Source organism: Anomalospiza imberbis, chromosome 14, assembly GCF_031753505.1.
Source record: "Anomalospiza imberbis isolate Cuckoo-Finch-1a 21T00152 chromosome 14, ASM3175350v1, whole genome shotgun sequence".
Classification (NCBI taxonomy): domain Eukaryota; kingdom Metazoa; phylum Chordata; class Aves; order Passeriformes; family Viduidae; genus Anomalospiza; species Anomalospiza imberbis.
The window spans coordinates 19,898,561-19,954,012 of NC_089694.1; the positions used below are offsets into that span (position 1 = coordinate 19,898,561).

The 55,452-nt window shown below is 40.4% G+C and overlaps 1 protein-coding gene across 9 annotated transcripts; it reads right to left on the reverse strand.

Moving 5' to 3' along the window:
* Positions 1-3,906: 3,906 nt before the first annotated feature.
* On the reverse strand, positions 3,907-41,694 carry LRCH2 (leucine rich repeats and calponin homology domain containing 2). Of its 9 annotated transcripts, none has more exons than XM_068205363.1 (22): positions 41,306-41,693; positions 27,979-28,123; positions 25,749-25,875; positions 24,836-24,941; positions 24,596-24,732; positions 24,237-24,370; positions 24,021-24,108; positions 23,619-23,730; positions 23,203-23,363; positions 23,037-23,104; positions 22,706-22,810; positions 20,982-21,059; positions 17,518-17,586; positions 16,178-16,226; positions 12,685-12,801; positions 10,771-10,815; positions 10,314-10,364; positions 9,179-9,236; positions 8,410-8,522; positions 6,475-6,612; positions 6,188-6,265; positions 3,907-5,061 (listed from the first exon to the last, which is right to left on the reverse strand). In XM_068205363.1, exons 1-22 carry the CDS (start codon positions 41,583-41,585, stop codon positions 4,942-4,944), a joined length of 2,379 nt encoding a protein of 792 aa, XP_068061464.1. In that variant the 5' UTR covers positions 41,586-41,693; the 3' UTR covers positions 3,907-4,941. The 9 variants fall into 9 exon arrangements, with proteins under 9 accessions (XP_068061464.1, XP_068061466.1, XP_068061467.1 ...); XM_068205365.1 differs by having other exon boundaries at positions 23,203-23,300; positions 41,306-41,689; XM_068205366.1 differs by lacking the exon at positions 17,518-17,586 and having other exon boundaries at positions 41,306-41,694.
* Between the last annotated feature and the right edge of the window lie 13,758 nt (positions 41,695-55,452).

Sequence of the window (55,452 nt, forward strand, 5' to 3'; positions counted from 1 at the left end):
ACATTAACCAGTTCAGAGCCATGGTGCAATATGCATTCAGAAAAGGTCTGCAAGTTCCCACAGCAAAAGTGTCCTCTGCCTCACTACACCCACTGCTGGAGAAAGTTAAATATTGCTGAGTATCTATTAGCGATTACTCTCAAATTATCACTTGGTGATTTTGCTCAGGTTGCAAGCATCTCTTTAAGAGCAAGAAGGTGTTTTCGTCAGCAGTTGTCCTGCACAGCCTCACTGGTACAAAGGCAGGGGATCACAAGTAGCACATGCCAGGTCCCCTGCCCAGGGCTGGGCACAGGCAGTACTCTCTGCACCATCAGCCGCGCTTCCTGCAGCACTGGGACAGAGTTATCCAAACCAAATGGGCTCTGGGAACAAAAAGATGGTAAATCCCTTGTTGTTCTAAGCTCTACTGAAAGCTCTACGCATTCCAGGATCCTTACCCCTCAGCTACAAAACACGTCCGTCTTTACTGAGACTGAAGGCTTTTCCTGAAGTGATTCAATGTGAAATCAATTCAGAGCACTCTCTGCTTGGATAACACTACTTTGCCTTTCAAGTAGAGATCCTCTAACAGAAACACATTAGCCTGATTTGGTATGGGAAGTGACATTCGATTTGCCAATACCAAACCACATCTCCTATCTGCAGAAGTGCTAAAAACTCCCAGAGGTTGCTTTCAGTTGAAATCAGTGGAATCAGCCTTTCAAATAAACACTTAAGGAATCAGCAAAAGGAAGAAGTGCCAGACTTTCATCCTTCTCTCCTTCTCTTCAGTACCAACATGACATATGAAAGTTCCATATTAGTGAAAACAGATGTCTTAATTTTTGTTTGGATTTAGCTACAGATTTACATCAAAATCTGACGAGACTGCCACTACATGATATAGTATTTGAAATGAATTTCTTAGTGCAGTAAAAACCTAATGGTTGTCATCACCTACAATTTTATTGAGGTAACAACACCTTCCCACTTCATTTCAATGTAGTTTTTCCTACCATCTAAATACTGTTTGGCTTATCAGAAGATTTTTATTAAATGAATCCACATAACACTTTACAACTTCATTTGACTTACCAGAGGTCACTATTTTAGTCAAGAATCTGACACTGAAGTATGCTAGGGTCAAACAAGTTTAAGCCATGTTTGCTACGGTCTTCAGCTCAGGTGCTCCACAAACAGAAAAGGCAAAAATCTACTGAAGTCAAGGGTAAAACTTGCCTTGACTTCAGTAAAGCCTAGGATTAAAAAAAAAAAACTTATGATTCATGTCAGTTGTTTATTGTTTCAAATCCATTCCTCCCTGTTTTATGTTCATAGTTCTTGGTTAGATTTTGGAAATCCTCCAGATTAGGGGTCTGGTTGGTTTCTGCATCCCCAGCAGTGCCCCAGTGAACAGTGCTGGAGAACAGATGAAAAGTATTTCTGAGATACTCTCTGGGAAAACACTAGATTTCACAACAATTATTTTACTGTCACTGCTGTAAGACCTCACCATATCTGGGACATTATTGCTCAAGTGAAAAGTTCAGTCACATGTAACATACTGCATTCCAGTGACACAAAACACAGAAAAAAATACACAAGGCCAGAAGCCCTGCCACTATGCTGATCCACTCTGTAATTTACAATTCATGCCACATTATTGCAAAGTTTATTAGGAAAACTTAATGCTCCTTCTTAAAGCTTTTAATGTTGACTTTTCTTCATGTTGTAAGTGAAAATAAAATGAGTGCAACAGGAACTGAGCAGGCCTCTGTTTTTACCTTCCCTATCAGCTGTATCAAGTACTAAAAAAATCCTAAACAAAATGGAAGATGGGTATCTCAAACACTGGAAATGTTTGGAACATGGATTCTGGAATCACAATGGTTCACCAGTGCCACTGGAACAATTCCTTTAAAAAATTCAAGAGGAAGAAGGGAAGTGGCCCAGAGTAACCAACAACCGGAATGCACTAGACCTGAAAATTAACAAAAGTAAGTAAGATGCTGGGAATCAAAAGGAAAGGGGAAAAGGAATAGAGTATATGCAAATTCTTGTACAGAGGATACATAACTATCTTCACAGGCTACCTGGAAATGAAAACTTAACATTCAAATCTTTTTAGTATCATTTTTGAAATTGCTGTTAAAGAAATCACAGTGGGTACAAGCCAATGTTAGCAAGGCTTTAGATTATTATTAATAGTAGTAAAAAGAGTTAGAGATGAGAAAAAAGATTCATCCAAGCACAGTGGGTCTTTTCTCAGACTACTCCTAAGGGTACTTGAAAGCTTTAATCTTTGCCATCCTAAAAGGAAAGCCTTGGAAGACTCATGACACTATCCTTCCCCAAGAAGGCGGCCATAATAATTTCCAAGGAATGGCAAAGCACGACTGCTGGTAGCAAGCCTGTGGGGAAGAACTGCAGAGTACTAAAAAAAAAAAAAAAGAAAAGTTTTTTTAGTAGATTCCAGTTTAAAATGAGTACATAAGTTTCATATCCAGTTTTCAACTTACTAAGGAGTTTGAAAAAACCCTAAGTAGTCAGCAGCTACCATGCTACATCAAGGGAATTCTTAATGTTTACACTGTGATGTAACTTAATAAAATTAGTTCAAGAAAGAAAAATGTTACCTTAAGATCAGAAAATGTTTTTAAATATGACAATGAAATAACAGTGAAGATCAGTTTTCAGATAACAAAGTGACAATTTATAGTTAGCACTTCCATGGCTAACACTGAACTAGAATTTTGCTCTGGTAGTAGCAACAACAGTGAAATGAAAGACTTATTCTTTTTGAGTGGCTGGATTTCTTAAATGTAGCAGGCTAGCATTTTACTAAGTGAATTATAACTTTTTCATTAGATTTTGCATGACTTTTCAGATAACGCCATTAATGAAAATAGAGACTGGAGTTGCTAAAATAACCATTAAAAGAGATACAAGAACCAATTAGAGATAGATTTGAAATACGATATTTCAAATGTCAAAGCAATCCAGTTTCTTTAAACACATATTTATCTAAACTAAGATTTATACCTACGACTTTGCAAATTAATTTATACACCAGCCTCTCCATAAGCTGCGTTTTAAGTCAACACTATATGAACAACAGTGGATTTTAACTATTACATGTAAACAAACTTATTTCAATGGATTTAAAAATAAGTGGTATATTTAAACTTATCATCAGAAAAGTTATTTTTCCTGTCAGCTATTGCCTTTAAGGACTACAGTACAGGGAACAGACAACACTCTTCCCTCAGTTTTTGATGAATTATCTTACATAGGGTCTTGGTCAATTGGAAAGAACAGAATCAAATCTTGTCACATGCCTGGCAAACATCCCTCAACTGAAAATAACTTAGCCTGAAATAAAAAATCTGTGGCAGTCAAAACATTTTTTTAATTGAGCTACCTATTCACGAAGAACAAACTAATACAAACAGATCTACTACCAAAATTATGAAATTATTTGCAATTTGTTTAGAGAAGAATTCAACTGTGTATGGTTTCAAAATGTTCTCAACACACCAAGAATTTGTTCAGAAGCAAACAAATACATGGACTCAGAAGTTTCAAAAGAACACCACAGTGGAAATGTTTCATTTTCACATTTATCCATCCATCCAATTTCTCAGCACAGTGACATTTGTACAAACTGACCTGTGTGCTAATGCCACACTTGTGTAAATTACTCATGTGTGCTAATGCCACACTCATGTAAATAAACCCTGCAAACACTAAAAAGATAAACACTGATACTTCCCAGCTAAATTATGGATATAGCTGTTGTAAAAATGTCATGTGAGATCAGGAGCAATATTACATAAAATCCTGAACATCACAGTGTAAACCTGAGATTTTGGCAGTTTTATCAAAATGTCCTAAATTACTCTGTATGAATCACTAGTCCTCCTGTCTTATTCATCATGTGTATTTGTTTGTCCCAAACAAAGAAAAGTAGACAACTTTGTTTTTGTCCAACAATACAATAAACCAAAAGTAATCAGGTATTATCAAATTAAATATCATAAATAAAAAGTATTTACAGTGTTTTCTAATTATTAGACAACAATTGTGCAACAAACTTAAAACACCCAACACCAAAAATGTGAAGTATTACTTAAATCTTCACATACTGATTTTACGAAAAAACTATTAAAATATTTAAAAATTTCTATTTTATCTATTTGAAACAAAAAAACTTCAAAAATGTTTAAGACTATTAAGAGTTATCAATTACACAGGCACTTCACAGGTAAACAATCTACAGTACAACTGAAAAAAAATATTTGGCACCAACCTAGAAGACTGGGAAAACAATAAGCTGTGTCCTTATCTCGTTGTATCCTGTTCTGTGTAATCACCAGACACTCAGACTCAATACTGGCAATGTCAGAAGTGCATAAGTTATAATCAGGAGTGCAAAAAACAAAGAACGCAAATATTAAGCTTTCAGAAAGTGAAAGGGGATTACAAGTGATCAGTTACTCACATTTTTACCATCATACCATCGCTACATTTTTGACATCTTTAAATCAAATGATTGACTCAAAAAATTAAAGTGACAGGGGGTGTGCTTTGTACTTTCAAAAGTAATTTAAACAACATTTTCAATGGAAAAAAAGGAATCTAAAGTTAATCTAGAGTTAAAAGGAATTTAACTCTGAGATGTTACATGGCAGCTTTTAACATAACTAGAAAGAGAACCTGATGCTACCACATTCTCTTTATACATCCAATTACAAAAGAGAAAAAAAATAATAGTTATGTTCTTTTAACTGTGAACTGACTCCAAGGTTTTCACACACAGCTCCAAAGTAAGGCTCTCTACAGTATCTGGACAGGTTTTAGTTTTTGATGGCTTGGGTCTTCCCGTGTAGGAGGCTGAAGTGCCTCAGAGCAATCTATAACAGAGCAAATGGGAAGCTGTCTAGCTGCCAAGAAGTTGTGTCACATGGAAGAAAGCTGAGATACTTTCAATGCAGGCAACTCAAGCAGAGCTTGAACTGTGAGGCCAACCTTCACCAGACCCCTTTCCTCCAGAATGTGATGAGGTAAGCAAAGTCTCTCCTGCAAAAGAACACAAAACATTTAACCAGTTCCATGCCTTTGTCCCCAGGGCAGGTAACGAACACATCCTCTGAAGCCACACACACGTCAGGAAGGCACTTTCAGAGAAAACACCTTTGGCCTTAAATGTCCCTGTGGTTCTCTAGAGCAACAGAATGCGCAGAAACTTGTTATAGTTACAATCTCTTTGAAGTGTTACACTATGAAAATGTCCGAAGACACATAAAAGACTGCTAAATTCTTAAAGGGCTTTCTTTTCATATGCAGAGTCAGAAAAACAAGCTGGTGGGTGCTGTTGGCTCAGTGGCCTTCTCCCTCTCCCTTGTTTTGCCATCTTCTTAACAATCTTTCCCTTGGGATAACTTAGAAGAGCTGATAAACTCAATAATGAACCATTCTCCAAGAAAGTCATCATTCAATCTCAAAATTCAGCACAAGCTGGACAATCTTCCCAACTGTCAGCTGGTGTTACAAGTAATTCATGAGGTAAATCTCAGCACCTCTAGCTTCTGAATGGCCTGTGGCTCCACATGAGACAGAAGCTATGGCAGAGCAGTAAACCAGCTTCTAAATCTATCAACTAATTTTCTTCTTGCACTAAAGAAGATCAAGGGAATTTTTTGTCTCATAATCTGCAGGAAATTACTTATTTTTAAATTTTTTCCCCCTCATAAAAGGAGGTAAGAGGATACACTTGGGCAACAGAAGCACAAGTGCAACTACAGCCATGCTAAAAAAGACAGCCAATCATTCAGGCTACAGACTTCTGTAAGTGAAGGATATTTCCTAGGCAGACTGAATTGATGCCAAAATTAGTTACTAAACTCAAGACTTTCAAGTAATAAAACATTACCCTCTCAAGTCCATTCTTTTGTTTAGATGACAATATACATTACAAGGAGGTCAGTGTTAGTTTCACTATTAAGAACCGACTAGAAACCCATAAAGTAGCTTCCTCAAGTCCACCCCATAAGCCTGGAATGGAATTTCTCTTCAGATCATAAAGTTCTCTGGTTAGTGTCTTAATCACTAGCGCTCCCTAAATAAAGATCCCCTAACCCCCCAAACTCAGTATTTGCTGACGTTTTCTGTGGTTATTAATAAATCAATAAAGCAATTAGCGTACCTGTGGAACGCCCAATTTTTTACAAGCATCAAGAAAATTTTCAACATTTCTTCGGCACTTTGCCATGCTGAGTTTAGGCTGTGAAGACAGGATATTAGATCTTCATTAGACATTCATGAAGGAGTCTGTATTTCTGTTGTAAATTCACTAACAGTTACTGAAAAACCAAAGTGAGTAATGTAGCAAATCAATGCGGTAAACATGACTCACAATGTTTAATATCGAAATTCAAAAGCTTCTTTTCATTTAAGATGTACCAAAAATGAGATAAATTATTTATGCCTTACCACTGCTGGCGATGGGACGTGAATGCTGGCAACAGAACGTGGCCTTATGTGATTGGCTAAATGGCAAAGAACCACCCCATCCATCAACGCTGCTCCAATGTCATCTGGCAAAATTACCTTCAACCTGGATTCAAGATTCTAGGAAAAAGGCCATAAGTAAGTTACTCACAACATTAGCTAGTTTTTCATTTTAAAAGCAGGGTATTTTAAAGCATGTAGATGTTAAAAGGAACATTTTTATACTAAATTGAAATAAACAGAATAAATTTATGCTTTACTCAGTAAAAACATCCTTTTCTCCTTATAGGCCCTGTGTTTCTTTTGTTTGTATTGTTTGGTTTTTCTTGCGTTTTGTTATTTTGTGGGGTTTTTTAAATGACAATACAACAACATACACTGAGAAATGTCTTTTCTGCCAACAATGACCAGAATACACAGCTCTCAAGCCCATACAACAAACTCACTGCTCATAACAGGAAAGCACAGAACTTAAGGACAGAAGTGTTATGCTGAATGTGTGATCAGTGCTTAGTGGGCAGAATCTGTGAGATGAAACCATACAGGATTTTATGAGAAGGAGGAAAATAAAAAGAAGGGAACACAAATGTGGGAAAGGCTATTTCACTTGTAGAGATAAAAGTTAAGCTGGAGTGGCCAAGGGCCCACTCTTGTGTTGCAAAACAGAGAAGGCAAACAATGGTTTTTCCCACCCCAACAAGAAGACTTCACTGCTCAGGAAGTGAACCAGACAAACAAACACCCTTCATAGAAGGCACACCACAAATCAACACTGCCCTGAAAAGCAAAGCAGCTATGATTTAGTTAACTCTAACTGCTAAAAACCTTAAAAACAGAACTAGACAAAAAACAATTTACTAGAAATCCAAAATGTATCCAGGATCATGAAATTTGTAGCAACTTTCTACACTCAAAAAGCATTTGTCCATTTAGAAAATAATCATTTTTCTTCAGATCTCAGGTCAAACAATAGCAAACACAAGCAGATTTATTATCTCCCTAGAAAATTTAAAACCTCAGAAAAAATTCATTTCACTTTGTTTTTTAGAAAGAAAACAACCCCAGCAAATTCCCAGTCAGTATTATGGTTGGACCCAAACAGGTACCAGTGAAGCCTGTTACATGAAATTCCTTAGGAAGAAGTACCACTACATGGATGCCCTTGTATGTCGGGTCTCACTCCCTGATTGGGGTGACTTGGAAAGGTGTAAAAGTCTCTTCCAACCCGTGCTTCTAAAGAAAGACTCAGTAGTCTTCAGTCGTCCGGTCTCAAGGTAGTTTATTGTATGTTATCCAAAAGATTTTCTTCCTGAACTGCTGCGGTCCATTCAGCAGTCAGGCAAAGGCACACTCTGACACCCAGGGCGCTGGTGCCTTCTTTTATACATACATTACGTATTAAATGTTTATGGTTTTCCCCAATGCCTATCACCTATATTGAACAGTGACTTTCTACTCTAAACTAATCTGAGAGTGCCAACATCACCATGAACATGGAGGTTAGGAAGGAGAAAGAAAGAGGACAGGGCACACCCAAGTCCCTCCATCTTAGAACTTCTAACCCCCATGTACAAAACTCAGACTCCTTTGTACAAGGCTTAAAACCCCCTTGTACAGCACTCAAAAATTCTTCCTTTCACTTTGTGACTACTTCTACTATAATATCTAAACTTTTGTGATTTCTTGTTCTTCTTGCAAGGTTGGTAAATTGTTCCATGGATCAGGTTCAAAGCCACAGGGGGCTGTGGCTGCATTTCAGGGTCTCAAATGCTTTTGACCTGGGCTCGGAACATCCAAGAGTGTCCAAGGGACACTTGTATAACTGCAACAACTTGGAGGCCTTTAAAATGAAGATTTAAATTGTGGAACAGAACAAACCAAATGCACTGCACCCATATAGTGTATGATGGTACCTACATTGCGAAGCTGTCTGATTTGTTCCCTTTCTTCCCTTAAATGTTCCATTTTCCTCCTCATAGTAAACCCAGGATCCATTGCACCGTAGTCCTGGCGTGAGGTACGGATGAAAGCTGTCAAACATGAGGGAAGTCAGTCAGAAATCAGATTGAAAACATTCAAAAACTGAAGATCTACAACTGAGGATAAAAACAGGAAAAAAAATGCAGAACTTTTAAGAACAAATATATTTAAGCATCCTGCTAGACAAGATGCTGCCTATGAAACATCTTTCAAATAAAATGCAAAGATCATCTTACTCAAGTGTAAATGGATAATTAGAAAACATGGAGACTGAACTGGCTTCAATAATGAAATATCAATATGGGACATACAATTCCATCTGCACTTCTTCAAGAATATCAGTCTAGCTTTGAAAGTATTTGCATTGTGTTTTACTTTTAATCAAGCTTAAAGCCTTTAAGCCATCAAACCTCAAAAACAATTGTGTACTGTTTCCCTGTTCTTTGACAATGTCTAAGTATGCACAAAATAAAGAAGTGGGAAAAATAGCTTAACTAAAACAACTTCCTAAAAAAAACCCAAATAAATCACTCTACAACTTGAGAAGCTTCCAATTATTTGTTTGTCAAAGCAGCTGTCTGTGCCTTTCCCAGCACTCTGCAGCAATAAGTATATTGAGTGAACTGCTGTACTGTGACATCTGTTATGCTTATTGCCTCTTGCAGCCTAGCAAAAAAACACACCGTGTTAGAGAACTGCAGCTTACCTGATCTTGGTTTGAGACCAAATGGACCATGAGTGTTACTATCTGTCCTTTCATAATCCTGTTGAAAGAGATAAAGTCAGTTTTCTTCCACTCATTAAAAGAAGTTAACTTTTGTTCCCATCAAGATACTGTTTAAGTTATTCTTGCCTAAGGAGAGTGCTTCTGCTTAACTGTAAAAGTCTTTTGAAGAGGACAATATAAAATAAATTGAATGAACGTAACCTTACTACATATAGATAAAACTGTCATAAGGAGAAAGAAAAGCAGCACCAGATTATCTAAAATGTATTGCAAAATATTTCAAACTACTGCAAACCATTCTGTGAACAGAGTTTAAGCCAGCTGTAAGCCAATGCAAATGCAAATATTCTCCCAATGTTTAGCATCAAAACATTTCTTAAGCAATATCGACTTCCAACTATGAAGACCAGGTTTTTCTCATTTCACCATATGAAAAGAAAAATGCACTCAGTATCTTGTTATGTACAAGAAATACCCTTGTTTCATCCCAGTGTATTCTAGGAGATGTTTTAATTCTTCTCTCTCAGACTGATTACTGACATGAGGTAGAAATGTTAATAATATTTACTTTATTTTGTGCTAAGCAGTGCAGTGCTCTCACAGTGAGACTTCAGGCACAGCAACCCCTGAATGAAGCTGGAAGGCTGCACCACAAAGGTGACACCCAGGATTGAGAAGGATGAAACTCCTTGAGAAGTGTCATCACTTTTGGGTTCCCGGTGATGTATAAAGTACTAAACCATAAACTTCAAATCCTCTCAGTGACTATGTGCCCTGAAGAGCAGTCTTCCTTAGGAAGGCCTATCAAATATGGCAAATTTGATTTTTGTTTCATTAGTATTTTCATCAGGGAAGATAATGGAGACAAAGCAATGCACCTTTCCTCACACCAGTCAAAAAGAAGAACTCTAGGGGAGACCAGAGTTGCAAAGGTAAAACAAGTTGTAATACCTGTCTCTAGTTTCTATCTCTTTTTGAATTTTTATTATGATGAAATACTTCTAATTGTAATTTCAAAGGAAACTAACAGCTTAGTATCTGCATGAAAACCTGGTGACAGCAATGAACACAAAGAAATATTTGTTGAATGAAAAACAAACCCACAAATTTGTACCTGAGACGACACAGGAGACTGTGGGGACACATTAATATTATCACTGTCTTGCTAAAAAGAAATCAAAGAGATGAAATTATAAAAATGAAAGTGATGCTTTAAGAAATATGAAATTATGAAATCCATGAGACATGTAACATTTGCCAAGTATGCTACAAACTGGCAGCAACTAAATTTAAAATATGTAAGGCAAGGAACCACTATTCGCTGTTTTTATCAAATATTAGTTTTACATCACCTCTGCTTGATAGGTGGATTAATTTTGCTATCACCAAAGCAAGCAAACATCCTACTGTTTCCCAGCAGGCAATCATGATCTTTTTTTTTTTTTTTTTTTCCAAATAAAGGAGTGTAATAGTTATTTCTGCTATGGCTTTGGAATGCAAAGTTAATTCGTTCAAAAAAGAAAAGAGAATAAATTTATTTCTTAATATTTCACACAACTGCTACATCTCACCTCATCATTTTCATTTCCACTTGAATTCTTTCTGGAAGACTTATACTGCAAAACACACACAATTATTACTTTAAATGAAAACATGGTTTTCATTTGAACTAAAAGGCTTGCTTTCACTCAAGATGTTACTTATTACTAATGGAACTGCTGAGAAAAAAAATCCATGTTACAGAAACAAAGGAACAAAAAGAAACAAACCAGAAAAGAACATGACATTTCTAGGCTAGACAAGGCCTTCATTAGTTGAAGAGGTAAGTGCATTTTAAAACGAAACAATTTTATAATGTAAACTCTGCATGTGACAGCTGATCCAAGTGAAAAGTTCTTAACAACTGCTAACACAAAGAATTATTTCCTAGAAAAAAATATGCAACCTGTGAAAGCTACTTTTGTAATATGTTTTATGTGACTATAATTGTTTACACTTCAGGAAATTGACTTGACATGCTTTACCCCCATGTCTTTCTGATTTGTTGTGTGTTGCCTTCATCACTGCCCCACTTCCCTGATAATGCAGAAAGCGGAGAAAATTAAGGAAGAATTGAAGGAAAAAATTTACAAAAGTGGTATTTAAAAAAATAAATGTATTTCATTGTCTACAGATAAAGTGTACTAAAAAGTAGAGGAGCCCCATGCAGATCAAATTAAAAATATCATCACTACAAAAGTCTAAGTTTGTGGGGTGTATGTGGCCAGGCTACTCCTCTTCATGATGTGACACAAATGCAGGCTAAGCAAGAGACAACTGTATTGTCACTGGTTTCTCACAACAGCAATGGTGCCTATTTTTTTTTCCCAGTTTGCCACGGCAAACAAGCTCTTTTTCTGTGGCTTACTGCCTTGGTTTTGCAAATGAAACTATGAAAGAGTGTCGTTTGTTACTAGTACAGGCTGTTTAATTCACTTAGGAGACCCATCTAGAGCTGTATGTAATGCGATTTCAGGCATCTGCTTCCATCACAGAATTCACTGGTAAGTTATGAGGAACCACTTCTGTATTGGTAGCACAGCTCTTTAACCAGCCAAACAACTGAATTCTGTTTCACTAAGAAGTTTCTCTCTCTCTCTTCTTCAATGCCACAGCAAAAATTAATTTCAGGATGAAAACCCTGAAAAGAAGATACAATTCCATAATCCCTTCACAAAAAAAAAAAAGCTTCTGTAACCACAACAATATATCTGAGATGTATGGCATGCTCCGTTCTCCCAAGAATTTAATTTCTTTGAAGTTCCCTGGCATTTCACAAGGATGTTTGATGGCAAAGACCCAAGAAACTAATTTCTTAAGTGACAAATTTAATTCTAATTCAACCTAGCTCTGCTCAGAGTTCTCCTATTTTTCTACTTAGCCCAAAACAAACGTTACCTAATGCTGCTAGAACTTCCCCTCTGTTCTGCAGAAAGCAGACACTGGCACCTGCTGACTGAGGGTGCACACTACAGCATCAAGGGAACACTGAAAATATTCCTTCTGAAATGAAAACTAATGCCTTGAGACCAAAAAGGCATAAATCATTCCTAGAACCATGCTGCAAAAAACAAGGCAATGTATCTTTTCTTTGCACTAAAAATAAGTACATAAATGGTTAAATAAAAATCCCTCCAAATAGATGGTGAAGGACCAATGACAAGATTAGTTTTTGGTTTTGCCAGAAAACAACAATTAATTACTTTCTTTTATTTGAAGGATAAACAAAATCTTTTATCAATTTTTTTCCTGTTGATTTTCCTGCACTCTCAAATTATCCTAAATACATACCTATAAATAATAATCAAAAGAGTAAAATAACAAAATTATATGTTACATGCAAATTTAAAAGCATCACAACCTTTGAGAATCTATCTTTACTTAGTTTAATAGTTTCTTCTACTCTCATTAAAAAAAGTGTCACCCACCCTCACTCCCCCCCTTACCTTGAAATACTCTTTTCTAATTTGTTTACTTCTCCTTCTCTCTTCATTCTGCCAGATTACTGGCTGTGTTTCTGGCCAGTGCTGCTCATCCACTGAATCCTTCTGGTTTTCCAGTGACTATAATAGTCAGAAATACTTTAATGTAAAATGTAATCATCCCTTTTGCGTATAAGCACAAATTATTATGAACTACAACAGTTAATTGTTTGCCTGCCTCAATCTAGCTTTATAACCTGAAAGTTGTCATGGGTTGGCGCTGGCACGATGCCACTGCACCCTGAAAATATATTTTTCTCAAATCAGTGCTGTGAGATGCAACCAGAAATAGAGCAGAGCAGGCTCGAGCTTAGAAATAAAGAAAAAAAATTATTAACCTACACTATGGTAAAAGGAACACACAGGAAAATGTGGTAGTGGGATTTTGACATTTATTTGCTTAAGAAATTGTTTAAAATATTGTAATGTTTTTTGTAATGTTGTTTGTAATGAATAGGTTTGTCCCTATTCACCCCTGTTCAGTTTTCCTAATAGTGTCTCCCTAAAGTTGTTTTCCACCTGTTTTCCTGCTTTTCTCCATGTCAGTCCTGGTATATACCTCCCTTATTTCCATATCCTTTCCTGTCCATCCTCCGAATCCTGCCCCTGCAGCTTGTCTGTCATTATTTATCTAGAAGCTTCCTTGTCAGTTATGATATTTCCTTTCACTCATTGGCATATTAAGCATGCACTCTCCCCTTCTCCTTCCCTATTGGTTTTATGTTTACATATATCCACCCATACTCCGCCTATCTAGCACTTGCTTTGTTGTTAGGCTGTCTCCCCCCTGGGGACAGCCCCCCCTTAAAAGTTGCCGTTTTTCTCTACTTCGAGCCCTTTTGCCTCTGACTTTCCTTCAAGTTGTTACACTGTGTCACCTGTGCTGCTCCCTGCAAGGGGCGAAATAAAGACTACTCAGAGACTCAAGCAAGGGTCCTTCCCTTTTTCCTTTGCCTCGATCCTTCGACGGGGGTCCACTCTTACTGGCTGCTTCTGTCGGTAAAGGACCAGAGCCTGCGGCTGAACCTCTACCCTCTGCCTGCCAGTGGCTGAGGCGGGGAGCAGCCACTCGTGGCGCACGCCTAGGGGAGAGCGGGTCGGAGCTTGCCAGCAGCCTGCGCCAACCCATTCTCCTGCGACTGAGGCACAGCATCAGGAAAACAGAATTAAAATTCTTTAAAACATTCCTCCTCTTCCGACCCAATTTCCACCAAAACACAGTGAGACAAAACCTTGGACCCTTGATCAAGTTACCACCACTCAATCAATTCTCAGTGCACCAAGGGAAAGAGGAGTCTCTCTTGTACCCTAGTCCTCCACAGGAAACACAGTTGAAACTTCTTATGTTTCCATGTCATACATGGCACCGCCCAGAGAAAATCTGCCATCTTGACATCCTCCTTCCATGTACAGTGCTCTCACCACAGTGCATGGACGAAGACTGCTCATAGGGTTCCTTTAAAGATGCTTTGCCAAGGACCAAAAGAACAACAGTTTCTCATTTTGGGACAACAGTCCCCCCCATTTTCTCCTTCCCTGAGGCCAAGGGTCTCGAGAACAGAGATCTTCTTCCCTGAAGACAGAGGGCACCACCACACCCTCCTCATCTTTCTCTGTTCACTCCACTCCTGCACATGGCGTCACTGCAGCAGGTCACGCTCTCTCCTGCCCTGGCAGTCACTACAGCAGGTCACCCCCACTCCTGCATTGGCAATCACTGCAGCAGGTCACTCTCTTGGCTCAAACCACTGCATCCCCCTAAATGTAGTCTCTGTGTTGAGAATTGGTTCAGTCTATGGCTATACAAGAAAAGCCCAGCCAAAGGCCACTCCATCATCTCCTCCCACCTAGGATTTCTTTTCCATCTTCTTCTGACATCTCAGGTCCCAGACTGTCTCTGCTCTTTCAAATTGAGGAGGAGTAGTGTTTTGCAAAGCTTTCTTTGCCTAAGACAGGGTTAAATGTTGGGCTCCCAGGACGACTGAAATCTCACAGCAGCCTGCCCAGCTCTTCCAAACCTGGGCACCTTCCTCCTCCCCTTTCTGCACTGCCAGCATACTGCTGGCACATGATATCAAATTTCCAGGTGACAGAGGCTCTCTGTCTCTCTCTCTCTCTCCCTCTGGGGGGGGGAAACAAAGACATCTCAGTTTTTTCCACCCTTCCGTCCTGCAGGGGCCAACCCAGTTCCAGTCCCTTCACCCCCTGGCCTACCTCTCCTAGGCCGCATGGCTTCCCCTCCCCCACCCAGCCCATGGCTGGGCAGGGGAGCTCTGAGCTCTTCACTGAGCAGAACAGAAGAGAAAGTTTCCCTGGCCATTCTCTGCTTTTAACCCACTGTGTTCTCAGAGGCATGTCCAATGTCTTCAGTGGTCACACCAGGTGTCAATATTCAAAGCTGACCACTGATTGGTTTGACTATAACTTCCCAAGAAAACTCACTTCCTTGTCAACCCAGGACAAAATTTAAGAGTCTTAATGGTGATTCTGGTAGAAACCACCTATTTATTTTCAAATTCTAAAATGTATTTCACAGAAGAAAAATAATCTATGAAATAATTCTTGAGAAAATAACACTTTTCAGCATTGAGACTAATTTTGTAGGTAGGTTAGGAAATCACCAAAGGCTGCCAGAAATACACCAGTTTCCAGTGCGGTTAGCCACTAGCACATCTAATTTCTCACTGTGAATACTCATCACACAGAGAAAGGATGGCTACAACAAGACAGTTGGAGTATTTGTTGGCTGTTTCTATCTAAAAGATTATACACCCCAACAAGCTGGAAGAGAAATCTCTTTCAAAGCATTGTATTATGAAATACATACTGAGGAGACAGCTAAAGTAGATTGATTCTTAAATAATAATAAATATATATGACTGCCTGCCTTATGAAAATTGAAAGTAGACAATCTAAACAGCCTGTTTCCTAAGGGTACCACAACATTTCTATTTCTTTTTACAAGAATATGAGGGCATTTAAAGCAATTGTAGATAACTAACAGATTGAAATAATAAAGTACTCTCTACAGTTTAACTGGAATTTTGTCATATCACGCAAGCTTCTCATTGAGGTATGGAAATTAAAGGCCTACATACTTCAATCCATCTAGAAGCTGCATCTAAAAACCAAACTGAACATTATGGTGAGGCAATACCTTTATATGGAAAGACATACTAAACCCAAGAAAGTAAAATTTATGCCTCATTAGTTTCAAGACGTTAAAGCTGGTACCACATGCTTTTAAAACAAATGGCCTCAATTACAAACAAGTCAAATTGAGGCATAAGCTCTCCAAACAGTTTATATTTTCCATCACAATTAAGACACCTTCAAGAACTATGTGTATAAGCAATCAGAAGAATGCAAGAAGTTTTCTGCCATAGAGACAAAATCAAGAAAACAACAACAAAATCACTGCAATATTAAACCACCACATTTACATTTGAATATTTACCTGCCAGCTGTATGGGAACACTGAGGAATTCACTTCATTTGTTGAAACACTAAAAAGTAAGATGAAAGGTATTATGAAGCACACTACTTTTTTGTGTACTTTAAAACAAGTTACTTGAAAATATCAAAAAAGTGAACTCTTAAAAAGTGGCTTTTCCACAGCACTACAGTATTTTTCTGCCATCTGTATAAGATGTCACAATGTGGCTTCAAGGTATGACCATTTAACTAAAATCTGAAATCATATTTCACTCTCCTTTAACATAACTTGACAATGGGTCTTCCACACTATAGTACTTTTATTCAGATAAAACTGATTTTGAATTTTTTAGTTTGTTTTGGTTTTACATCTCAGAACTGCCTGTTTCATTAACAAAAAAAGAAAAGGCAAATTTAATTCTTCCCTTCTCTAATAAAGAAGCCTAACTGAGGTGTACACTTGAATAGGTGACAGCAACTCACAGAGAATCTGTGGTAAGTAAGCAAGGCCTAGAAGGTTCCAAGTAACAGCTGCAGCATGAGTCACACAACCACAGGACACGTGTGCAGCCAGCTCTGCAAAACCACAGGTACCACTGAGAGGGGAGATAGCCAAAGTAGGGTGTGTCACACTGAAGGAGCTCCACTGGGTCAAGATGCTTCCCACCCCACTGCTATCCAGCACCAACAGCAGTTACAGCTTTTTTCTCTCCACACAGGTCTGGACATTTCCCAGTTCCCTAAAGAAAAGGCTTTGCTTATTTTAGATTATTGATGGTTTCTGGGTTTGGTTATTTTTTTCCCTTTGTTTTGTGTATGGGTGTTTTGCTTTGTTTTTAATTCAAATAAAAAGCCTAAGTACAGCTCCTGCAGACAGTGGATTCCTCAGTAACACATCCTCCACAAACAATAAAGGTGTTGTAGGCTGAACTCCCAGCACCGCTTTTCCAACAGCTCTTAACAGCACAAAAGAACTTGCAAGGAGGAAAATTTAGATGTCCAAGCACAGTTCCAGTGACATCTTGTGTAACATAGGATAAGACATCTGCACAGCGCCATCACCTGTGGGAGGAGCTACAACTTTCCACACTGAAATTAGAGGTCTGAAACATAAATGAATTGCTGCCATAATCAAACCTACAAATTTGTTTCTGTATGACATCTACTTTCCTAAATGCCCAGAAGAACAGATTTTTATATTAATCTGAAAGAAAGAAGCTCAAGAATAGATTACTCTTGTAGCTTCAATTTCATCATGAACTTTTAAAAGCGTTATGACAGAAGATGGCAGTAGTAACACAATAAACAACAATGAAAGTAATAAAAGATTGAAAGCTGTGATATATTTAAGTATATCAATACCATTTTTCAGATTCCATTGGCTGCTTTGGCCTGTTCCTTGTGTTTACTGAAACTGAATGATTAAGAAGCCTAGGGAAAAAAAAAGGTATTTAAAACAATTTTCTTAGAATATGTTACTTTTACTGCATCACATTTCCTGAAAATAAAAAAGTTTTGAGCATTAAATGGCATCTTCCATAAAACTAAAATGTGTGAACACATATGAAATCCAAGAGCATTCCTGCTCCCATTTGAATTACGAGTATAATTTCCAGCTCTTGAAGTATTTCAAGTTCTGTATTTTAAGGAAGCAAAACTTGGTGGTAACTCAAACCAAAATGAAGTCTCCTCTTATTTTTCTCCCTAAATAGATACTATTTCAACTGATCTCACACCTGTGTAAAGTGATGCTGCTCTCAACACAAAAAGCCGCACTGTTCCCTAAAATTAGAAGACAAAAGAGAGTCAACCTAAAGCAGACCAGAAAGGATAGAGATAGACTGAGCACAAAAAAGTCAGTCAGGAAGGACAGATGAGAAAGTGGCTGAGAAAGAAACACTGCAAGTGCAAAGGAAATGTAGGTAAAAAGGTGAGGTAGAAAATTAAGAAACACAGGTTAAGAACAAAATGAAAATTTTAATGCAGAATTTAATGGAAATTCCATTTTCCTAAATGGTAAACAACCAAAAAAGATTACTTACAAAGATTCAGAAAGGTGTTTTCATCTGGAGCAAATGCATACTACATGTGTGTATGTACACAGGAAGATGATACGACTTCTTATGGATGTGTTAAGTATTAAAAATAAAATTATCAGTAACACTTAAAACTAAATGTTTTCAAGTAAGCATCATCTTGACCTTAAGTGAAAAATTCTGAACTCTTGAAGGTAGCAATATTACACTTTGACACTGACTCCATATGCAGAAGTGTGGTGGACGTATATTTACACAGAATTATATTGAGAACTAGAATGTATTAAGAATCAGAACACAACCAATTATTCCATGGAAGAAAGTAAAACAGTAGGCCCCTTTTTATATTTCTTTACCATTATGCAGTGCAGCACAGCCATTTACTTTAAATGACTGATGATTTTTCAAACAAACTTCTCTGATTACTGTGATAACTTTGAGCTCAGTAATCTCATATGCAGTATAAACCTCTCATTGTGTGACCCTCAGTTTATGAGAGGTTAAGCCTGTAAACCTGTAAATGTCTGTAAAAGTTAAAGCCTGTAAAAGTTAAGCCTGTAAATGCCTGCGGCACTCAGTCTGTAGCATCTGCTTCCTCTATTTTGTGTTCAGAAACCAAGATTGAAGGGGCATCCCAGAATTAATTTATACTACAGCCTGAAAAAACAGTAACCAAGATAATATCATGGGTTATCAATCCAGAATATAAACATGTTATTTAAAAGTCATTACTTTTTACAGAGAACCCCTGTTTAATCTAGCTTTATCTTCAACTGAAAGCAATGAGAAATTCAGTGAGACTTCGTAGCAAACAAAAATTACAAGTAAAAAAAAATTAGACTCAGTTTAATGCAACACTTGCAGACTTGCACTGACATTGTAGTGTAAATGCAATGATTGTAGATAATACAGGCTATTCCTTTTCTATACTTATTATATGAAACACAAGGAAAAACCATTCAAGTTAATTCTAACACATATATACATACAATTTTCATCTACTTTTCACCATTTCAGTGCAACATGTATATAATTAATGACTGAGTTCATCATGAACTAAAATTATTTAAACAAAGTATATTCTTACACTTCCTAAAACAAAGCCAGTAATTTTTGAAAGCTCCTGTTTTAAAACTGAAGAATATAGATGGGGAAGTAACAGCAAGTTCAGTATCTGACATGTTGCAAGCCCAGTCACAGAAATCTCAATTTCCTGTGGAATAATAAACTTGAAAGATTTTAACTAAAGAAAATAGTGAAAAAATTCATCTGAATCTACTAAATTGCAGACAATTGGCAAAATAATTCGTTCAGCTGAAAGGGGTTCAGGGGGAATCACTGCAGGTACATTAATTACTGTCTTCCAGGAAATACAATACAAAGCAGAGTATGTAACATGAAAGTAGAAGTAGTTCAAGTTCAGAAGTTACATTCAAGTGTGGTGTTGATAGTCCACCAATAATTTCAGCAACTGTTGTCACTCATGTCATCACTCATCAAACCCAAATCTTTATTGTATAGGTCAATTATCAGGCCAAATACTGATGTCCTGACTGATTCATGAACTAAGAACCTGCATAGGATAACTGAGCTAGAACTGCAATTAATTTCCTAGTTATGATTCCTACAAATCACAACAATTCCATTGTTACAGAGGTAATACACAAACTAATCCTCTTAAAGTGTTCTAAAACTCACACAATTTTTAAAATATAAATTACTCAACACCACATTTATATATTCTACTTCTATATTATGCAACCACAGCATCTACTCTTAAGTGCTTGAGAGAGAAATGCAATGGCAAGACCAACAAAGATTGGAAAATATTTTCTCAAGTTTCAGGATTTAAAGAGTGGAATCTCTTCTCAGCAACTTATACTTTCAGATTTTGTGCAAACATAACAATGATTAACAGACAAATGAAGTGAAAATGGTACTGCTATTTTAAGGTTAGCTATCTTCAAGTTTAGACAAGCAAGTACTACGTTGATACTCTAAAGTGTAAAAAGACACTAGAAATCCTGTGCAGTGAGACAAAGGTGATTTATTTTCAACTCGTTCCAGAGCAGTCCACTGATTTCACATTGGCTCTGCTTTGTGACTGAAGCTGTGCTCTTCTGGACTTAGACAGTTTTAGGACATCACTGCTGCCAGGTAAAAACCCAGACTTAACTGTGATGCAAATTCAAACAGGTTCATTTGGAACCAATGAAAATTATTTAATCTAAACTACTCTACTGTCTTTTGAAAAAGACAAGGAGTATCCAGACTAAGTTGCAGAGCTTCAATTTATAAGGTAACCAAGTCTGAAATCACTTCATTCAACACTTACATGTTTGAGTATAGTCTACACTTTACTCCAATTTTATGTTACCAGTGAGGTTTGTATATTACAAATACTTCCACCATGGGTCAAATGCAAAACAAATTATCTCTGGTCATGCTACCTTGAAAATGATCACTTTAAAACCAAACTATCAAACAAACAACACAAAAACACCAAACAAAATCCCAAAAAAGTAAAAGCAGCACTTTGCATGAGGTACTGTATCTGAGGTTGTATACTTAAAAGAAAAATCAAAGCTTTTAGGTTTGGACTCAAAGTGTTCTTTGAAGAATTGCCTAATTAAATATTTTTCTTAATTAATATTTCATCCTAAAGAACAAATATTGCAAACTGTTTTTGATAACAAAACATCTTAGGCTAACTCAACCAATCTCTTTAACTGTGTTTGTTCAAGAAATGGCCAAGAGCATTTCTTTTGTCCACATTTTAAGTCTTTATACCTTGATGCACGTCCTGCCGCCCTGGTCCTCTGGAAGAGCTTTTCACTGAATGAAGTTCTATAGCTTAGTGGCCTTCGTCTGCATTCACATTTCATGCACACCAAAGTCAAAGACGGAAGGAAGAAGCAGGATAGGTTGATGGGAGAGGACAGGGAAGTCATTAGCATAGCAAGCAAAAGGAGAGGAGACTGCATAATATTACAAAAACATACACTGAACAAACAGAAATGTGATTAGTAAGGAGTTATTTTGTGATGCTTAATTTCCATGAGGATTCTGTTCACTGATTGACCACATTTTCCACAAATAAGCATAGAAGTATCTTCACAAAATGCTAAATAATATTCTTATTGCCAGTCAGGGCTAAATTTTCTGTTAGAGGAGATTTTGAGCTCATGTACCTAAAGATACATAAGCCAACTTTAATATATAAATGCTAAACTAAGATGTAAAACTTAAGAACTATTAAGATTGCACATCTGCATAATTCAAGACAAAGCAGAACAATTAGCAAGACCACTGCATTAAGACACAACAATATATGACAAGTAAAATTCAAATTGCAGTACTCCAGAAGAAGAGTGGTTTGGCATTTCAAATCATTAGATAACCAGGAAATACGTAATTAAACAAGAGCCTCATGCAACATATAAAATAACCATCATATTAAAACCTAATATGAGGAAAACACCCTCATTCTCTCTTCCTTAATAGGAGAAAATGATGCATTCTTGGCCTTATTCGCAGTACGTTAGGTACGGAGAATATCCTAGCATTAACATTCCATTCCTATTTTTCCCCTCCCTGTGAACAACCAATTCTTGAATTCAGGGCTTGGAGTTCTAAGCAAAACTTATTTTATCTTTCACACATGAACACTACTGTTACTCTATTCACCTAATATAAAATGCTGGTGAATTTTTAAGACCCTGTAATTCATAGTATTGAGATCTCAGTTTCTCTGAGGGCTTCATGTGTATTTCAACCATCTTAAAAGCAAAGCAGCAGAGTATCATAATTACACAGAAAATTGAAAGAAAAGAACATAGTATTTAAGTTGGTATGAACTTACATCTATTACTGTGAGATACTGAATGAGTGTTATGAACTATTTTAGTTAATGAACTACTATTAAATACAACCGTCACCTCTCAGAGGAGCTTACTCTAGAAGTACCTTACAGTATTTGCCTGCTTGTTAAAGAACAGTACAGAAACTGTTCCTCTGCCAGTCTGGCCACTTCTATGTGACTCCGGCTATTCCTTCTTGTTCTTCATTTTACACAGTTGCTAACTTGTTCTATTACATTCCTTTAATCTGCTGCTTGTTCCATGACTCCTTTTCAAGATTCTGTTGAGATGCCCATAATGAAGTAGAGAAAGGCAGGCAGTTGAAATGATCTATTTTTATCCATAGATATTGTCATTAGACATGATAATGTTAAAACTAATTTCCCCTTCAGTCCACAGGATATGGACTGAAGGAAGTATGACCTAAATTAGCTTGTATCTGAATAAAAATGACCAGTCGCAAACAAACTGTAGGGAAGTTGTGTAATTCAGACAAGAAACACAGGACAGGTATCTTGACAGAGTCCATCACTTCACTCTTTAGCATCTGGACAAAACTGTTCTCAAAATAAGGTGTCAAAAGCTTTTGGGTATAAGAGAGGTTAAAGAATAAATTAATTGTAACAGAAGTTATTTTAACTAATATTGTTATACCTGTGTTTTTGTTCTTGCTGCAACAACTGAGCTGCTATTTTTCTCAAGTCAGTCACTTCTTTGAGTTCATCATCATCTTCAGCCAGCAGCTGTTGTTTCTGAAGTCTGAAAAATTAAACATTAGTGAACTGCCTGACTTCAGTGAGGAAACAGAAATGGCTCATTATGGCAGTAACTAAGCAGTGCTTCCTGCAAGTTTATTCTCTGTCCAAGAGGAACACTCTGTTCAATATGAGAATTCTTTCTTCCATATGCAGGGAGCTTAAAAAAAACCCACTATCACCCCTGCCACTACTAGTAAAATCTACTCAAAAATATTAAGAAGACTTACCTTCTTTCATCTCTCCAGTCCTCATTTTGTTCTATTTTCTGGAATTTCTCAAGATGTTTTCCCCGTTCCTTCAGCAAAATGGAAAAATAAAAGTTAGAATTGAATTAAGGAGGGGAAAAAAAAATCAAGGTTACTCAACAGTTTTTCTTTTGTTAGTCTCTGATACCTTGACATAGGAGAGCAGGGGGCCAATCTGTGCATCTCCCTGCTCAGGAAGAGCTCCCTCCTCTGCATTGGGATCAATGTAGTCAAACACCTCCTGGTCTGGGGAGGATTTATGAAGAACAGGAAAGACATTGAAACAATTCTCTTGACCAAATGTTATTCCTGAGAGAAATACGTACTTATGAAAAATGTCAGATAAAGATAAAACATAGAAAACTGTGCCTTCTTAAGCTAGAAATAATATTTTTTTTCCTTTCTCTCAAGCCTTTTCTGCTTGTTATTATTACATTTTTTTCTAAACTGATGAAAATACAACACCAACACATGATCCTGTAATTTTGTGCCATCTTCCTACATTAGATTACCTAAGCAAAGTATCTCTGTTACCTAAAACAACAAATGCACAACTGGTATTACCTTTCTGTGGATCCAGTTTACTTCCCATTACGTGACTGTCATTCCTTAATGTCTGTTCCCTTGTTGATTCTGATACCTGGGAGTGAAGGCTGATTGTATCATCATCAGATGGCTGCAAAGACACTCATGTTTAGTGCAGAACTGACATGGAAATGGTATTATATGATTTCCTATATTCCCATCATATTGTATTAATTAAAATCAACCTTAACCCGAAAAGTTAAAGAAATACATAAGTAATTTGTATCTGATGTGGCAGTCTAAGGGTTTAAATTCAACTGTACACATATTGAAAGAATATTAAATGCAACTTACTGAAGTACTTCTCTAAGGATATAAAATACAAAGGAAGAAGTTCTAAAAAATCAGAAATTACAAATTCAACAGTGAAAAAATACTCACTTCTGTAGTGGACAACCTTTTATCTCCATTATCACTTCCAATGCCAGAGTCTGGTCCGTGGTTTTTATTGGGATAAAAGTCCTCCATGCTTCATTAAGAAAAACAACACACAAAAAACCCGCACAAGAAAGAAAAAAACAGCAGTTTCACTTTCCATAAGAAAATAAACATCCTTTTCAAGATATGTTCACTATACTCAAAAACCCCACTACTCACCTGTCTGTGAGTGGCTGGGAGGGGATTTGTTTACCTAATGATGGAAGATCCAAAGAATCTGGTTTTTTATCTATTCTGAGGCACGCCTGAATACTGAGGAATTTAAATATATGTACTTTGCCCTTTAAGCATATCTGTTGGGAAACACAGGAACAAAAAGAACTCTTAATTATACAGTATGTCTGCTGAGAATACACCCCATGAAATACCTGCTGCACTGCACTTACAGACACAACACTCCAAAAGGAGAAATACAAGAAATACAGCTAAAAGAAGAGAAAATTTCATTGGTATAACTTAAAAGAGCTTCCTCTAAGATCCTAATGAAAATTTCTGTACTTGTGTGGTTTAATACTAACCTGTGCTGGTGGTATCTGCATTGGATTGTTATCCAAAACTATAACTTGTAAGTGACGTAACTTTGTGTAACAAATGGGAATTTCTGTAATTTTATTACAAGAAAAATCCAGCTTTACCAAGGGAAGGTCTCCTAATTCTGCATTCAGGAAAAAAAGCAAACAAACAAAAAAAGAATCAGTTATCTTCTTAACACTTTACCTAATTTGCCTACATCAATGGAAAGAAGATGAGTAGCTCACCATCTGGCAACATATGGAGATTATTTCTTCTTATGTTCAATTCTCTAAGTGACTGCAATTTTCCTATTTGCTGGGGAAGAACCTGAAGTTCATTACAGCTAATATCCTGAGAAAGATATAATTAATAAATCAACTGAACACCTTAAATGAAATTACACAGAGGAATACTGTGATCAAAACTATTATAAAACACACTATTAAAAGAAAAGAAATTCAACTATCTTGGATTTTCCATGGAGAAGATGTACCACAACAGACCTTGCTGTTTTTTAAAGTATTTAATGATTCCAGAGATTCAATTCAAGAAGTTAAATCAATGAATGATGAAATACTGGGTTTGAAATTAATACTGTAGCTTAGGAATCAGGAGTTCCTGGTGTAGTTCCCAGATCTGTCAAAAACGTTTTGTGCTATTGCTGGCAATTGACTGGCATTCTGCTCCTCTTCTAAAAATTCTTTTTCCTTAATAAACCTTGCACCAACTCATGAAACTAAAAAATGTACAGACAGCAATAGCAGGCTCCAGCTTTTTGGATGCAAGCACTAGAGGATGACAAAGCTGCATCAAATGAACACAGACTACAGCCATTTCTGACACTAATTTAATATTAATTTATGTAGACCAGAGTGTTTGAACAATCACAGAGTCTTTCCAGCCTTCTTATGTTCTAAATAGGTATATCACAGGTATTGGAATGAAACTCTCTACTATGTCCTTAATCACCATCAAGCGTGCAATTCTGGGTTTGACAACCTTGAAAAATAAACCAAAAAAATCAATAAAACACAGTAACTAAATTTAAATGTTGTAGTTCTATATTTTTACAATTTATTATACTGAATATATAATGAATATATGATATATATATAGTGCTTATAAGTGTACTTACTACAAAGATTCAGTTGTACTTACCAACTCCATTAGATCTCTCAACTTTCCAATTTCTTCTGGAATGGAGACCAGCTTGTTATTACTGACAACTAGAACTTTCAGTGGGAGATCAAACAGGTATTTTGGCAATGTTGACAAAAGATTTCGACTTGAAAGAAAGAAAAAGGGACAAGAAAGGCTGAATTATAATCTCTTATATAGCTCTCAGGGAGTCTGAGATGAATATGGTACAACTTTTCTCCCATCCCAGATCACGTTCTCCATCTATTACAATTTCATCTACAGGGTCCATCACAAATTCCTTATCAGATACAGCCTATTTCAGGTATGAATTTTAGATCCCCATTTTACGTGATGAATGAAATGAAGATGTACTAGGGCAGAAACTAATACGAAAATGTACAGAGAAATCTGTTAAAAGAAATAATGTTTGACACTTGCTTTTATCCTCCTGGCACCTTCAGAAGAATCACCTGATCTGACAGTCTGCCAAGTCAGAACTTTATATTACTTATATTGCTTCTCATGTCATGTTGTTGTGACCCTCCTGAGCCATCCCAAAAAGCCCTAAACATTTAATTATTTTGCTGAGCAACAGGCTGGAAAGCAAGTCTTAATTAAAATGTATTCCTTCTGTGTATATTATTTTCCAGCTGCATGCATGTGTATCTGCTTTGTGCACATGAAATACACTGCAATCCACTACTGGATTTAAATCTACATTGAAAAATGACCCACACTGATGGACTTCCACTGCCAGAAGCACCTAAAAGGTTTCTAATAAGGTACATTTTAAAAAGTCATTGGGAAACAAGCTTGTTCAGATGTGATATGAAAGCGATTCCTTTCACATGTAAAAGTAAAAAAATAAAATTCAGCATTTGCTGTTGATTTAGGTAGACCTAGCTCTATTTTTGACAAAAAAGTTACTTTTAAGTGCTGATACTTGGGTTCATACTACATTAAGAAAAATACTAGAAGTTTTAGTGCTTAGTTGATAGAAAGTCAGAGCACTGTTTTCATAATCTAAAAATCTTGGAGTTTTTTTAGTATTTTCTCTATCATTACAGTTCACTGAACTGCAGAAATTTAGGAAATTTCTAACAGTACATTTAAAGAAGCAATGTATTAATTCTGTTAAATTCTGAGTGAACAATACAGAAAAGTTATTTATATAGATATGCATTAAGTCTCTTTTTAAGTTGCATTTCAGTCAGATATGCCAGGCTTTTTTTGGCTGAGGGCATGAGAAACAAAAATATAATATGCAAGTAAACTTTTTTTGAAGTGACTATAAAAATGTGGCAATGAAGCAGTCATTCATGTCACTTACATAGATTTCCTCTGGTTTTTTCAGGTTTTTTAGGAGCTGCCTGCTTTACTATGAAATGCACAATACATTTCTTCCACCACCTGAAGCCCAAATTAGAATGTGGTTTTCTCCTTTAACAAAGCACCTGAGCTAGGAAGGCAGGATTTTAGCCTGTTCTCCAATGCTACAGCCCACACGTTCCTGCACTGCAAAATCAGTCCTTAGACAGGAGCACAGAAATGAAGACAAAGCACAGTTTGGCAAAGGATCATCGGGAGAATTGACTCTTGAAAGAAGAGTTAGAACGACACAGTTTCTGTGTAAAGAAATGTATTCAGCACCTCAAGCACCATCAAAAGAGAAATAGGTTGATGCTGAAGAAAGTTAGGGCATATTTCTTTCAGAAAATACTGCGGTTTTATATCATATTAATCCTCTTTAAAGTTGTGACAGAGCATCTTACTTATGAATTAGTACTATAAGAATTGGTATTTGCAGATTTTGAGACACACAGGAGGTTTTGAGGATTTAAATAGCTTTTAACTGAGAAAACTGCTTTGGATTTGATGCAGCTAATATCAGAAACAAGGAGTATTGTGGAAAACAGGGTCAGGAGAGTTTTCTAGATTACCTCTCCTTCCAGAGCTCATATCCATCTTCTGTTCCAGTGAGAAAATCCAGCCAAATGTTTTCCAAGTTTAAAAAGAGCACTACAGCAGTGAATGTAAATAATGTACAAAATGAGCAGGACTTTCTGGCCAGAGTAATTTAGCCTCTTGATAAGAGCAAATTTTTATAGCTGTGGTTTCTGAACACTGTCTGTCTATATAACATCAGAAACAAAGAAAACTCTGCAAACACAATGACCTGATGAAGCAAAATGCCAACTCTCTAAGGAGGTATGTTAAATAAAGACCAAAACCAACCACCATTACTCACCTAATGTTAAGGTAGGTTAGCATTTGCAGGTTTTTAATAGATTCTGGAATGGATTTGAGGCAGTTGTGATACAAATTTAAAGTTTCCAGTGGTGCAAACAACCAGACATCAGGAGGAATTTCAGTAAATCTGTTCTTTGAAAGATCTAGAAGCAAACAGAAAAAAAATCCCATTTTTAATCAAGACTTTCCCTGCAGCAAGAGGAGATAAAAGTACCCACTGTTATTCTTGTCATGCTCCTAAAAATTAAGTGTTGCAAGAAGTGTGAAATAATTCAGTTTTACCAGATGCTACCCCATATAATTAATACACAAAAGAGCCTTAAAAAACTAAAATATTATTGCTCAATATGCAATTACAACAGAAAGCAGAAGAGTGACAGGAATTCACAAATACATTTCCTACTAGATAGTTACAGTTACAATGACACTGAATATCAATTATGATTGTCCCTCCTCTATCATGTCTTTGTTCTGTGCAATTCTTGGGTTTCTTCCCCTCCAACTTTAGGCACAACAGTAAATCAAGGTAAAAACTCAAAGTTATTTCTTCTGTTTGACAGCTACATTAGAACCCAATGTCGTTGTACAATGTATCCGCAATGCTAAAGCCAAGTTCCCAAAGCACTCTTACACAGTAACTGACATTCTCCAGATACACATTTTGTAACTTAACTAAAAGAGGATAAAATTGCAAAAACCAATGCCACAGGTATTATATATAAAAATCAAGATGCAATTTAGCCTGGTCTAAAAGCAGAAGGAGGAGAGATCTTTGACTGCGGAAACACAATTCTTGAGCTAGAGTTATTCTGACAATGCCTGACTGCATTATGCAAATCTGCATGCAGGAGTTATGACAAAACAGAGCATTACCAAAATGCACAGCACCTCTGACTATATAAAACCTTGAAAAGAACCAGAAAATACAAATGAAATGTGACCCAAGAATCCCAGAAATTATGAGCTAAACTACCAAAACCTGTGCCATCAAGAGTCCACCAAACTACCTTGGAAAAAAGAGATATTTACTTGAGAACAACTACCTAGTCTTCTGAAAGGAACTCTGACTGCCAACCGAAGACATTTCAAAAGGATGCGGTTTCTCAGAAATGCTGAACAAACTCTTTTAACAGAGAAGTAATACAGATCCCTTGCTATTTCAGTTTTTAACACTCACATGGAATAACTGTTTTTGCTTGGCTCCCATCACATTATCACTGGAATGAACAGTTCTGCAAAAAGTCTAGAAAAGGGATGGAAAATTGGCTCCAAGTCATTGTCAGGTTCAAAGAGAGCTCAACAACCTGAAGTTTAACTGGCAAACCAGCTACGTGCAGCATTTCTCAGGGCCAACACTGGAATCAATACTGCTTAGCTTCTTCATCACCAACCTGGCAAACAGGACAGAATGTGCCTTCAGAAAGTGCAAAGACAGCACCAAGCCGGAGGGATGAGATGAAAGCCAGGACCTCCCCTGACAGACACCCAGTGTGAATAAAGGCTCACCTGTGGCAGATCCCTGTTCACACCAGTGTGAGCTGCAGGACAGCAGGGTAGAGGAAAGCTGTACAGAGAACAACCCATGATTCTGCACACAACAGGCTGAATGCAGGACACCAGGGTGCTGAGCAGAGGGAATGGCCTCCATTGTGTGCTGCAGGTTACCAGCACAAAAAATGGACTGGGTACAATGAAACACTATCTTCCTGTGGAGTTATTTTTGGCAGTAGCTTTAACTTTACCTCTTGAAGTCTAGAATATGTGAAATTTTGTGTGCTATCTGGCTGTCGTTCCATTATTCCTAACAAGCATTCTCAAGCTTAAGTATCACAAAGTTTTCCTAAAAATCAGGGTTGCTGATGCAGAATTCTGTAAACTCTACCTGCAAGAGGCAGAAAAATACATTCCTAGGTTGAAGGAGTGGCATTCCTAATGAACTGTGAGAAAAATTGAATAAAGTTAACTAAAACTCAACATCTCAACAAAACGTAAAAAATTTATTAAAAAATTAGCATGCTTGAGAAAGTTTTCACAACCAGTGAAGCTCATTTTCTGTTTTCCACTACATCAGTTTTCAAAATGTTACCGAAAAATGACAGCTTTCACACAAAAGTTTTCTGCAAAACCCTTCTTTAACAAATCCTCTCTTGTTCTATTATTCAGCAGAGTGTGACCCCTGCATGCACAAGAGATGCCCACAGTTTTATTTCTGGCCCAGTTCTACAACCTCCACCACATGCTGAAGTCTTTAATACAGCTCCATTCTGAAAAAAAAAAACCCAGCTTTAAGCCTCTTCCTGATTTGGTTTTATCAGCAGCTGAAAAGGTGACTGAAGGCTGGTACAAAGATCTAGTCCAGAAAACAAAAGACAGAATCTGACCCTACTGCCACTGGTCCCAGGAGCAGCACTGTAGACCTGAATGAGAAGGCTCAAGGGCAGCACAAAAATTTTGCCGCTGTATTTGCTTCCAGCCACACCTCAACTACACATCTTGGAAAGTCCCAGGTTAAAAACAGCTTTGCTATTTTCTTCTGCAGAAATAAAATCTAGAGGCAAGGCCAGACAACAAGCAGAGGATGCATTAACTCTCTGCTCTGGATGAGTGGACCAGGGGTGTAATACCCTACAGGGAACATAAACCAGCTGTGGTTTCCAGCCTGGCCTGAGACAAATCACACCAGCACAGACTGGCTGGAGAACCTCAGTACGCCCTGGTACAGAACCCATACAGCTGCACATCAAAATACGTAAGGAGGTCATCATATTTGTGTATTACTGTAGAAACCACTTCTCTGGAAACAATGCCTTTGAAGACACTGTGGGGCAAGGATTATACTTTCTTATTATGAAACCCAGAAATCCTATTAGAATAGGAAATAACACCCACTATGTCTCAACAATAAAATAAAAAAAGGTAAATAAAGAGCTGGGAGATAGCATGACTACTATTCCAAGAATTTTTTCATTCCATCATTGCAAAACAGCATTGGAATAGCTCCAGGGGTTGGTCCAGATTTTTATGAAGATAAAGATTTGAGTATCTATAGTTTTCCACAATATTCTCATATTGAATGTATTTGCAGCTTTTTAAAATCAAGTAAAGCTATTTTTATCCAAACTGAAGAATGATTTCTACTCTGAAAATGTTTTTATAACAATCAAGAAGTTTATGAGACAGTATTGCCTATTATGGTAAATACAATGTAGATATGAAACATATGCAATTTAGGTACTTTTTGAAGACTAATAATACAACAGATGACCAAGAAAACACAGTCTGAAAAAAGGAAGGAACTTTAGGAATAGACTGCTCCTCTATAAACAACACAGCTTCCATCTCACCTGAAAGCAACCTGCTAGCACTTGAGAATGGCTTTGTAAGGGTTAATAGAGCTTTTTGTTGAAGCAAGGAGAAGCAAGGAAAGCTGCTAATGCAGAACCACAGATTATTTAGGTTGACAACTCCTCTAGAAGTGAGATTATAGGAATCCTTTGCTTAACCAGTTTAGACTGGAAAACTCTCAGTGGGAGTGTTAAGTGAGGACTAACCAGAAGACACTACCCATACCTGCTCATGAATCACAGGGTATTTCAATACATTATCTCTGCAGGAGCAATGAAAGTGAGAAGTACACCATTACTAAGGTTAAATTTGAAAGAGGAACTAGGAACTAGAAAAATATGAAGAGGTTGCCCTTTAGGTTTTTTTTGACAGAAAAAGTAAAGTCTTTAGTTACTATAAGATGATGATTAAAAAACAATATATAGAAAGACCAAAAGGAAAGAATTCTAGGAAATCAGTCTGGAAGGGAAACTATAAGAAGTGAGAAGTTATCTTCTATCGATTTAAGTCATGATCAAGAGGGAAAACAAAAAGCTCAAGCTGTCAGGTTACAGCAGTATGCAGCCAGGTATTTAAGCAGCATTACTATAACATTTGCCTTGGTTTTGCACTTTTCCCTAAGGATGCAGTACTGCTTACCATCAGGAAGATGCTGATACAGCAGAATGGCCTTTTATTTAAATCAGTACAATTCCTTTCATATTCACATATTACATACACTACATGTTGAATTTGAAATACAAGGCTCAGCTAGGAAATTTACAGTGAACTTCATCTTGATATTACAGTATTTTTCATAAAAATATGTTTCTGATCCAGGATTTGGTGTTAGTCTTGTGCTCCAAAATGGTATTAAGAAACTAGATCATAAAACCCCCACTATTCCTCACCCCACAAAACCAAGAACTGCTCTCCTAACTCATCACAGATAGATTTTCCTAGCAGGCTTTTCTAGCAATGCTTTAGCCTAAGCCAATCAAAATCTAAGAACAGTTGTAACTGTAAAATTAATCCTACAGAAGACAAGAGATGCTTAAAAATAAAGTGTTCAGACCTGATCCCAAAGATACTCTTTTAGTCAATCTAAACATGAACCTGAGATCACTGCACAGAACATGGGTAAAGCTCATTTGTCTGTCAGATGCAAGATGATTCCAGAGAAGAAAAAAGTGGCCTCAAACACTACAGAAACACCTGCATGTGGTATCTGCAGGAGGCACAAGCTGTCAATGTCCACAAATCACTGACTGAAGAAAGCTCTGTTATATAAACAATGAAATCGGTTTGTACATGCTAAGTGTCATTTCTGTGGTTATTCTTAGTTTCTTAACAAACTGGAGAAGAAGCCTCAGGAGAAAGGCACTCTTCAGCTTCCCAAGCTCACCTCAAACGGGATGTCCCTCTAGCATTTCCCTCAAACTCTATATATCTACTTGCAGTTTCACAGTTCCAATCTTAATGCATGATAGAGTGACAGAAGTGTTTTAAAATTTTCCCTTCAAAGAAAAAACAAGCCTGGATAATTAAATAATAAAAACCAGAATTCTTCAGACTTACTTATGTTGCAAAACGAAGTACTGAACAATTAAAATACATCCAGATGTAGAAAGATTTCCCATAGTGATATAAACAGCAATCATTTCAGTTGCAAAGGAGTCCAAAAATTTTGAACTTACTGGCAAAGAATGTTCAAGAATTACAGCACCATAAATCTACAAAACTGTGAATTTCACATACAAATCAGCATTTGCTCTCCAACATCAAGAGCAATGCTGAAGGACAACACAGAACAATTTGAGCACCCATCAGTTCTTATGTGCAGTAAGGAAGCTGAGAATACCTGCCAAAACCCTGTAGCTCTCAGAAAATTAAACTGACCACAAATTGTCAAGGAAAGCTATATACATTTGAAGTCTATTCTTAAAAGCTTACGTAGCAGTATTTAACTTGATTTTTATCTGTTGTTTATCCTCAAATCAAGTAGAAGCAGTCTACTGTTTAAATGAAAGAAGAAACATTCCCAGGACTAGAGGTGGCTACAAGCAGCTTTTACTTTTTTTCAACTGGGCATTTGACAACATGGAATAGCTTCTGGTTTGAAAAAAGATACTACAAACAGATAACAAAATGGTATTTCGATTCTAAATACAACAAATGAGGATCTAGGAAATCTAGGTGAAGATCTAGGTGCTTTATGGTTATCCCTGCCCTAAGTTTAGTTACAGACTTGATCTGTGCAATTAAAATGACAAATAAATAAACTGTACACAACCACATAATTGAGTTTTCTCATCAAGTACAGAGGAAAGGTTGTACAAGCAACCAGAAATTCCTTTTGACAGTACCTGAGTTCTTGGCTTTTCATGCTAATCAGCACTTGTGAAGAAAAATAAAATACTTTTTAAAAATACACTTTTACTACTTTTAAGACTTCAATAAAAAATAAAACACTGTGTCAGACTGAACAGTTCTTCCCCATGACAGAATTGTTTCTGTAACTGGAACCAATGGACCAATGGCTGTCTCTCACACTTCTGCTAACAGGGAGAAAGAACTGAGATCCAGCACACTGGCTCAGAAATCAAAGCAGCCTTAAGGAACCCACTATTCCAGCCCACCCTCACTAATCCCAGTCTCCCAGTCTATACTGGGTGCACCTACACTGAACAAGTCTAAATTGGCAGTTTGGTTCAAGCAATTCTTGTTTTTCATGCAAGCTGCCTCTGCTCACCACATGTTGGTTCAGGTAAGTGAGGTTTTTTCTGAAATCTCTACCAGTAGAAAACTAAACCAGAACCTCTGATCTAAAGGCTGGAACAAATGGGGGGCACGCTGGTGCTGATCTGCTGCACAGCAATGCCAGTGTTGTCCACACAAATCAGATTTGTTACTTGAAGTGCAACAAGCACACTTGAGAGAGGCACTGAATATTTATTTCAGAGTTGTGCAAGCCTGGGTGCTCAGGGGTATTCCGCAAGTCAAGCACACTAACTATCAAAACTTATTACTATTTATACATTTTAGCAAAGAAAAGAATTAGTGTTCATTGGCTACAAGTTACATAGTTCACTTTTCAATCAGTATTCTATCTTCTATGAGCTAAGGACCTCTCTTGTTTCTCACACTAATTAGTCCATGTGCCCAGTCTCTTTCCTTTGGGTCAGTGGGTTTCTTGGGTTTGTGGTCCATCAGTCACTGCTGTGATCTCCCCCTGCCAAAATTACCTTTTATCTACTCAGAACTGATTCAGCAGAGATACTGAGTTGGCTTTATAGGCTTCATAATTATCTTGGGGATTCTGCCAACTGTCCTTGTGGCCTGTAAGTTCTGCACTCCCTGTGCCCACTCTCAGTGTTACATCCTTCTTCCCAAGCCTTGTTAAATGCCTCCCACATGTGAGATCACTGAAGCCTGTCAAGCCCTAAATCTTAACAAGGCAATTCTTAAACCAGTAATTTGTTTTTTTAACACCTGGACATCACTTAGGTCTTACCTGTTAGTTGCTATTTGCTTCATGGATTAAATTTCCCTCCTTGCCAAGCAGGCTTGCAAGTACACAAAGATTAAGGAACATCCTTTCTCAAGAAAATTTTACATATTCCACATTTTGCAACATGAGGATGAACTCAACAGATGAACAGATGAATATTTCACCACATTGCAACATTAGAAAGATCCGGACATTTCCAACACAAGATAACACAGTGCTCCTACTCTGGAGTGTGTTCAGCTATTTCAGCACAGCATGATTTAAATGGAAAATAAAGAACACATCACCAGGATCACTCCTCAATCTAGCACGTGAAGGTGTAAATTCACATACAATGTCAAAAGGGCATAATCCATTACTTCATGTCAAGGATTATTTTCCTCTCCATTACTGAAGGTGTCTTGGCTCCACAAATCTTTCAGAGTTTGAACTGGTAAGCAGAAAATCCCACTGGAAGCTTTGTGTTGGCACTTCAGTATTTAGTCTAGAGTATAGCTATTAAAACACTGTACTACCAGAAAGAGTATTTTCTTGACAAGTCAGCAAGACTTCTTAAGCTGCCATATTACAGCACAGGGCATCTTCCTCCCACTTAAACTCACCATCATTTATTGGTTTAATGCTGACAATTTCTTTTCTGGCTTCGAAATTTTTTAATTCCAAATTTCTGTCTCACAGACAAGTAATATAAGAGAATGTAATCCTCATCTGGCAATGAAGCAAAGCCTGGGTTTGTTAAGGAATATCTAAAATAGACACAAAATTCCCAAGACTTACATCAGCCTCTGTATGCCCAGTAACACACATCCAAGCCTTTGTCCTGACGAGTTTACAATCTAAAGAGACATGAGACAAGCTACAACCAATCTGCAGTAATCAGTGTTTACTACTGATTATCTTTTGCATGGATAAAATGGCTTATTGCTGGATAAACTGATTAGAAACATTTTTGAAGTAAGCTAGACTGCTGGAAGACAAAGAACATTGGAGAACAAGACAAATGCACTAAGATGAAAGCAGAAGAAAACCTGAAGAAACTGGGTAAACCAACAGTCCATGAACACTGAGTGAACAGGGTCTAGTAACACTTCCAGCATGTTCTCCTGAGATCTGGAGGCCCCTGCTGTAGCAACATCAGCATCTGCTCTTACTGGCTGGTGCCTCCCACTGACTCTGTCCTACTCGTGCCAGACCTCGTTGCAGTATTTAAAAACAGCCACAGCCTCTTCTCTTAGCTCAAAAATCATTCTACAGTGTATCTTATTCCTGCATGTAACAACTTGAAGCAAACACTCTGAGAAACCTTTAGTCTTCAACAGAATAAGTTCTGGTCACTACATCCTGCTTCCACCTAAGGGAACGGTGCTGAAGTGACAAACAGCAAGAGTGTTTGGTTTAACACGCAGATGGCCGGGGATTTGCTCCCTGTGCAGTTACACCTGCTGCTCAGCTGCCAGTGAGCCAGGGCTCAGGGTTCCTTCAAGCCTTTTAACTTCACAAACCCTTTTTCAGAAGTTATTCATTGACACTTGGAAACACGATTGTGATAATCATGTCTGCCAAGCACAAAATTATTTTAGTTCTATACCAGAGTATAAGAAGTTATTTTTTATTTTCACCTGAAGTGTGCAACCTCCTCTAGACCTGGGAGCACCTTCTCCTAGCAAGTGGCAAACAAACCCAGGCCAGAAGAACAATGAACATCAGACTGTTGGACAGCCACAGAAATGTACTCAGAAGTCTCTTCCCACAGCCATTCCACTATTTTATTACCAAAAAAAAAAAAACAAAACAAAAAAAAAAAAAAAAGTATCAAATAACTTCAGATTTTCTGTGGAACTCCAGCCTTCAGCCCTGATTTAGTTACCTTTTTGCCAAGGACAGATTTCAGCATTAAATGCTAGCCTTGCTGGGAATATGAGTATGTACTTTTGAATCAGTTCCAACCAAGTCGCACAACTTAAATGGGAAAACACACTGCACCAAAAAGAGTATCTCAAAAAGCAAAAGGTACTTCATTATTCTTTATCGTACGAGGTTTTGCAAAGCAATTCACAATCTAAATTATTTGCCACCTCTGCAAATAATCAGTAACAAGTAGAAACATGTAGAAACTCAAAAGAAGTTCCTTATTGATCACAGAACTATTACAGACGTTAGATGTTGAATATTACAAAACACAAAAACAGTCAATGCAATGGCAGATTTAATTGTGATGGATGGAGATGGTAAAAACTCAAAAAATTACATATTGCATGTTTTTTGTAGGTCAGTATTTCAGATAAGGCTGTAACACTACATTTATTGGGGTTTTTAATATTAAGAGATAAGTGATATTTTTCATAATACAATCCTTTTAGGCAGGCAAATAGTAATGATCAGCTTCTTTAACTTCAAGTCACTGAACTGAACTTGCCCATCACACCAAGTATCCTTAACAAGGATCCTTAATAGTGGCCCTCAGCAAGAAAGCCTCAAGCACACACAGCTCATTTCTGCTTTGCTGAAACACTGGCTGTGAGAACACTGCGGAAAGCTTCCATAATTGTCTATAAACTGTGTTACATCCAGATTTTGCATCAGATGCATTTCAGAGCGTAAACACTGGCCCCTCTCCCCAAAAAAAGACAGAATCAGAGTTCCTCTTTTTGTTAAAATCTGAACGAAATGCCACTGAAAAACCCCATTTTGCAATGTGTCTGATTTCCAGAATGTAATCAAGATTTAGGATATACATCCTATATGAAAGCTAATTTTTAGCTGAATATTGGATTTGTTGCTGCTCTTCAGTTATCGTTGTCCTCAATTTAATCAACATTGGCTCCACCAACAGAAATAATAATTTTATTCAGAAAGGAAAATATAATTGGTTTAGAAGTCCATACTGTAGAGGCAGAAATGCATTATAAATTAACATTCTTATGCATTTCACATTCAGTATTAAGCCTTGGGGGTTTAATCTGTAATCACATGAATGACAATATACCTTTGAAGGGCCAGAAATAGGATGTAAAAAAAGCCAAAGACATGCAACTAAGGATGGCAATGGTCTCTCTAACAATGCCTTGCCAAGCCTGGTATTGGCCATGACAGGAGGACTCACTCTCAAGTCATACTGGAATACACTGGTGTTACTCCTCCATGCTACAAGGAGGGAGCAAGGGTGAGAAAGGAGAAATTTCAACATTCATCTATTTACAGGCATCTATTCACAACTTATAATTGCCTGGGAGTTTCCTCATAATTAAGAGGTGGGAATTGAAGCTGTTGTGACAAAGCCATAACCAAATAAACCTGATGGCACCACTGCACTTTTCTGGAGCTGTCAGTCACGCACCTTTCATATTTACTAAATTCATTTCTGAAAAACTGCTCACTATAAAGGGGGAAAATTGCTAAAGACACGGGTTGACGTGGGTTCCTGTGCTATATTGTCAGACTTAACTATCTTTAAAAAAATATAACAGCAAACACACAACTCTTCAGCTAAGAAGACTGTGATTACACTGATGTGATAGACTCATTTACTTAACTGCCAGGGGGCCTAATGCTGTCCATATAGACAGAAGCAAAGTTACACATAAAATTACTGGAATATGCAAGGTATCTCTTGATATCTCAAGAAGTATGATTTTATTTTCTCTTCAGAAGTTCATTAAAAGCAACACAAGATCTGTTTGGGCAGCCAGAAGACAAATTCAGATAAATAACAAAATAAGGATTTCCTGGCCAAAGTGCTGCAAGGACAATTCACAGTTAAAACCAACCAAACAAGAAGAGCTAAACAGCCAGATATGATCACTATGCTTTAGAAACATAATTTAAAATATAAAATGTATGCCTCAGTATTTGCAAATTAAGTATTGGCAAGCCTTTATGTAAGTTAGATGCAAAATAAAATCCCAAGCCATTTTTGATAAATCACCAGAAGTTTGCTTCAACATAGCTCTTGCTGACTTTACTGATACAAAGATAGAATATTCTGGGTTTACAGTAACACTGCAGATCCTACTGCCTAAGGGCTGGTGATATGGAAAATAAATTGTTTACATCCACACTGGCCAGAGACTGTTTTTTAAAAGTATTTGTTTCAAGTACCACAGAATTGAATTTATGTCAGAGTCACTGACATAAAACAGAAAGTGAAACCCTGAAAGATTTGTGACCCAAGCCCCCCTCTCCTATGCCTCAGCCTATAACCTTGTTCATGGGGACATTTGCATGTGAAACAGGGATAACTGCTACAGAAATACCAGTTACTGCATGACTGCTGCCTCTGAGGCAGCTGCTAATTCCCCATGGAGTTCCAGGCCACACTGACACAGTCAAGGATGTCCGTGATTCATCAGCAGAAAACCATTTACCCACTTGACAAAAATTTCTACAAATCAAGTCAAAATACTGACGACAGGTCTCTTTTTTTACAAGCATCTTTTGAAAGACATCTAAAATTTGCATTTCACCAGGATTCATTCATTAACCAGGACTACAATAAATCAGAATTCTCCCGAGATGGTACTTACATAGACACAGTTCAACTATTTCAGTACAGGATTTTAGAGCACCAAGCAATAAAGCTATTTCTGCCAGAAACAGCCCTTAAAACATTTTCACATTGCCATTCACAAAAACAACACAATCCTGATGGGAATGACTGAGCTTTACTACATCCTAGAATACAGAGACAAGATCACTGTAGACAGCTCTGACTCAAATGTTGAGATTCAAAATAAATGGACAAAAAAAATAAAACTTGCCAAAATGCACACAGAAATAATTAGAAGTAAACAAAAAGTACAGACCCTTGATGCTCCAGGATACAGAAAGTCTTTTTAATAACAGATTGCCTATATGCCTACAATGCTTTTTTCTTTCTGAGTGGTTATTGAATATTTACACAAAACAGTGACCGACAACATTGCTAAATACATTTTTATGCTATTACAAGGAAAACTCCAGCTTTCATTATTTCATAGAACCTCTTTTTATTTCGAGGTACCACCATAGACAGTTTCCTACTCCAAACAATATGCCAGCTATTCATAACCCACGGGGAAAGAAAAGCCCCAAAACAAACACCCCCACAGCATCTATTCACTCAAACAACATTTTCAAAAGCCACTACTATTTGTGAACAAAAGATCCTGGGCCTCTCAGTAATATTTTAAATAATGTCTAGGACATTATTTAAAATTATCCATTTTCAGCAACTACCCCAGCAGCAAAAATCCCCACAAGCAAATGGAGGTGAGCCACAATATGAGAGAACCTCCGTAGAAAAGGTAGCTTTGTTTTCCAGGAACCGTATAGAAAAATTCCTCCATATTTACTTCACCTAAAAGTCTGGGTAAAATCCAGGCCTACACTCACGATATCCAACACAGTGAACACACCAAGCTCTCCACACTCACTGCTGGATGCTCATATATCACTCGCACTTGGAACCACCTTCCTGCTGAGCGGGGACCGCGATACCCCAGGCGATACAGCTTTTACTGCAAGGAATCCGACACCCTTGAAGGTACAGCCCAACCACAACACGGAGCTCTCATTACCACGAGTGCGAACTCAAGCGCTCCCCTCACCCTGTACACCCTGCTCCGGACACACTAACTGCAATTCCCACTTTAAGGCACGTATGAACCGATACAGGGGACAAATGCCCGATTCCCTGAGACCGCCCCTCTTCCCTGCAGGCACACAGACCACAGCACCTTGCCCCCGCAGCGCACGGAGCCGTTTGCCCCGCACAGCCCCGGACCCGGCAGCCCGGGCACACCGATAACGCCGGCTCTGCTCCCAGTACCCAGGGGGACAGCGACCTCCACCCTCCGAACACCGAGTACCAGTGAGCTCGGACACGCACGGCCGAGCGGTGCAGGGAGCCCTTCAGCCCGCACAATCCTGTGCCCCCGCACACATAACACACACACAGAGCCTTATGCCCTTCCACACTTACACACACCCCTGTGCTATCGCACACGCTCACACAGAGCTCGCCCCCCGCCTCTCCAGACACCTCCGGGTCCCCCGCTCCCCTCGCATACAGCAGGCTCAGCGTGCCCCGCTCACAGCCCACGCCTGCACGGACGCTCGCCCCACACTCCCGAGGCAGAACAGGCCCCAGTGCGCCCAGCGGGGCAGCACCGATATTGCAGCCTCACATCCTCCAAACCTCGGCCTGGTGCCTGCACGGAGAGCCACCCAAACGCGGAGCCTCCCCGCTGTCCCACACTGCCCTCACCCAGCGGAATCCCCGCTCCTCACCCACAGCGACCGCTCCCGTGTCACCCCCTCAACTGCCCCCACAAGCCCTTCCCTGCCACCGCGCGGATCCTCCCGCTGCATCCCCGCACTCGGGCCCGCACCTGCCACCGCCCAGCCCCAGCGGCCACCACAGCGGGTCCACGCCCCCCGCCCTCAGCGCCGGGCCCGCAGCGGCCCCGCAGGACGCTCGCAGCCCCGGCCCGGCGCTGCCAGGCCCCCTCACCTGCTTGCGTGGTGTCGCTCAGGTCGCAGCCGCTGCTGGGGAAGTCGCGCAGCTTCCTCCCGCTCAGGCACAGGATGCCCGAGCTGCCCGCCTCCTCCAGGGCCCGCTCCAGGCTGCGCACCGTGTGCGACTGCGGCAGAGCTGCTGCGCCCCAGTGCGGCCCGGACGAGAAGGAGAGAGTGAGGTGCGCGGGGATGCCGAGCCCCGCCGCTCCGCTCCCAGCCGCCGTCCCGGTCTCGCTGCCGTTGTTGCCGCTGCCGCCCCCCTGCCCGGCCGCCATCTTGACCGGCCCCTCCACAACAACAGCCGGGACCGCTGCGCAGGCGCCGCGGGGCCCGCAGGGGGCGCCGCGGGACAGGGCGGGGCTTCACGGCGCCCCTCGGCTGTGCCAACCAATCCGCGGGGGCAGCGGCACCGAAGGGCGGGGCTTCCTGAGGGGGCATACGGCAGTGTGCCCGAGGGCTCGTGTGCCGCTAGGGGACGCTGCCTGGAGCTGAGGGAGCGGGATCGGGGTGGGGAACGGGAATAGGATCGGGACCGGGACCGGGACCGGGACCGGGATCCTCTTAGCAGTGGAGGCATCCCGGGAGCGGGGGAAGCCCGGGAGGGAGGGTCCCGCAGCCGGGACGGGGGCGGGCGCGGGGGGCGCCGTTCGGGAGGCTGCGGGGAGGATTCGGAGCCGAAGGAACGCGGGGAACATCGGCTCGGCAGCCCCGGCTCTGCTGCGAGCTTGGCCCTGCCAGGCCGCGGGGCCGCTCGGCTCTGCCCGCTGCCCTCATGCACCGCTCGGCGGTGCCGTCGCCTCTGCCCCGGCACTGCACAGCATCGGCCGCTCCTCAAGCCTGCAGCTCTCCTGCGCCGGCAGCACCACAGCCTCCGTGGCCTCTGCCTCGCAAACCCGGGCACCGGCAGGGAAATTCCCTCTCTAGGGGGTATGGAAGAGACTGGCCTTCAGCCAGCAACACTCACTGACGTGTTGAGCCGTTATTGATCACAAAAGGATCAGACCTGAAATATGATGTGGCTGGTGTCTGTGTGAAATTCAGCAGAACCAATGAGCCAGGATCTCTGAGCAGGTCCTGAAGAGTGAAGGGCTCAGTCCTGCAGTGCAGTGCTGTGTGCATTTGGGCATCACCCTGTCCTGGCACACAGATTGCCCTTCCAGCAAAGAGCTCAGTGTGCAAAATGCAGCTCTGGGGGGAAGGGATCCCATAGTCACCTGCAAATAGTGTGGTTGTCTGCCTCCTCTGGCCTTAGCTGTGGGTACTTGTGGGGGCTCCGGGATTCAAGCTTTCAGATGAATATCTGCCAATCAGTCTGACTGGGCCAGAGTTTCTGCTCTTGCCCTGAAAAAAACCGATCATTCCCCAGATTCACAACAAGAAAATCAGGCCAACCTGTATAAACACTGCTGACTGCTGCCCTTGGTTGAGGTTCCAGCCAGAGAGGGTGGAGGATGAATAAACTCAGACTGGTGTTGGGCCAAGTGTGTAGGATGATTTTGCCTGCAGACATGGAGCAGGAGGCACAGTGGCTCTGCAGAGCAGGGGCCAGGACCAACTCCAGCACATAAACATTAAAGATCGTTGCTCTAATTTTCCAAAGTGTGTGGCACGGCACAGGCCCAGCTCAGAGATGCAGACTGGTTGTCCTCCCTCTCAGCCACATCACCAGCCTCTTGTTCTTTAGAGCCCAACTTAGATAAAGGAAGAGGTTAAGCTCACTATGTATGAAATGGGCCTGACAAATTCCCAAAGAGTTAAAACATTTTTTTGTCACCAGAGTTCTCACATATTAGGGGCCTTTTTATCTTTAACCAAATACTCACTGTACCTGCAGGTGCCCACACAAAAAGCAAGCCAAGCTTACTCAGTCTTCTCAGACACACTCTCACATCTTCAAAGGAACTGAAGTTTCTCGTACCGTAGGCTGGAAGCAATGTCTGAGGCTTTTCCTAACCGCTCACCAAAAATTCCCAATCTGCAAACTGTCTTGAGCAAATTGCTGCTGACTCAGGCAAAAGCTTGAAAGCTGATTGCATGTTCCTGTGGTAGAGCAGATTTACCTGTGGGGGTCATTTATCACCTCCAGTAACTGCAGAACCAGAACAGATGTCTGGAATGCTATGGTCTAATTACTTTTTTATATAATTTCACAGCCTTTCCACAGTTCTTTTTTCCCATGCATTCCTTTCTTTGTCATTTCACAAGCAAAACCTGAGTTACTAGTCTAGTGGCAAAAGGCTCCCCAAACCATCCTTCCTGGCATAATGAGCAGTAAGCCTTAGCTGTGCTATCCCTCTGTTTTTCCTATAAAACAGAGACTGTTGCATTTTCTTGATTATGGAAGTTGAGTAGAGGAAGAGGTGGAAATGCTCAGATGTCATCATGAGACTGCGCAATACAAACATATTTTCTTGCAGCCATGCCAGACAGTTGAGTCTCAGGAGTTTGAAAATTTCTGAAAATCCCACACTTCCATGAAGAGCTTCCACTTTGAAAGCCTTTGTGGTCACACACATCTGCTCCAGATGAGATGAAAACTCATAAAGATATGACTTCAACAGATTTAATGTTAATGCCTCAAGGACTGAGATCTAGATCAGGCTTTGATCTATCTAACTTTCAACATGGAATGCAAGATGTGGTTACTCACAACTCTTGCAGTGAGGTAGCCCTTGGTACAGCAGGCCCAAGCCATGCTCAGAACAAGGGACTGAGAGCTGTGTGCCCATCCTGCTGCTCTGCCTGCACTGCTGCTCCTCTTCTCAGCCCTGCTCAGCATCATCGCTAACAGACCCAGAGTTCCCCAGGGCACTGCCTTCTGCAGAGAGCCAGACAGGATTAGCTGTAGCATTGGTGTGAAATTGATTATGACAGCAGGGACAGCAAGAGTGGAGTCCTTGGTTACCTTTGTCACTCTGCAGCATGTGCTGCAGGCTGTGTCCCAGGGCAGGCTAGTGCCTGTGGTAAGGACATCAAAGCACAGTGACAAGCCGAGGTGCTGCCCATGGCATTGTGCAGAGTGATGCTCCCTCGACACCTCCACAGTGCTGGCAGGCCTCTGCCAGGCCACACAAGCTCTCGCACCTGTGGCCAAGCAACAGGAATTGTCAACAGCAGGGAGACCCCTGAAGCTTTCGGTGTTCCTGAGTAAAGTCCTTGAGGTGAACACAAAGCAGGGGTTTGTCAGTCTAGATTGCCATTTGCTTAGAGAAACTAAATCCTCCTGAAATGTCGGCACTGACCTTTTTTTCATCCTTAAGACACTTCCTTTTGCTTTAAGCAATTAAACAAGAGCTTTCCTACTGTTCCTGCTCACTCAGTACTCCTCTATAGGTGAGACACTGTTCCTTCAACACTCCCATGATCCTGGTGCCATCTCCTTGATGCCTCTTAAAATCCTTTGTGTTTATGTTGCTTATCAGCACATGCTCTATGTGTCATGGATATTGCTTTTCTACTTTGAGACCTGCAGTTGTGCACAGGCAGTTAAAATAATCTCCAAACACCTGGATTCAAGATTCATACTAAAGTGGCACTGGCTTGAAAGTGAATTAAGCAAATTATACATATATTCCTTCTTAGATCAAAAGGCAAATGCCACTCTATCTCTGCTAAAGGGCAGTCATTTATCTGAAACACCATTTTAAAGAGCTAGAAATAGTTCCAAATAGTGCAACATCTGATGCTTGAATAGAAAAGAAGCAAGCAGGATTCTGTCTAGCTGCCTTGGCAAGCAACATCTGTTCTTTAAGTCTTTTTGTACAGACCACAATAAAAGAGCAGATCCGTTAATGAAATTATTGCTGATACCTTTCCCATTGGAAGCATCTGATTTATTGCACAGCTAGCAATGCTTCATTGAGCACGAGGAAACACAGTTCTGAAGGCAAGTGGGGAGGGGAGCATCTCTCCTTAAAGACATTTCTAAACCAAACATGTGAACATGTTTGGGCTCTGTGAATATGTGGTGGGCTCAGATGATAAAGCCTAGGAAGCCAATGGATATCATAGCTCATACTATTCCTATATATCCGAATGGTTCTTTTTTTCCTGAGTAGTAAGTTACGACATGGGAGATAACGCCGAAGCCTGGTAGGATGAGGATATAAACTTCTGGGTGGCCTAAGAATCAGAAGAGGTGTTGGTATAGTACTGGGTCTCCGCCTCCGGCTGGGTCAAAGAATGTAGTGTTGAGGTTGCGGTCTGTGAGAAGCATTGTGATGCCAGCAGCTAGTACGGGGAGAGATAGGAGTAGGAGCACTGCTGTGATCAGGACTGATCAGACCAATAGGGGGGTTTGGTATTGCGAGAGAGCGGGAGGTTTTATGTTGATTGCTGTTGTAATGAAGTTGATTGCCCCTAGGATTGAGGAAATGCCTGCGAGGTGTAGTGAGAAAATAGCTAGGTCGACTGAGGCTCCGGCATGGGTTAGATTGCCTGCAAGTGGTGGGTAAACAGTTCAGCCCGTTCCCACTCCGGCTTCGACGGTTGATGATGCTAGGAGTAGGAGGAAGGACGGAGGAAGTAGTCAAAAGCTTATGTTCGGGGGAATGCTATGTCTGGGGCTCCAATTATTAATGGGACTAGTCAGTTTCCAAATCCTCCAATCATAATTGGCATGACTATGAAGAAGATTATCACGAAAGCATGGGCTGTGACTACAACGTTGTAGACTTGGTCGTCTCCTAGGAGAGATCCGGGTTGACCTAGCTCTGCTCGAATTAGGAGGCTTAGGGCGGTGCCTACCATTCCGGCTTAGGCGCTGAAAATTAGGTAGAGGGTTCCAATATCTTTGGTTGGTCGAGAATAATCATCGGTTGATGGATGTCATAGGTAAGATGGCTGAGTGTATAAGCGTTAGGCTGTAGTCCTTTTTACAGAAGTTCAACTCCTCTTCTTATCGGCTCTGTAGTGAAGTTCATGGTGAGTTGCAAGCTCATTGATACGTGCTAATTTTGCGTCGGAGTCTTAGGTAGAAGCCTGCTGGTCTGGGCATATAGCTGTTAACTACAGTATTGTGGGATCGAGGCCCATCTGCCTAGGTGGTAGGTAAGGTCCTAGCTTAATGAAAGCATCTGAGTTGCATTTGGAAGATGCAGGGTAGAATCCTGTGGACTTTAGGCAGAAACTAAGAGGGTCTCACTCTTGTTTAAGGCTTTGAAGGCCTTCCGTTTGGGTAATCCTAAGTTTCTTAGACGATGGAAAAGATTAGCGGGGAGATTGGTAGGAGGGCGATGGATATGATGGTTAAAATGGCAATTAGGGGTTTAATTGGCTTGTTAGTGCGTCATTGTTTTATGTGGTCAGTGGTGTGAGGTGGGAGTGTGATGGTGGCGCAGTATGCGAGTCGTAGGTAGAAGAACAGACTTAGTAATGAAAGTAGGGAGATGATTGTAGCTGTTGGAGCTATGTCTTGTTTGGTTAGTTCTTGGATGATGAGTCATTTTGGTAGAAATCCAGTTAGGGGTGGGAGGCCTGCAAGGAGAGTAGGCTTAGTAGTAATATTGTATTTAGTGAGGGGGCTTTTGTTCATGCGGTAATTAGGGTGGATAGGTTAAATACTTTGGTTGAGTTCAGGGTTAGGAATACTGTTGCAGTTATTAGTGAGTACAGATAAAAGTTTAGTAGGGTGAGTTTAGGGTTGTAGGCGATAATAATTATTCATCCTAGATGGGAGATGGAGGAGAAGGCTAGGATTTTTCGGATTTGTGTTTGGTTGAGTCCTATCCATCCCCTCAGGGCTACTGAAAGGATGGCCATGGAAGTTAGAATTGTGGGGTTTAATGAGGGGGAGGTTATAAAAAGTAGTGCAATGGGTGGTAATTTTATGAACGTTGATAGGAGTAAGCCAGTAGTAAGGGGTGAGCCTTGTAGGACTTCTGGGAATCAGAAGTGAAAAGGCACTAGTCCTAGTTTTATTGCAATTGCTGAGGTTAGGATGAAGCAGGATGTTGGGTGGGTTAGTTGGGTGATGTCTCACTGTCCGGTGGACCATGCGTTGGTTATGCTAGAGAATAATACCAGGGCTGAGGCAGTCGCTTGAACTAGGAAATATTTAGTTGCAGCTTCAATGGCTCATGGGTGGTGGGATTTTGAGATTAGGGGCAGGATAGCAAGTGTGTTGATTTCAAGGCCGGTTCAAGCAGTGAGTCAGTGGTTGCTTGGAATTGTGATGGTGGTTCCTAGTATTAGGCTCAGGGTAAAAGCTAGTTTTGCTTGGGGGTTCATTAGCAGGGGAAGGGGTTGGACCATCATTTTCGGGGTATGGGCCCGATAGCTTGTTTAGCTAACCCTACTAGAAAATAATATAAAGGAAGTATAGAGGGTTTTGATCTCTCTAGTGTAGGTTCAATTCCTGCTTTTCTAGTTGTTAGGAAATGAGAGGGTTGGTGAACCTCTATATTCACTTTATCATAATGACCCTTAACATTCAGGCACATTTCCTGGGATTATAGGTTGGGGGGCAGGCCTGCGTAGCAAACTAGTATGCTGGCGTGTCATAGGCATAGGGCTAGCGTGAGTGGGAGGAAGTTTTTTCATAGCAGGTGTATTAGCTGATCGTATCGGAATCGAGGATATGAGGCACGAATTCATAGAAATCCTGCTGATAGCAGTAATACTTTTGTGGCCAGTACTACTGGATATAATTCTTGTGGTGGGTTAAGTAGGCTTGGGTTGAAGAATAGGATGGCGGTCAGTGTGTTTATTAGTATAATATTGGCGTACTCGGCCAGAAAGAATAGGGCGAATGGTCCTGCTGAGTACTCCACGTTAAACCCAGAGACCAGCTCTGATTCTCCTGTCAGGTCGAAGGGGGCTCGATTTGTCTCGGCTAATGTGGAGATGTACCATATTATAGCTAGTGGTCAGCAAGGGAAGATGAGGTAAATGGGTTCTTGGGTGACTGCTAGGGTGCTTAGGGAGAAGTTCCCACTAATAAGGACAACAGATAGAAGGATGATCACGAGGGTTACCTCATAGGAAATCGTTTGGGCAGCCGCTTGTAGTGCTCCAATTAAGGACCTTTTCGACCTTGTATATAGCTTAAGATTTTGCGTTCTACTAGTGTTAGGAAGGCTACTGCAATTAGGATGGGCAGCGCATAGGACAGGGCTATAATTAGGTTAATTAGTATTGGGTGGCTGATCATTGGGTGGTTTGTTTAGCTAGGGAGAGGATTTGAACCTCTGAGTTAAAGGACTTAAGCCTTTTGCATTTTCCGAGCTCTGCCACGCTAGCTGGTCCTTTTCTTGGACGTGGTTGGTTGTGATAGCTTTTCGTAATTAAGTTGGTTTCATTACTTAGGGCGAAGGCTTGCTTGTAGTCTTGGCCTCACTTTTCCTATCCTTTTGTACTGGGAAGAGTTCATCATAGATGGAAACCGACCTGGATTACTCCGGTCTGAACTCAGATCACGTAGGACTGTTAATCGTTGAACAAACGAACCCTTAATAGCTGCTGCACTGCTAGGATGTCCTGATCCAACATCGAGGTCCTAAACCTCCTCGTCGATACAGACTCTCGGAGGAGATTGCGCTGTTATCCCTGGGGTAGCTTGGTCCATTGATCAATTGTATTGGGTCTGGTTGCTGTTAGCATGTTGAGGGGTCGCTCTTAGTCTAGAGGTGTGGTCTAGTTTTTGGAGGTTTTGTTTTGCTTCAAGGTCGCCCCAACCAAAAAACGCGAACCAATCTCTTATGCGTCAGTGAACCCGGTGGGTGGATATGTGTAGTAAGGTGGTTGCTGGTTTTAAAGTTCCACAGGGTCTTCTCGTCTTATGTTATTATCCCTGCTTTTGTACAGGGAGATCAATTTCACCGATTGCCTGTAAGAGACAGTTGAGACCTCGTTTAGCCATTCATACAAGTCTCGATTTACGGGACAATTGATTGCGCTACCTTTGCACGGTCAGGATACCGCAGCCGTTGAACGTGAGTCACCGGGCAGGCATCACCTTCAATACTTGTTTGTTGGTTTGCTGAAGGCTATGTTTTTGGTAAATAGTTGGGCCTTGACGGGTTTGCCTAGTTCCTTTTACAGGTTTTAATCTTTCTTAATGGACGCTCCTCTGTCGGGTTAACAAGATGTTTAATACTCTGCTTGTTTGATTAGTCGTATATTGGTGGTTTGTTAATGTACAGATGTAAGCTTGCGTCGTAGAGGGAGGACCCTGGTTACTCATTCTAGCATTAATTCTCCTATTTATGTATAGGTTAGCCTGTTAATGATGAGGGAGTCATAATGTTCTTATATTTTTTGGGTGCGGAGCTTTAATGCACTCTTTGTTGATGGCTGCTTGAGGGCCCACAGTAATAGTCGGTTAGCAGTATTTATCCGCTCGTTGAGGTTGTATTCTTTTTTAAAGGAGCTGTCCCTCCTTTAAATAGCCCTTAATTCGCTTCATTAGGGTTCGTGGGTTTCCTTGGAGAAGAATTAAGAGTGAACTTAGATTCGTTTCACAGGCAACCAGCTATCACCCAGCTCGATTGGCTTTTCACCACTACTAACAAGTCATCCCACTCTTTTGCCACAGAGGTGGGTTCGCTCAATAATAGCTGCTCGTAAGTAGCTCGCTTGGGTTTCGGGGTGGCAAACTTAAATTCATTTTGCTTGGTTTTTCTTGCTAGACCATGATGCGAAAGGTACAAGGGTTGATCTTTGCTGTTCCTAGCTTAGGTTTTTCATTAGTATTTCATCTTTCCCTTATGGTACATGGTCTCTATCACTCCAATGGTGTCTTTTCTATCGCCTATACTAAGACTAGTGAATGCTTTAGTTGGGTATGGTAAGTAGCTTAGTTATTCCAGGTCATGTTGATTGGCTAGAGTTTGGCATCAAGACGATCTGGTGTGACAGATATTTTTCAGGTGTAAGCTGAATGCTTTAGTTTAAGCTACATCTTGTTAGTCTAAGTACACCTTCCGGTACACTTTCCTTGATACGACTTACCTCCTCTTCGGCTGGATGGCTTATTAATTTATAGGGAAAAGGGCGCCTATGAGGAGGGCGATGGGCGGTATGTACATGTCCCAGAGCCGGCTTAAAGAGGGCTCGATTGTCCCACTTTACTGCTAAATCCGCCTTCCAGGGACTGTTTCATGTCCCTTTGCCGTATGTTCTATACTAGAAAATGTAGCCCATTACTACCATTCCATAGGCTATACCTTGACCTGTCTTGTTAGCGGGTTAGGCTATTGCGCCCACTGTTGTGCTGTCAGGGGAGGTGGGCTGGCGACGGCGGTATGTAGGCTGTTTTGGCAAGGAATGGTTAGGTGTAGCGTGGATCATCGATTACAGAACAGGCTCCTCTAGGTGGGTTTGGGGCACCACCAAGTCCTTAGAGTTTTAAGCGTTGGTGCTCGTAGTTCTCGGGCGGATGCTTGGGTAGGTTTAAGCATCAAGATTTAGGGCCAGGCATAGTGGGGTATCTAATCCCAGTTTGGGCCCTGGCTTTCGTGGAGTTCAATTAATCGTTGTTCTAAGATCTTCTTTGAGGTGGAGGCCTTATTAGCATCATGGGCTTGTGACGGCTTAGTTGCTTTTTAATCTTAGTTACTTGGATAACATGTGACCACTCTTTACGCCGTTATAAAGTTAATTTGGGTCTCCTGTATGACTGCGGTGGCTGGCACAGGATTTACCAACCCTGGATTTGCTATGGCTAAGTCAAGTTTACACTCATTACTTAATATTGAATACTGCTGAATACCCGTGGCAATTGCAAGGCGTCTTGGGCTACGGTGGGGTGAGCCTGATACCCGCTCCTATCTACCCTTAATGGGGTGTCCAGGGCTTCTACACTGGAACGCGGATACTTGCATGTATAAACCTAGCAAAAACTAACAGTAAGGTTAGGACTAAGTCTTTTGTCTTTGGGTGCTTGTGTGGCAGCCGTCTTGACATCTTCAGTGTCATGCTTTTTGTAAGCTACAAAGACAATGGGTTTTGTGTTGTTTGGTTGTTTGATTGTGTTGTGTTTTTGTTTGATTTTTGTGAGTGGTGGAGGTAGGCATAGAGGGGGTAAATTCTTTGTGGCGCGGGCGCTTTTAGTAAATGGTGGTTGGTTTGAGTGCAATTTTTGTAATTTTTTTGGGTTAGTTTTTTGATGATGATGATAAAATTTTTAGTTTGTAATATAATGAAATTATAGAGGATGATAAATTGAAAAAGAATGAATTGTAAATGGTTTGGATAATGTAGGAAAAGTGCGGTTGTTTTTTAAACAAAAGTGATAAAAAAAAGGTCAAGATAAAAAAAAAGATGCGTAAAACAGGGTTTGAACGTAAGTTCCTAGAAAGTGGTAAAATAACAAGCATGTTCGGGAACCATTAAACTATCTGCTACCCGAGAGGGTTATAGCGCGCACTCCATGAATGGGGTCAAAGTGCATCAGTGTCAAGTTTGCGACAACCTTATCCATTAACCATGACATTCTGGGTGGTAGGGGATTCATATGTAAGACGGTCATGTGATGGACATGTCAAGAGGAAGATAACACCTGCGGTGCACTTGAGGGGCTTATTGAAGAGACGCCAAAAAAAAAAACAAGTGTAGGAGGTCGGTATGCCGCGATAACGAAATCAGGGAGGAGTATTCAACCGACCACTTGTATCTGTGAAGAGCAAGAGAGACGGATTGAAGCAAGTTATGGTCCTGAAGTTACAGCCACTCACACAAAAGAGCAAGTAGTGTTCGGGGTTTAGGGGGAAAGTATGTGTCGCCGGCCAAGAACCGATGATACCCCTAGCATTGAGTAGCTATGGCCTCGTGAGAAGCGTGATCAATAAATAACCTTGCCCTCTGGCTTGGGAGTGCTTGAAGGCTGTTGGACTGGAATATTACCTAGGAGGTGGGCGAATTCAGTAGACTAGGAGAATGCAAAGGTGTACAGGGACATTCCTCGTTCACTAGGTTGGTAAGTGTGTATAGTAGAAAAGTCGCTAGTCTTATGGGTAACGCTTGTGACCGGGAGGGAGGTAGGATCACTTGGGCTGTATGGTACCTGAAACAAGAATGTGCCTGGAGGGTAAACTGTCTGAAAATCATCAGTTTTGGAGATAATGTTTGGGCTTTTGGTGGAGTGCTATAGCGTATGATTTGGGGTGTCCTACATTTCAGTATATGCCTGATGGGGCAAAGAGTGTGATGCATTTTGTACATACCCTAAGAAGCATGAGAAAAACATGCAGGGGGGGGAAGGGGGGGGCGAATCTATGTGTTTCTGTAGTTAATAGTTTATAACAGCAGTTTTTCAGGCTGCGGTTCTCGGATAGAGGCCGAGTAGGAACGTATGATAGAATTAATTTTATTTTTAGGACTGTGTTTCGTTTTAGGGGGGTTAGCAGTGGCCTCCAACCCTTCTCCTTACTATGGGATGATAGGGTTGGTTGTGGCTGCTGTTGCTGGGTGTGGTTGGTTGGTAAGTTTGGGGGTGTCCTTTGTGTCTTGGGTATTGGTGATGGTTTATCTAGGGGGGATGTTGGTAGTGTTTGTTTATTCGGTGTCGTTGGCAGCGGATCCATATCCTGAAGCTTGAGCAGATTGGGGGGTTGTTGGTTATGGGTTTGGGATGGGTCTGGTTGTTATGGTGGGGCTTGTTGCTAGTGGTGTGTTTGGGTTATTGGTGAATGGGGGTACGGTGAGTGGTGTGGGGCTGTTGTCGGTTTGGTTGGACCTTAGTGGGGTGGCTGTTCTTTATTCGGAAGGGGCTGGGTTGCTTATGGTTGGGGGGTGGGGGTTATTGCTGACTTTGTTTGTGGTGTTGGAACTTGTGCGGGGTTATCTCGGAGGGCGATTCGGGCTGTTTAGGGGGGTCAGAAGGTAGTTTAATCGAAAGTGCCAGCTTTGGGAGTTGGTGATGGAGGTTTGAATCCTTCCTTTCTGATATGATGGGGAACTCTAAGAAGAGGTGTAGTCTTCAATCTTTGGTTTACAAGACCAATGTTTTTATAAACTATTAGAGTTGGTTATAGTTTTAACATTTTATTTTCTAGTGCGGCTGCGAGGGGGAATAGGACTAGAATGATCGTGAAGTAGGAGGCTGAGGCTAGTTGGACGATGATGATGAATGGGTGTTCTACTGGCTGGCTGCCGACTCAGGTTAGGACTAGAACGTTGGCGACTAAGGTTCAAAATAGGACTTGTGAAATAGGGCGGAAGGTCATTGATCATAGTTTGGATGTGTGCAGTAGTGGTAGGAGAAATAGGACTAGAATTGAGGCGGCCAGGGCTAAAACTCCTCCCAGTTTTTTTGGAATGGAACGTAAGATAGCGTAGGCAAAAAGAAAGTATCATTCGGGTTTAATGTGGGGGGGTGTGGTTAGTGGATTGGCGGGCGTGAAGTTTTCTGGATCTCCTAGTGTGTTGGGGGAAAATAGGGCCAGGGAAACTAGTAGAAGCAGTATTAGTGCAAATCCTAGGATGTCTTTTGTAGTGTAATATGGATGGAATGGGATTTTGTCGCAGTCTGGTGGGATACCTAGTGGGTTGTTTGAGCCTGTTTCATACAGGAATGTTAGGTGGACTATGGTGAGGCCTGCGATGACAAAAGTTAGGAGGAAGTGAAGGGCAAAGAATCGGGTGAGGGTTAGGTTGTCTATGGAGAATCCCCCCCAGACCCACTCTACTAGTGTTTGGCCGATGTAGGGGATTGCTGAGAAGAGGTTAGTGATGACTGTAGCCCCTCAGAATGATATTTGGCCTCATGGTAGGACGTACCCTACGAAGGCGGTTGCTATGAGGGCGAGTAGGAGGATGACTCTGATGTTTCAGGTTTCTTTGTTGAGGTATGAGCCTAGTAGATTCCTCGGCTGATGTGGAGGTAGATGCAGAAAAGTGAGGCTCCATTTGCATGGAGGTTGCGGATGAGTCAGCCAAATTGTACGTCTCGGCATATGTGGGCGACTGAAGCGAAAGCTAGAGAGGTGTCTGCCGTGTAGTGTATGGCTAGTAGGAGGCCTGTGATGATTTGAGTGATTAAGCAGACGCCTAGTAGGGACCCGAAGTTCCATCATGTTGAAATGTTTGATGGTGTGGGGAGGTCGATTAGGGCGTTGTTGATGATTTTGAGTAGTTCATGGTTTTTTCAAAGATTTGGGGCCATTAGGTTATGTCTGTATGTGGAGATGAGGATGATGATGATGGATAGGGCGAATGATCCTAGGTAGGCTTTGATTTGTCCAGAGTGCAGGGTTGTGGCGGTTTTGGCTGCTGTTATTTGTAGGCTGGCTAGCCCTTCTGGTCCTAGTGTTTTGAATCAGGATAGGTCGATTAGGTGGGAGGTAATGTTTTCGCTCCATTTTAGGGAGGAGGTTATGCTAAGGTGGTGGATTAGAGGGTTGTAGTATCCTAGGGATGTGGAGAAGTTATGTAGGGCTGTTTGTTTTGGTATAATGTGGGCTTGGGTTATTTTTGAGATTTCTAGGGCTAGGGCGATCCCTAGGGTTGTCACTACTAAAGCTGTGATTTTGATGGATAGTGGTATGGTTGTTGGAGGTGTTTTTGTTGGGGTAATGAATGAGGTGATTAGGAATCCTGCTGTGATGCCTCCTAATGCTAGGCGAGTGATGGGAGAGATAATTGCTGGGTTGTTTTCGTTTATTGGGGTGAGAGGGGGGATTCGGACAAAGCCGGCTTGAACTAGTATAGTTATGCGGATTGTGTATACTGCGGTGAATGATGTAGCTAGGAGGGTTAGAATGAGGGCTCAAGCATTTAGGTAGGATGTGTTCAGGTTTTCGATGATCTGGTCTTTTGAGTAAAATCCTGCTAGGAATGGTATTCCTATTAAGGCGAGGTTTCTGATAGTGAGGCAGGAGGTGGTTGTTGGTAGTATTTTTTGCAGGCCTCCTATTTTTCGAATGTCTTGCTCACCATTTAGGTTGTGGATGATGGAGCCAGAACATAGGAACAGCATGGCTTTGAAGAAGGCGTGGGTTGAGATGTGGAGGAAGGCTAATTCTGGGAGGTTTAGTCCAATAGTGACTATTATTAGGCCTAGCTGACTTGAGGTTGAGAAGGCGATAATTTTTTTAATATCGTTTTGGGTGAGGGCGCATGTGGCTGCGAATAGGGTTGATGTGGCCCCAAGGCATAGGCATAGTGTGAGGGCGGTTTGGTTGTTGTGGAATAGGGGGTGGGTTC

What these genes read in the sequence shown, in the direction of transcription:
- LRCH2 (XM_068205363.1), bottom strand. Translation starts at nt 41,585, where the DNA reads ATGGCGGCCGGGCAGGGGGGCGGCAGCGGCAACAACGGCAGCGAGACC. An exon ending in GAGCGACACCACGCAAGCAG is followed by an intron (nt 28,124 to 41,305) that starts GTGAGGGGGCCT and finishes GTTTGCTTCTAG; the next exon opens with ATCTTTCAAAGAACAGATTT. An exon ending in AAAAATTGGGCGTTCCACAG is followed by an intron (nt 5,062 to 6,187) that starts GTACGCTAATTG and finishes GTTCTTTTGCAG; the next exon opens with GAGAGACTTTGCTTACCTCA.